The sequence below is a fragment of the Myotis yumanensis genome, unplaced genomic scaffold, assembly GCF_028538775.1.
Source record: "Myotis yumanensis isolate MYYU_CA2020_CCGP unplaced genomic scaffold, mMyoYum1.0.hap1 SCAF_5, whole genome shotgun sequence".
NCBI lineage: Eukaryota > Metazoa > Chordata > Mammalia > Chiroptera > Vespertilionidae > Myotis > Myotis yumanensis.
The window spans coordinates 85,456,827-85,528,915 of NW_027223756.1; the positions used below are offsets into that span (position 1 = coordinate 85,456,827).

The window sequence follows — 72,089 nt, forward strand, 5'->3', positions numbered from 1 at the left end:
GTGGTTCCCAACCTTCCTAATGCCACAACCCTTTAATACAGTTCCTTATGTTGTGGTGACCCCCAACCATAAAATTATTTTCCTTGCTACTTCATAACTGTAATTTTGCTACTGTTATGAATCGTAATGTAAATATCTGATATGCAGGATGTATTTTCATTGTCAAAAATTGAACATAATTAATGCATAGTGATTAATCACAAAAACAATATGTAATTATATATATGTTTTCTGATGGTCTTAGGCGACCCCTGTGAAAGGGTCATTCGACCCCCAAAGGTGTCGCGACCCATAGGTTGAGAAGTGCTGTTCTAGAGGCTCAGGGGAGGATCCGTTTCACTCTAATCCTGCTAGTGTTGCTGGCCACCTGAATCCCTTGGTTCATGTTCCTTCTTCCATCTTCAAAGCCAGATGTGTAGCATTTCAAAATGTCTCTGAGACCAGCTTCGTTGTCTCTCTCTTCAATATTAACAGAACCATACAGCTAGGCCTTATCAATTGGTTTTGACATTTGTCACGAAATCTACTTTGCAAGAAGACTCTAGACCAGTACTCAGAGCAGTGGTGACAGTCTTCATGGAGAGCAGGAACTTGCACCAGAAAGTTACACAACACACTGTTTCCTTTATTGATAAAATCTTGTTATGGAATAAATGTCAGTTGAACTAAAGCTTAGTGATGTTGTTGGTTAGTAGCCTATCCCAAGGTTCTTTTTACCTTTAGGGCCAATAACATTTTATGCACCACATTTTGAGTAACACTGCCATGGACTATGAGCGCCCTGATGGCAAGGAACCTGCTATATTCACTTTTGTGTAACTGGTACATGGACATAGCAATGTGTATTGCACAAAAAGGGCTGGAGCAGGCAGAAATTTGGAAAGAAAAGTTAAGATATGGAGAAGTGGGCAGTGGCGATTCTCAACACCTGGCATGTTGACTTGCTTCAAAGATGATGGATGGGTGGATGGATGGATGGATGGATGAATGGAATAAGTTTGATTAAACTTATTTGTGACAGAGTCATGTTGTTCTAAAGAGCAGGGTAAGAGAAAAAGAGGGCAAAGTAATTGTTAGTACTCTAGATGTGTGCATCAATTACTAATTCTTTGCATAGACCTTCATATTTTTGCCATTTCCATATGCTATCCACACTAACATTTATTAATTCAGGTATCTACTGCTTAATGCCAGTTATTTCTAAAATGTAGATACACACAAAACTGTCCATTTTGACTCTATAGTCCATTATTTTAAGTGGGAAAGATTGTATCATATATCTTCACCAATTTCTTGAAATATAACCAAAACCAATTAAAGATTTATGTTTCAGTAATAAAATATCATGTTAGGATATAAAATACTTAAAACATTGCTTCCTATTGACTGCAAAATAAACATAGTTGTTAATAGGTATTTGGTAAGAAGTCATATTTCTACTCCATTGCTTACATTTCCAAGATTTTCTTTTTACTCTCTCAACTTTTGGAGGACTGACTCATTGTAGAAAATAACCTTTGCTTTTGGAAAAATGTAGAAGGTCCCAAAGAAACAAGTTCAGGACGAGCACACAATAGGAAGGAATGACTGACATTGAGTGTGATGTTATGATGACCTCTTTTAGCACCAGCAATATCTGAGACACACACTTTCCTTTGTTTTCATGTGGGGCACTTTTCCTATAAAATGTTTTTATTTGAAACTAGAGACCCAGTGCATGAAAATTCATGCACTGGAAAGAGGGGGGGGGGGGTGCCTCAGCCAGCCTGCCCCCTCTCACAGTCTGGGAGCCCTCAGGGGCGGGAGGCAACCGGCAATCAGGGGAAGGTGTCACCCCCATCACACTTCTGCTGCTGCCACTGCTGGTAGCGCAAGCCTTGGCCTGCCCTGGTTACCTGAGCCTCAGGTGGCCCTAAATGGCTGGGCAGCTGCCATCTGAGGCTTGCCTGCACCTCAGGCTGGCCCTGGGTGGCTGGGGGGCTGAGGAGACTGGTTGACTCCAGAGGCAGGCACTGAGCAAGGCCCTGGCGGGGCTAAGGGGACTGGGCACCGCCATGTTGTGTCTGTGTGCACCACCATCTTTTAGGGTGGGAAAGTCAATTAGCATATTCTTTTCTTATTGGCTGTGGGGGCTGCAATCTTTGAGTGTGGGACAGTCAATTAGCATATTCCCTCTTTATTGGCTGTGGGAGCCACCATCTTTGTGACAGTGTGAGTGTCAATTAGCATATTCCCTCTTTATTAAATAGGATAGTGTATTTAGCTTGAGGTGTAAACTTTTCCTGTGTCATCATGGGCCAGAAAATATTATATAGAGAGATATAGAAATTTAAGCATTATCACCAGAAAATTGCATTCTACTGGGAAAAGTTTAACCAGGAAGACAGTCTGTGGAATATACCCATATTTTTCTTTTATTTATTTATTTATTCATTTAATATTGGGGTAGCATTGGTTAATAACATTATAGGTTATAATGTTAACATTGTATGTAATTTGACATAATTCAGCAATTTTTATTCTGAGTATCTGAGGAATATAAAAAGACAATTAAAAAAGATGTATCTACCCTTATGTTCATTTTAGCACTATTTCCAATAGCTAAGATATGTAAACAACCTATGTGTCCATTGATGGATGAGTCAACAAAGAAGAAGTGGTACATATATACAATGCAATACTACTCAGTCATAAAAAAGATTAAATATTGCCATTTGCAACAACATCGATCTGGAGAGTACGATGTTAAGTGAAATAAGTCAGAGAGAAAAGGACAAAAATCATATGATTTCACCTGTTTTTCTTTAGTCACCCACTTTTAGTTTTCTTAGAATTGACTTAATTTCCTCTTTTATGCTGTCAATCCATCACCTTTTACCTGGGAAAGAGATAAAACTAAAATGATGGAAATGGCTAAAAATAAACAACCAATAATAAAAACATCAAGTCTTTTCTTAGTTTTTCTAAATTTTTTACTTGAAAAATTTTAGACCTATGGAAATTTGAGGAACATCCATGTACCTTTAACCAATTATTCTTTTGCCACATTGACTTATCTCTTTGTGCACACATAAACACACACTTTCACTTAATATCAAATTTACAAACTATGTAATATATGAAATTCACATAGCATAAGTTAAATCATTTTTAGGTGTACAATTTAGTGGCATTTAGTACATTTGTGATATGAATTCATCCTTCTAACTAGTTCTAAAACATTTGCATCAACTCAAAGAAGACTCCATGCTCATTAGGTAGTCATTTCCCATTACCCTATCCCAATTCTGGCAAACACCAACCTACTGTCTGTCTCCACAGATTTACCTATACTGGATATTTCATATAAATAGAATTTTCCAATATATAACCATTGTGTCTGAATTCTTTACTTAGCATGTTTTAGAGGTTCATCGATGTTATAGCATTTTATTGGCTGAATTATATCCCCTCAAAATTCATATGTTGAAATCCTAACTCTCAAGACCTCAGAAGATGACTATATTTAGACAAAGCATTTTTACATTGTTTTATGACTTTATTGTTGTCAATCCTTATCCAAGGATATTTTTCCATTGATTTTTAGAAAGATTGGAAGAGAGAGTGAAAGACAGAGAAAAACATTGATGTGAGATGTGAGAAAAACACATCGATTTTATGTTTTTGATGGGATTGGTCCACAGGTGATGCTCTATCCACTGAGCCAAACCAACTAGGACAAAGGGTTTTAAAAAGAGGTTTTAAGTTAAAATAAGGACATTAGGAGGAGCTCTAACCCAACATGATTTGTGTCCTTACTCAAAGAAGGGATTAGGGGTAACGTCAGAAAGATGGCAGAATAGGAAGCTCCAGACTTCCTTCCCCTCATGGACACATCTATTCACCAACAATACATGAATCCATTTCCTTTGTGAAAAATCCAGAGATCGCTTGAGAGGATCCTGCACCCAATTGAGTAGGACACCAGCTGCATTGAAGTCAGTTGGAAAATTCATGGCACCATCTTGCCACAGGAGATGACTGAATTGTACCGCCAACATTCTAACATTTTGAGGGTCTGCCTGAGAAACTGGTTTTTTTCATGCCTGAGAATGGGCACTAATGGGAAGGGGTCACATGTTGGCAGCCAATGGGTTTTCTCCCTCACATTTCTCTCTCTCTCTCATCTTGAGTATTAGAAAAATATTTTAAAAAATTAAAAATGGAACTACCACATGACCCAAAGATTCCACTTCTGGGAATATATCTGAAGAAACCCAAAATACTAATTCAAAAGAATATGTGCATCCCTATGTTCCTTGATTGCAGCATTATTTAAAATAGTCAAGATTTGGCAGGAGCCTACGTGTCTGCCCGTACATGAGTGGACAAAAAAGCTGTTGGTACATTTACACAATGGAATACTATGTGGCTATAAAAAAGAAGGAAATCTTATTCTTTACAATAGCTTGAATAACCTGGAGATTATTATGCAAAGTGAAATAAGCCAGTCAGAGAAAGACAAATACCATATGAACTTACTTATATGTGGTATCAAATGAACAAACAAATTTAACAAAATAGAAACAGAAGCATATATACGTAGAACAGACCGACAGCTGTCAGATGGGAGGGGTTTTGGGAAGCTGGGTGCAAAACAGTGAAGGGATTAATAAAAATAATGGACAAAAGTATGGTGATAGCAAAAGTAAAAGGTGGGTGGGCAGAGGTGGAGGTGGGCAAAGGGGGATAAATGGATGCAAAGAGAATTTGCGTTGGGCGATGAGCACACAATGCAGTGTGCAGATGATGTTTTATTGAGTTGTACACTTGAAACCCATCTGCTTTTTAAACCAATATCACCCAAAATTCAACAAGAAAAGTTTATAAATACTGCACTTCAGTAAATTACTCAGGACTGAACATAAGAGAAAGTACATGTAACAGGTTTAACACAGGAGTAGCATGATTTCATTTGTGTTTTGAAAGAATCCCTCTGACTTCTGTGTAAAGAGGCATTGGAAAGTGACAAGAGTAGAAAGTGTTAGTCAGTCAGGAGGGAATTGCAGTGGTTCAGACGTGAAGATGGCAGCCTGGCTCAAGAGGGGGTGAGGGAGACAGAACCATCTGGCCACATGAGGGACATACTGAGAAGATAAGAACAGTAGGGCTTTATAATAGATAGGTTGTAGTGGGAAATATGATAAGTGTGGAGTAACATTCAGGTTTCAAACTTGTGCCAAGGAATGGATGTAGTGCCATTCAGAGGGGGAAAGACACCATGAGAAAGGATAGGATTAGGGAGAAGAAGGTGAGTTATAAATTGGAAGGCTGAGTTTAAGGTGTCTTGATGACATCAAGGATGTCAAGTAACTAGAAATAGTTCTCAGAAGTGAGGTCAGAGCTAGAGAAAGAAATGTAGCCATCATTTGCATCTATATGGTGACTGAATCTATTGCTTAGGAAGAAAGAATTTAATGAGAATTGCAGTTTTTCTGGACTGAATCCATTGGTTGAAGCTATACAAGAAACAGAAAAGAGCTAGAAATACTGGAGAAAGACATGGAAGAGGGGCATGTAAGTAGATTCTAGACAGGATAAGGATGGAGTGTTTCACGAGAAAGAGTGATAAATAGTGTAAGAAGTTTCTGGAAGGATATTAAGGGCACAGAGACCATTGTATACCTAAAAGATATTTGCTTTGGTAGAATCATGGGAGAAAGAAGCCAAAATATATGAATTGGGGGAATAAATTTAAGGCAAGGAAAGGGAGACAGAGAAAAGTCAACTCTTGGTTGGTAGCTAGAGGAAAATGGTTGGCCAAGTGGTACATGTTTGTAAGATAGAAAAAAAATCAAACATGTTGCTATAAAACTGGGTAGAAAACTTTTGAGAAAGTGAGGGAAGAATGAAGGGAATAAGAGTGGGAGAAAGACAAGGAGAGAGGAGGAAGAGAGAATGTGTGAACAATAATGTAAGGATAATTGATAAGGCAAGAATGATAGGATTCAAAGTGAAGATGAAAGCTGTCTTCAGAGAGAAGGGAATAGTGTCAATAATACAGCAATGTGGACAAGATGCATGATAATTTATGTGTGGTTGAGAGTGTGAAGTTCACAGAGTCATTATGATGACTCGGATTTTCTCTGTGAATATATGGTAAGAATATTTGCTGAGAAAGGGAGATGGGATAGAAGATTCAACAGTGAAACCAGTGCTTATGGAGGATGGGTGAACAGGTGAAAGATATATAGGACTTCCTGGGAGTATAGTAGGTTCCTTATTTATTTATTAAGTTATTTTAAATATGTTTTATTGAGTTGAGAGAGAGAGAGAGAGAGAGGAAGAAAGAAGGATAGAGAAATAGAAACATCAGTGGGCAGCCTCCTGGCTGCCCCCTACTGGGGATTGAACCCTCAACTCAGGAGTGTGCCCTGACCAATAATTGAACCCAGGACCTTTTGGCTCGTGGGTCAATGCTCAACCACTCAGCCACAGTAGGCAGGCATAGTAGGCTCCTTTAAATGGGAAAGAACACTCAAGGGGTCTAATGGAAGATGGAAGAAGAGGTGCAAAACTAGTAGTATAAGTAAGAGAACTTTCTATGTCTAAAAAAAAAATTTAAAAGAACTTGGGAAATCTAAACCACTGGTGGTTCTTAGTAATCATTGCCATGAATTATCCCATGCAATGATGGCTTTTCATCCCTGTTTTTACAGTTGGTGGAGGGTGCTGAACATATCAGGCAGCCTCCTTAAGTCTAAAATGCTAGCTAATACTTACTTCCATTTAATTCTTAAATATGTACATCATTTCCCCCCATTTTTGTCTTTTTGTTGTGTGGTGCTGAGTGACTATGAGATAGAGGTGAATGGAAAGTAAGATATGTAGGTCTGAGTGAAATGTAAATCCCTGCTTCAGATTATTGATTCTTGCTTATTTAGTTAAACATGCATGGCACACAGCATGTGTTCAATAAGAGTGCTAATGTGGGATTCTGAAGATGGCGGCTAGCAGAACAGAGGTGAGGGAGCGGATGTGAGTGAGTGAGGGTGTGAAAGGGGAATGTGTGAAAATGTGTGCTGTGTGAGTGAGAGACAGTTAAATATGGCAGGAGTATCAGGGGCTGGAAGACCAGGCTCTCCTGGATAGGGAGCACCAACCACTGCTGTGGGAGCTCCCCAGGCTGTGGGGCTTGGGCACAGAACCCACACCATCTTGAAGGGGAGAGCATCCTCCTCTAGGAGCTCATCAGCACCACCAGCCAGACTGGCCTTGGACATTGCCTGTGACCTTGCAGCCACACCAGCCCAAATCCTGCTTCCCAGCTCACAGACATGCAGACCCTAGGACATCCACATCCAAGGGTGCACGGCTCCCGCCGCAATAAGTGTGACTTTCCCCTTCCTGGCTGCTGACCCCCAGACACCTCAGCGCACAGGCCTCCTGAGACCTTCCAGCGCACAGGCCTCCTGAGCCCACCACTCCATAGGTGGCTCCTGGTTGCCTCTATGAACCCCTGCTGGGTGCGCTCGTATCCAAACAAGGATGCATGGCCCCGGCAACAGAAACTTGATCTTCCCTTCCCCACCTGCCTGCACACAGACACTGCAGTCATGTGGCTTCAGTGCATGGGTCTCCCCTGAGTCCACCATCCTGGCAGATGGCTCTTGGGCACCTTGGTAAGCAGCTGTTGGGCATGCATATCTAACCAAGGGCGCACATCTCCTAAAACAGAAACTGGGACTTCTTCCTCCATGGGACTGGTGGTATACAATATTCACTCTGATTCAGTATGTGGGCCCCACGAGCACACCCCTGGCAGACAGCTCCTGGGCCCCTCTGTGAGCTGCCACTGGGCATGTGCCTCTCCAACAAAGGGCACACAGCTCCCTCAGCAGGATCCATGATATCCCCCTCCTGGCTACCTACCTCTGGACACCTTGTTGACTTATTGAGGATTTGCCTCCCTGGGCAGGTCACATTGTTTTAGCCACAGACTCCAAGATTCCCACATCCCCAGCTGCTGGCTCCTGAACCCCTTTGTGAATCAGAGAGGGAAATCACTTTGGCCAGAGTCCCACTGCCTCAACCACAGACTACGAGACACCTGTCCCCTACTGTCATGGGCTCCAAGACCCTCATAATGATTTGCAGAGTGATGCTACTCCAGCAAGAGTCATACAACACCAGCCAAAGTCACAGTACCTGAGCGTCAGGCCCCAGGACTCCTTCCTCCCAGGCCGTAGACTCTGGGAACCCACAGTGAGCATATACCAGTGAGACCTCAGGCAACCATTCCCACAAGAGCTGGAATCACGATCACTTCCAAAACAGCTTGCACAATGAAGCCGGGGGTGAGTCACATTATCTATCCATGACAAGAGTTCATCCACAAATAAGAAACTAAGATTCAAGACCCAACTACACCAAGAGAACACAAATAGCTCAAGTAAGGGAGCTCTGCTAGATCACCAAGCCCAGAAGACCCAAGAGAACACACCACGGGATCACCAATACATAGCACCACCTCCAAAAGAACCTCGGTAACAAAGCAGTTGGATCTAAGACAGAAACAATTAAAACGCAATAAATGGGAAAAAAAACAATCCCCAAATGAAAGAAAAGAGGATCATCAGAAAGGGAATTAAATGAAATGGAGGCAAGTAACATGTCAGAGAAAGAATTCAGAGTAATGGTTGTAAGGATGCTCAAATAGCTAGATTCCCAGATACACACAACTCAATGAGAATTATAAAGAGCTGAATAAAAATATCACCAACATGAAAAGGAACCAAGAGGAAGTGAAGAATGACCTAGCTGCAATAAAGAACACAATGGAAAGCTTAGTCAGTAGACTAGAAGAGGCTGAGGACCGCATCAGTGAATTAGAAGACAAGGTAGGAAAAAACACACAAACACAGCAGCAACTAGAAAAACACTTAAAAAGCAGGAGAGCTTAAGGGAGCTTTGGGACAACATGAAACGAAACAACTTCTGCATAATAGGGGTACCAGAAGGAGAGGAAGCAGAGCAAGACATAGAAAACCTGTTTGAAGAAATAATGACAGAAAACTTCCCTGATGTTGGGAAGAAAAAAACCACACTAGTCCAAGAAGCACATAGTGTCCCAAAAGAGATGAACTCAAAAAGGACCGACACCAAGACACATCATAATTAAATTGGCAAACATCAATGACAAAGTAAGAATCTTAAAGGCTGCCAGAGAGAGACAGAAAGTTACCTACAAGGGATCTCACATTAGAATATCAACTGATTTCTCAACAGAAACACATCAGGCCAGAAGGGAATGGAATGAAATATACAAAGTGATGCAAAACAAGGTACTGAATCCAAGAATACTATACCCAGCAAGGCTATCATTCAAAATTGAAAGTGGAATCAGGAGCTTCACAGACAAAAAAAGGCTAAGAGAGTTTATCACTACCAAGCCCGCAATGCAAGAAATGCTAAAGGGACTGCTGTAAAAAGAAGAAATAGAAAGGCAAGAAGAAACACAGACATAGACACACACACACAAAAATGGCTACCAATAAGTACCTATCTATACTAATAAAAGCCTAGGTGGCATCACGCCCTCACATGCAACGTCATCACCAGATGGCCACCACAAGATGGCACCACAAGATGGCCCCACAAAGATGGCCACTACAAGATGGCCACATGCACAGTGGAGGTGGGGCCCGGCAGCAGCTCCACAAGGTGAGGCCTGGGGGTCCTGCAGCTCTGCGTGACAAGGAGGAGGCCAGACCCAATATCTCCACCACCTCATGCAGAGGAGGTGGGTCCTGGTGGAGGAGGCGGGTCGCAGCAGGGGAGGGCAGTTGTGGGCAATTGGGCCAGCAGGGGAGGACAGTTGGGGCAATCAGGCTGGCAAGGGAGGGCAGTTGGGGGCGATCAGGCCTGCAGGGGAGAAGTTAGGCATCAATAAGGCCAGCAGGGGAGCAGTTAGGGGCGATCAGGCTGGTAGGCAGAAGCGGTTAGGGGCAATCAGGCAGGCAGGCAGGCAGGCAAGATGTTAGGAGCAAGCGGTCCCAGATTGGGAGAGGAATCCCAGATTGGAGAGGGATCCCATTTGGAGAGGGTGCAGGCTGGGCTGAGGGACACCCTCCCCCTCCCCCGCCCCGTACGAATTTCATGCACCAGGCCTCTAGTCAATAATAACTTTAAACGTAAATGGACTAAATGCTCCAATCAAAGGACATCGAGTGGCTGAATGGATAAAAAAAACATGACCCATATATATGCTGTCTACAAGAGTCCCAACTCAGAACAAGGAACTCACACCTACTGAAAGTGCATGATAGAAATATAACTCTCAGGCAAATGGAAATGAAAAAAAAAGCTGGGGTAGCAATACATATATGTGAAAAAATTGACCTCAAAGTGAAGGCCATAGCAAGAGATAAGGAAGGCCATTTAATAATACTAAAGGGATTGATACAATAAGAGGATATAATCCTGGTAAACATGTATAAATCCAATGCAGGAGCATCTAATAAATAAAAAACTCCTGGAAGATATCAAGGGAGAGATTGAAACAATACAATCATAGTAGGGAACTTTAATACCCCACTGACATCACTGGATAAATCGTGTAGACAAAAAATCAGCAAAGAAACAGCAATCCTTAATGACTCACTAGTTCAGGTGGACTTAATTGACATCTTCAGAACATTTCACCCCAAAACCACGGAATATACATTCTTCTCAAGTGCACATGGGACATTTTCAAAGATAGACCAATATTGGGTCACAGGCAAAGTCTCTCCATATTCAAGAAGATTGAAATCATATCAGGCATCTTCTCAGATCACAATGGCATAAAGTTAGAAAGAAACTACATTTAAAACAATAAAACAATTTAAACAAAGCTGAATAGCATGTTATTAAATAATGATTGGGTTACCAAAGAGATCAATAAAGAAATTAAAAACATCCTGGAAATGAATGACAATGAAAACACAACAATCCAAAATCTATAGGACACAATGAAAGCAGACCGGAGAGGGAAATTCAGAGCTCTGCAAGCCTACCTCAAAAACAAGAAAAATGGTAATAAATCATCTAACTCTACAACTTAAAGATTTAGAAAGAGAGCAACAAGAAAAGCCCAGAGTGAGCAGAAGGAAGAGGATAATAAAGATGAGAGCAGAAATGAATGATATAGAGAACAACAACAACAAAAAAAACAATACAAAAGATCAATGAAACCAAGAGCTAGTTCTTTGAAGGATAAAAAAGATTGATGAACTTCTAGCCAGGCTCACCAAGAAGCAAAGAGAGAGGACCCAAATAAACAAAATCAGAAATGAAAGAGGCAAAATAACAACAGACCCCACAGAAATACAAAGGATTGCTAAAAAAATACTATGAACAACACTATTCCAACAAACTAGACAACCTAGAGGAAATGGACATATTTCTAGAAAAATATAACCTTCCAAAATTCAATCAGGAAGAATGTAAAATCTCAATAGGCCAAAAAGTATGGAGGAAATAGAAGCAGTTATTAAAAAGCTTCCTGCAAACAAAAGTCCAGGGCCAGACAGCTTCACTGGGGAGTTTAGCCAAACATTCAAAGAACTAAAACCTATCCTCCTCAGACTAGTCCAAAAAATTCAAGAGGAAGGAACACTTCCAAGCTCATTCTATGAAGCCAGCATTACCTTAATTCCAAAACCAGATAAAGACATTACAAAGAAAGAGAATTACAGGCCAATATCCCTCATAAGCATAGATGCCAAAATCCTTTAACAAAATTCTAGCAAATCTGATCCACATTACATCAGAAAGATCATATACCATGACCAAGTAGGATTTATCCTGGGGATGCAAGGATAGTACAATATCTACAAATCAAAAAACATGATACATTACGCAAATTGAAAGGCAAAAATCACATAGTCATACCAATCGACGCAGAAAAGGGATTTGACAAAATCCAACACCCTTTCTTGATAAAAACCCTCAGCAAAATGGGAATAGAGGGATCATACCTCAACATAATAAAGGCCTTATATGACAAACCTACAGCCAACATCATACTCAATGGGCAAAAACTAAAGCCATTTCACCTAAGAACAGGAACAAGACAGGGATGCCCACTTTCACCACTACTGCTTGACATAGTACTGGAAGTGCTAGACATAGTGATCAGACAAGAAGAAGAAATCAAAGCCATCCAAACTGGAAAAGAAGAAGTAAAATTGTCATTATTTGCAGATGACATGATATTGTATATCAAAACCCCTAAATACTCCATCAAAAAACTACTAGACTTAATAAATGAATTCGGCAATGTAGCAGGATACAAAATTAACACCCAGAAATCTATGGCTTTTTTATACACCAATAATGAACTCACAGAAAGATAAATTTAAAAAAATCCTATTTACCATTGCAACAAAAAAATTAAGATACCTAGGAATAAATGTAACCAAGGAGGTAAAGGACTTGTACTCAGAAAATTACAGGACGCTGAAAAAAGAGATAGAGGAAGACATAAACAAATGGAGGAGTATACTGTGTACATGGATTGGTAGAATCAACATCATTGAAAATGTCCATACTGACCAAAGCAATCTATAGATGCAATGCAATCCCCATTAAAATACCAATGGCATATTTCAAAGACCTAGAGCGAACTCTCTAAAAATTTATCTGGATTAAAAAAGGACCCTGATTAGCCACAGCAATATTGAGAAAAAAGAACAATGTTGGAGGGATCACAATACCAGATATCAAGCTATATTACAAAGCCACTGTTCTCAAAACTGCCTGGTACTGGCACAAGAACAGACATATAGACCGTTGGAACAGAACAGAGAACCCAGCAATCAACCCAAGCCATTATGCTAAATTAATATTTGACAAGGGAGGCAAGAGCATACAATGGAGTCCAGACAGTCTCTTCAATAAATGGTGTTTGGGAAAATTTGACAGATACTTGCAAAAAAAAGAAAAAGAATGAAACTAGAACACCAACTTACACCATACACAAAAATAAATTCAAAATGGATAAGGACTTAAATGTAAGATGGGGAACCATAAAAATCTTTGAAGACTCCATAGGCAGCAAAATAGCAGATATATATTGTAGCAATATCTTTACTGGTACAGTTCCTAGGGCAATGGAAACTAAGGAGAAAATAAACAAATGGGACCACATCAAAATAACAAGCTTCTGCACAGCAAAAGAAACCATCAACAAAACAACAAGAAAGCCCACTGCATGGGAGAACATATTTGCCAATGTTATCACTGATAAGGGTTTAACGTCCAAAATTTACAAAGAACTCATACAACTTAACAAAAGGAAGATAAACAACCCAAACAAAAAATGGACAATGGACCTAAATAGACACTTTTTGAAAGAGGACATACAGAAAGCCAAGAGACATATGAAAACATGCTCAAAGTCACTAATCATCTAGAGAGATTCAAATCAAAACGACAATGAGGTACCATCTCACACCTGTCAGAATGGCTATCATCAACAAATCAACAAAGGACAAGTGCTTGATAGGATGCGGAGAAAAAGGATCCCTGGTGCACTGCTGGTAAGAATGCAGACTGGTGCAGCCACTATGGAGAACAGTATGGAGTTTCCTCAAAAAATTAAAAATGAAACTTCCATTTGACCCAGTAATCCCATTTCTAGGAATGTATCCCAAGAAAACAGAAACACCAATCAGAGAGGATATATGCACCCCTATGTTCATAGCAGCACAATTTACAATAGCTAATATTTTGAAACAGCCTAAGTGCCCATCAGCAGACGAGTGGATTAGAAAACTGTGGTACATCTACACAATGGCATTTTACGCTGCTGTAAAAAAGAAGGAATTCTTATCATTTGCAACAGCATGGATGGAACTAGAGAGCATTATGCTAAGCAAAATAAGCCAGTCAGAGAAAGATAACTATCACATGATCTCACTCATTTGTGGGATATAATGAACAACATAAACTGATAGGGAAAAAAAAGAACCAGAGATATAGAAGCATCGAACAGACTGTCCAACCTATGAGGGAAGGCAGGCATGAGGCAGTAAGAGATCAACCAAAGGACTTATACTCACGCATATGAGTAAAACCAATGGACACAGACAGTAGGGGGGTGAGGGCTTGTGCTTGGGTGAAGGGGTGGCAGGTAAAGGTCAATGGGGGGAAAAGGAGACTCATGTAATACTTTAAACAATAAAGAATTAAAGAAAATGAAATTTAAGACATATGACACTTTAAAATAATATCAATCAGAGAAAGGAGAAATATGTACATATCTGTATGGTTTAATGTACAAGGTCCATATTTGTAAAGCCTAAAAAGATGTTATATATTTTAAATACAACTAAGGATAACTTTATTTTAAAAAAAGATTACTAATGTGTAAAAGTCAAGATGAACACAGTTCCTCTGAAATAAGAGCAACATATATATTTTCTAACTGAGAACAAGGCTAATGGTTAAGGAATCAAAGAGTAAATTCATTGGGAGCCTTCCTAGGACATCACTTACTATATACCCATGTTGTCCAGTGTGTTGGCATGAGGTACTCTATCAGGGAAGTGCTCTGGGAGCAATGCATGACCTTACCACACTGTGTTTAGGGACATCTGACATGGCTCTGCTGGAGACTGTGTACTTCTCAGAGTCAGCTGTGGTTTTCCTGACTCCTTTCCACCATTTCCTGTATTGCTCCTGGACCTGCAGAGGCAAAGCATGCTCTGAGTCACCTCACTGAGTGGAGTGAGAGTGCAAAGAGTCCTGGGTGGGAGGTGGACAGTGGTACCTGCTGATTGAGGAGACAGTACACCAGGAAGATGAAGACGCCCTGCAGGCTGTTGATGATGGTGAAGAGATAGGCCATGGCGTGAGCAGCTGGACCCACCTGCAGGATTCCCAGACACCACGTGCAGCCCAAGATGAAGAGCTGAGCTATCGCTTTAAATGTCAGCATCCTGGGTAGGAGGAGAAGAGAGGCCCATATGCACCCAGAACAACAGAATCAATGCTGTTCTAATCTCTACCCCATGAATGCTCCTGTCTTCCCCTGTGGGTGATGAGTTCTTAGACTGCATTTTGATCAGCTTTGACCTTTACTGTGAATGATTCTCCACAATAGAAATGCTACTTGGGTCCAGGATGGCATTTTGATTAAATTGAATTGTGACACTTCATAATGTAAGTTTCAAAAAATAATCTATAATGCTTCATGGTGATGCCTAATTTTATTCAGCCAACATTGCTGAGTCTGTACTGTGTATCAGGAAGTGCTGGGCCTGGGCATTAAAAGTAACAGAGGCAAGATTTCCATTTTCATAAAGGTCACAGGCTATTCCAATGACTAATACAACCGAATTATGACATGCAAAATTTAGAAAGGACACTGGAGAGGGGTGAGAGGGAGCCTGAACTGAGAGTGGGTATGAAAGTGTAGACTGGGTTGTGGGAGGAGTTACAGATTTTTTAAGGGCACACAGGTTCTTTGTACTTTTGTTGTAGGACTGCTGACAAAAGTCCAAAGAATGTTTATCAACCAATGTCAATTCTTCCTGTTGCTCAGGGAGTTACAAGGAGATTAGAGACAGAACATTGTGGTTGGGAAGTCAGCAGCCCACCACTGAATCCAAGCTGGCTGTCATTGGAGGTCAGCTGCATCTCTTTACTCTGGGTTCCCTCAGAAGACCCCGAGAAGGGACGTCAGGGCTGCTGAGGCACGTGGATTTGCTCTTGGGACCACACATGTCTGTGGGGTTGTCACCCTCTTCTCCATTTTACCTTGTATTCTGGAGGGTGGACACATCACTGTTGAGCGAAGAGAGTTTGCTTTTCAAAATGCAGAGGGTCATCAGAAAGAAAGCTAGATTGACCTTCAGGAAAATACACAAGGTTTAGTGAATAACATTTTAGTTTGTTATCTCTAGTCTAGCCCATTCAACAGAAATTCCACATTTAAGTAGTTTTCATATTTAGTAACAGTGTTAGAGGTTTTAGTTTTGGGAGGAGTCCTAGAAAACCAAAGCAAACCCAGGCAGCCCAGGGACATTCTTGCTCATGTCATCCTTTTGCCTCATTATAAGTCTAATGACCCTCAGCTGAGAGTTAAGGATGCTCTGATGTCTTCACTCACAAAGAGGATGGCGCAGACTGGTCCAAGGAAGCCCCATATAAATCTCTTTTCCGGGTGAAGCCAGCAGCTAAAAAAGAGAAAGAATTAAAAATGCATTGGTCCTTAGAAATGAAGAACAATTATTCAAATTCATTCATTAATTCATTCATCAACAAACATTGAGTGTCTCTTCTGTGATAGGTGTTGTGGTTGGCTCTGAAGATACAGTCATGGAGAAAGTAAGTATGTTTTTCAATCCCAGGCATCTCACAGATAAAGAAATGGGAATTTGCTTTTACCGTGTAGGTGTTCCATAAAGGTGAGGCCTGGACACTGCAGAAATGGCCACAATCACAGCTGGGACTCCGTAGCCCACAGGGAGCATGAACTTCTTCATGAACTTGCTCACACTGGAGTAGTTGACCACCATCAGGTTGCGTGCAGTGAGGAAGAGGTGCAGGCCCTCCAGCAGCATCCAGGTGAAGGAGGCCAGGTAGAGATAGTGTAAGGCACCCGCGATGATGGCACACAGCACCTGGGGGAGAAGTGAGAGTCACCAGGTGGGATTGTCAGGGTGGAGCATGGTCCCAGGACCTCTCCTATACCTTGCCATTTGGGAGAACTCTGTTGTATATAAAGAAATTGTCAAAAGAAGGTAATATATATTTAATAAAAATATATTTAAAAGAAAAAAGAAAAGAAGAAGGTATGATTTCTAGTTGGGTCAATGTGAAATTGGATACTCACCCCTCTAACCTTCCCAGAACCCAAGGTCATTTTATTAAGGTGTCCAATGCACCATGGTCCCATATATTCCTCATTCCATAATCAGGGCATGCATCCTTTGGGACAGTGTCAGTACCTTAGGCTCAGTTCTGTCGATGGCCGTGAGGAAGAGCAGGTGGGCCAGGAAGAGGCAGAGTGAGAGCTGCAGGTGGACTGAGGTGCTGGTGTTCTGGATGGCTTTGCACAGCAGGAAGGTGAGGGCCGCCAGGAGGAGGCACAGCAGAGAGAGGCTCAGCCCCACATAGGTGATCACAGCCAGGGCGGGATCCTCTTCCTGGGACCCAGCAAAGAGGAGAAAGCAGTCACATTCTCCTAATCTGGGTTAATGACCCTTCTACCATTTTCAGTTTGGGGCAGGGTGCAACAAAATTAGGAGTGGAGGAGCCAGGTGAATTTGTGATGTTTATGGACACTGTTAGAATCATAGGGGGTCCTGAACTGATTAATTTAGACCCTGTAAAAATTGAGGGATAAGAGAGTCCTCATTTAGGACCAAACCCTGGAAATCAAAGGGTTGATTTCCTTCATAAATAAGCTAATAGTTTATCATGTGACAGTCACAGCGGTGCACGGCTCTGTGTTGAGCACCATCCTCCATCCCTATGATGTGATACTGTGTGACAGAGTCTGTATCTGGAGACTCGATGTCCAGGGATCAACTCCTCACCTTGGACTTACTCGCCTCATCCCTGCAACACCTGTTATTTATAGATTTAAATCCTTGGTTAAAAAAGGAAAAGTACTGATGATGGTGGTAGGTTAAATTAATATTTCCTACCTATTATTTATCATTTATTTATTTATTTATTTTAAAATATACATATATTTTATTTCAGAGAGGAAGTGAGAAATAAATAGAAACATCAATGATGAGAGAAAATCATTGATCAGCTGCCTCCGGAACACCCCCTACTGGGGATTAAGCCTGTAACCCAGGCATGTGCCTTTGACCAGAATCAAACCTGGGACCCTTTAGTACACAAGCTGATGCTCTATCCACTGAGACAAACTGGCTAGGGCTCCAGCCTATTTTTTAAAGATTAAATTTTTCCTTGTCTGATTTTTCAAATCATCTTAAATCCATAATGATAAATTTTAAAAACTAATTTTGGTGTAAGTAGGTGAGAGAAGAGAGAGAGAGAGGGAGAGAGAAGAAATATGAAAGTAATAAAGAATATGGAGGTTAAATGTTCAAAGTTGGTGTATCTGCTAAAGAGCAATATGGTATTATTTATACTATTTTTATCATTGCAATAAATCTGAAAGATTGACATTATTTTCTAAGTAAATATTTGAAAATAGATAGTAAGCTCTCCAGGTGATTTTGACACATACTAGGTTTTGAGCATCTTTGGTATAAGGAAAGAAACTAACTTCTCTACCAGATAAAGAGCTCCCAAATCCATAAGAAATGTTTCAACAGGCCATTAGAGAAATGGACCAAAAGATGAACAACTTGTTTCCAGAAACAGAAATACAAATTGCATTTAAATGAAGATATTCCATCCCATTCATAATGAAAGACATACAAATTTCCTAATATAACAATATATGTTATATTTGACTCTCAGATGGATAAAGATCCAAAACTTTGATAATGACCTTGTGAGAGTGTGAGGAATCATACAGCTTCAGATAATGCTAGTAGGAGTGTTCACATGTGTGACCTCTATATGCTAAAATATGGAAATATCTACCAATATAGGTCAGGGATAAGTAAACCCAGCTAAAGGTAATATTTTATTTTATGCTTTCACCTAAACAATTTACTCTTTCTGCCTTTTTGTATATGCTTATTTCTTTAAAACACAGTAATAAGGATGAAGAGATCCTGTTATGTAATACCCATATCTTTTTTTCTTTTTCTTTCTCTTTTTCTTTTCTTAAGAGATGAACAGTGCAATTTAGAGTGTAAAATCCGGGGTGCAAGCCGCTGTCACAAAGAACCAAGAGACGCTTTCTATGCAAACGCAAGGGGTTTATTTAGCTTCCAACATATGTCGGGGCCCACAACTTACTCTGAGCGCAGCAGAGCAGTGGCCGTGAGCCCCGACTAAGGGTTCAGGCATAGGTTATATACTTTTTCTAGCTAACGGGGGGAGCAAACGGGGGAAGCAAAGGGGTCACTCTTCTGGGAATCTTGGCGCCGTTGTGAATTAATGCCTGTCCACTTTCTTATCAGGTTGCTTGCTTTTCAGTTTACTCCCGGGCTGCAGCCATCTCCGTAACCTCCCTGGCTGCAGCTGTGTCCCATAAAAGTTGATTGTTCCATCTCCCCCTCCTAACCTTCCTGATTGCTCTGGTGCTTGTTAAATGTAACACTCTGGTAACGCTTTGATGCCGTTTGTTCCTTGACCTCTCTGACCTGATTATATTGGCGCCTCTCATTCCCCCCTTTTTCTGTGGACGGTTTCTAATCTTAGAGACCCTCAGGCTCAGCTAAGGCTGAGTACTGTTGCCTGATGATAAGGAAAGAAACTATTTTAGCTTTAGCAACTTCTATTGAAATAGGATTTTTCTTCTTAAAATTTCTCCATGGCTATTAAAAAGCCAAATTAAGATTAATTTATCTACTGTCCTGATGTTTGTATAAACACAACAAGAATGGTAACTGACTACCTTTGCTGGAATTTCATGGTTGAATTTTAATGTGCCCCGTAGGGCTAGGAAGCCATGCCACCCAGCTGCCATCAGGCCCGCCTGCAGTATCTGCTGAGTTAGGTGAATTCTTCACCTGTAGCAATTCCACCTGAGCCCACGCTCCAGGCTTTAAGCCCATCTCAGTAGCCCTCCTACTTGTTGCGGCCCAGAGCGTGTGGGGGCTCCGCAGGAACGTAGAGGCATCCCTACTGCTCCCCTTTTACTCTTACCAACCGCCAGTGATGGTAGGGCATCGGCCTGACACTCCAGCGCCAGCCATCTTCAGGGCTTCCAAGCAGAATACCAGGCTTCCTTCGTGGCATTTTTACTGGCTTCAAGTCTTTAGAGCTTAGACAGGGCTCTTTAAAACATGATACTCCAGTCAAAGTTTTTCGTTAATAAAACCACTATTAGGAACCGGTCTTATTGAATCTATGCAAAGAAATGTATTGCCATGTTAGCATCGCCAAATTTCGGAGGAATTACATAAGAAGAAAGACATACTGATCTACTCTAAGATTTTCTGACTTTCCTTGCCAATTCCTTTTAGTTGTTGGCATTAAACTTTCTTTTTATGTATAACTATGCTTCAGACTTTTTACTCTAAACAGGCTTTTTTTTTTTTTTTTCTCTTTTCAGACTACCCCTGACATGGGCATGGTCATAAAGGCCTGCAAGCAGTACACAGGCTGCCAACTATTAGCTGTCTCTCAACAGAGACCAAAACCTGATGGGCACTGTTCCCTGCCCAGGTGGGCACCTGCCCTCTTGGCAGCTAGGCACCCTTTACTTTTTGGGGCTCACCCCACATAGTACCCTTCCAGGATAGTCAACATACATTTAAACCTGCAAGAGAATTAAAGGTTAATGTGACAATGAAACATAATATAGGCATCATGGCCGCTTTAGGCAGCCACATCTTCTGCTACTAAACATGTGATTCTATAAATTGTCCTTGTCTCTTTGGAGCCATGTCCATGAAGATGCAGGCATTATCTAAGTCTATTCAATGTTACCAGCATCAGGCAGGTCGAGCACGCTGTAGCTTGACGAAGTCTTTCCGGATCATGGATGGGTCCGCTGACCGGACGTGGGTGTGATGGACTCAGGTCACGACGCCGTCTATCTTGAGAGCGGTGGGGGTCGTCAGCACCACGGAGTTGGGTGTAGGGACCTTTCCATTGAGGCTCCAGGAGGTGCCTTTTGCCTGGGTGGCGCCAAGGCGCAGCCAAATGTCCTCGTGCGCCCTCTGGAGCCCTCTCAAGAAAAGAGACAATTATCTTTTTAGTGAACAAGTATCTTTACAGTCTTGGGCTCTTGAGCAGATAACAGGAACATCATCCAAGTCCCCTGATGGGGGCCTGACAGGAACAGATGTGGGGGCCTTTGGCTGGGGGGGTATAAAGTCTCCATTCTTCCTCCCTCGGCACTGCTAAGGGCAGGATCATTGAAGAGGTCTCTTCACCTAGGCAGGGCTGTGCTGAACCATCTGGGGCAAAAGTGGTTTCTGCTTTCATTTTGGCTAAAAGGTCTCTGCCCATTAGAGGGACCAGGCAATTTGGCAAATACAGGAATTCATGAACCACCTGATGGCCGCCTAACTGACATCGGCGGGGGCGGCAGAACAGTCTGCAGCCGTGGTCCCGGTAGCTCCAATAATGGTGACTTCCTGTCCTGAGAGGGGAGCTACCTTCTGAGTAACTACCGAGTGCTCTGCCGCTGTACCAACCATAAAGTTCACAGTCTGGCCCCCGATTTTCATTTCGACCATCGGTTCATGGGGGCCCAGTTGGAAAGAGCCCAGCCTGTCCTAGTCAGAGTCAGCTGTTGCCAGTCCGAGGAGGTCTGCCTCAGGCGGCTCTGGCCAATAGCGGCTGGGTGGTTTGGATGGCCTCGCCAGCTTCTTTTGGCCTGCTCCTGCCCTGCCTGCCTCTCCACTCCTGCTACTAAACCTTACTCTGTCCCTTCTTATACATGCAGAACTGGACCCAAGGCAGCGAGTTTTGAGCAATTTTAAAATTTCTTAACATACATTTTATCATTCATGTTGCAGGGAGGGACCGGGTTAGCTCCTCCTGAATGAAAGAACTAATCAAAATAAGGCTTATTTTCTAACTTCATTTGTCCCTGGGCATGGACAACAAATGACACTAATCAGATTGACATAAACGATTTAACCTTTGTTTAGGGAGGCAAATGCAAAGCATTTACTCCAAATGTCTTTGGTTTAGGGAAAACAGGATTTTTGTTTAGTTTCCCTATTCTACTTGTCCCAGCTTACTGGTCTATCATGCATTCATCTTTCTTTTAACATTTATCTTTTTCTTTTTATTACATACACAATCTTTACAAATTTCATTCTTTTAGGTTAGCCTTCAAACCTTCTTTCTATGTCCTTCAAAAATGCATAACCATGCCTCAGACCTTCCATTAAGTATTTCTTTACCTTCCTCCATCACATCAAAGCTGTACATTCCAGTTAGTTAGAACTCTGAGCCTTAATTAATTTTTAAGGTGACATGTAAGTAATTAACATTCCTCAGATTAGCAATACATTCATCATTTTTTTTTCTTGGAGATACAAACAAAAATTTCACTAGCTAAACAATTTTAAACAACAAAGACATATACTTAAACAATAAAGACAGATAACATTCCCCATTAAAACTTTGAATCACCACAGCTAGCAATTATCAGTTTGTGAGTATACAGGCCTTGTTGACGTCATCTTGGGATAGTTGTCTGTCTCTCTGTGGTCAGCGACTTCTCGTAAACTTCAAAAATATAAGGCACAATTAACCAATAGATTCAATTCTACCCTCTAGATTTCGTATGAGGCACATTCAGATTAATAATACCTAGATGAACATTTTTTTTTTTTTTTTTTTTTATTGTTTGACTCAGTAAATTTTAAGGTCTCAAGTTTCCAGCAGCTATGGAAAACCACACCTGAGGCTGGCAAACAGGCCTGGCCCAGCCCTTGACTTTAAAACCACCATTTTTCTCTCGGGAAAGTCAAGAGGCAAATTTGTAGCTACATAATTTCTTGAGATTCAAATCCAATTATTATTATTAAGGCATGTACTTTGGCAAATTTTGTAACAGAGGCAATCTTACTGAATTTTCTTTTGGAGGCTTGTTGCTAGAACAAGCCTGCATTGCTTCCCTGGGTAAAATTAGCTACTTTCCTTAGGAAATAATCAGTCTTGGGTTTTATTCTGTACATGTGTGAAGAGACTCTAGTTCAAAACTCTATCTAAATGTCCAAAAACAGGACAATTGCGCGCATTAGTTTTAAACCAGCTTTTCTCTTTACATGTGAACAGAAATACCAGACACATTTTAAAACTTTTCAATTACAAGAAGGACTTTTTGTCATCTAGCTGGCGCGATCTCCATGGGAAGAGCCCTGCTCCCGTCCAGAGTAGCCGCGCCGCCCCCAGCTGTCCGGCCCGTGGGCTCCGCGCGGGACCTTTCCCAGACCTTCCCCCGGACCCGACGCCGCCGGGGGCCTCGCTGCTCCGGCCTCTCGCAAGCGACTCGCCGGCCCCGCCCCCCCGCGCTCCACACAAGCCCGGGGCCAACTCCGGCCACCGCCGGCCGCAGCCGCCGCCGCCAGGCTCCGCGAACGAGTCCGCGCCCGGCCCGAGCCCCCCAGCGCCGCCCCCCGAAGGCGCGCCGCCGCCTATGGCGCTGAGCGAGCGCAGGCCCAAGCTGCGGGGCTCGGGCTGCCTGGGCTGCCGCCGCCTCTCCCGGCCTCCGGCCTCTTCCAGGCTGCGCAGCTCGGGCTCCAGCTCCGGCCCAGCACCCGCCGCCGACCGGGCCTCAGCCGCTGCAGCCCAGCTGCCTGGGCCCGTGGCGCGGCCAGGCTCCGGGGCGAGGGCTGCGGTCACCGCGCACCGCGCTCCTGCACACTTGCCCCCTCCCCCCTCCCTCCCCATCTTTACACTCACATACTTTCACCCGACATTCATTCAGAGTTTAAACAATCCATTCAATTCTTAACAACTTCCCAATTTCTGAGGGAGCTCTAAAGCCTCCGCAATCTCCTTGAACTGATCAATCACAATACCCAAAGGAGCAGTCTGAGTCCATTCCACAGCGTCCATCCAGGAGGAGCAGAGGGTAGAGGGAGGGAGCAGAGGGTGGAGGAGAGAACACACACACACCAACACACCAACACACCAACGACAAGAAACAAAGAACAAAAGACAAAGACAGACACAACGCGTTGAGACAAAAATCGAAGGATCCAAAAAGAAGGTTTTACAGAACCAATTGACCTAGCTGGCAACAGAACTACAGAACCAGAATCAGAATCCGTACCTAACTGACGGAACAGACAGGAGTCCACCAGGCGTCCCTGGTCCTCTCCAGACTCCACCAGGGCGTCCCCTGGGGTTGTGGCCTGCGACCTCCCGACACGTCTGTCTGTCGCAGTCGGGGGAGGCTCACGCCCCTCCCCGACAGCCACCCGACCAAACAGATTTGCCAGCTCTAACTAAATTTGTGTTTCCAATATCTAAGCGATCGCTATTCAGAAAGGCGCCGTCACTTACCCCAAGAAGCGTCTGTTGGAACCCAGAGGCGGCTGCAACAAATACCTCGCTGCGTGCCCGGCGACAAGTGGGGGAGAGCCTCCTGCCTTAAATAGGGGGTCCCTCTCCTCCCCGCTGGGGGAGAGCCTCCAGCCCTAAATAAGGGGTCCCTCTCACCCCCGCCGGTATCTCGGGGGGACCTCCAAATGTAAAATCCGGGGTGCAAGCCGCTGTCACAAAGAACCAAGAGACGCTTTCTATGCAAACGCAAGGGGTTTATTTAGCTTCCAACATATGTCGGGGCCCACAACTTACTCTGAGCGCAGCAGAGCAGTGGCCGTGAGCCCCGACTAAGGGTTCAGGCATAGGTTATATACTTTTTCTAGCTAACGGGGGGAGCAAACGGGGGAAGCAAAGGGGTCACTCTTCTGGGAATCTTGGCGCCGTTGTGAATTAATGCCTGTCCACTTTCTTATCAGGTTGCTTGCTTTTCAGTTTACTCCCGGGCTGCAGCCATCTCCGTAACCTCCCTGGCTGCAGCTGTGTCCCATAAAAGTTGATTGTTCCATCTCCCCCTCCTAACCTTCCTGATTGCTCTGGTGCTTGTTAAATGTAACACTCTGGTAACGCTTTGATGCCGTTTGTTCCTTGACCTCTCTGACCTGATTATATTGGCGCCTCTCAAGAGATATATCAGCATTCCATATTTGGAATAGGGCAGTATTTTCTTTTCTTTTTTTTTAAAATATATTTTATTGATTTTTTACAGAGAGGAAGAGAGAGAGAGATAGAGAGTTAGAAACATCGATGAGAGAGAAACATCGATCAGCTGCCTCCTGCACACCTCCCACTGCGGATGTGCCTGCAACCCAGGTACATGCCCTTGACCGGAATCGAACCTGGGACCTTTCAGTCCGCAGGCCGACACTCTATCCACTGAGCCAAACCGGTTTTGGCATAGGGCAGTATTTTCAATGTCATTTACTATCATAAGTGTTGAGAAAAATCGTTGGTTTCCCCATTTAAAAATACTGATGAAAATCACCTCTTTTTTCATGTAATAAAAGTCAGGTTAAAACACTTAAATATACTTTAGATCTTGTGTTTTGTAAGCATCACCTGAGAAAATACCACAATAATGGCATTGACATATTTAACAGATTTGGAGGTAAGTCTACCAGTGAATCTTGGAGCTGTGTCTCTAGGTGTCAGTGTGCATGCATGCAAGTGTGAGTCACTTTTTGCTCTGCAGAGGCCAAATAACTGAGGAGTTGCCAAGTAGTTACCACATTCTTATTAGAGTGCTTAAGTCACCAGGGGAAATAAACTTTTCACTGTACCATTAACAAAATTTGACATAATATGCATACTAACTAGATACTCAAACAGGAAAACAATGCAGTGTGTCTAAATAATTACAACTTTATTTTTAGTAGGAAATGATCATGAAACAAAATTCCTACTATGAGAAGATTTCATATGTAATTTACAGAACACGCATACAATGAAATGTGATGGTAATAAAAATAATGGAATGTCTTTTTGTAGATTAGAATAGAATAATCTTTTAGAGATGATAAATAAAAACAAAATCACAGCCTTGAAAAATATCACTCTGTGAGTAAAAAAAAAGGACAAAGAATAAATACAAGTGACATCAGAGTAATGGCAGCATGAGAGAGGCCCTTGTCCTCTGCCTCTGAAATTTCAAGAAGTTAACCAACTATAATTCAACATACAAATCCCTGCTCAACACAGATGCATGCCTAAGAGACCCGCACTTTGAAACATCTAAAAGTGGGCAACCAGGAATAAATGGGGAGATGAGAAGAGAGGACCTGCAGATGCAGCCCCTGGCTGGCTGGGAGAGGGGAATATCTGGCGATAGTAGGTGCTTCCTTTGGCCAGGAGGAACAGAGAGCTGCAGGGGCTTTGCGAGTCCTGGGGTGCAGCCCAGCAGTGCAAGCTGTGAGGGAGTGTCTGAGTCAGCAGATGCCTGACAGAGCACGTGGTTCTGCCATGCATCTCTCCAGTGTCCAGCTGGTGGCGGTGTTTCACACAAAGAAACAAAACCACAGAGCCCTGCCTCTACTTGGATTTCCAAAACTCACCTCCCTTTGCCTTTGGAGTTTGGTCCAGGAGCAAACTATCTGTAAACCAAGAGCTATTGCAGGAAAACCGCTGTTTCCCTCTGTGACATCCCCAGGAGATGTGCTTGGGGTGGAACCCCATAGAGGTCAGGAGTTACCATTATGGTAAGGGCAAAACAAACCCCATCCCCAAGCAGCATAGCTGTACTGTCTTACAGAAGCAGCAGTGGTTCAAGACTGGGAGATCACAGAGGTAAAACAATCTTGCAATTCAGCACCATCTACTGGAAAAATATTAGAAAGACCTCTTCAGAGATAAATGCATAAGCAAAGGAGGACAGCAAAAACCATGAACAAGGTAAGTAATGAGGATGACCAGGAAGAAAATGTAAAATCTCCAGAAAGCAAGCTGGAACACATGGAAATATCCTTTATAATAAAAGCCCAGTGATCGAAATGGCAAAAGATCAGAATGACCAAAGACCAGAACAATGCAGTCTGCAAACCGACAGTCCCTTGCTGTGGTCAGCCTCGCCCCCCAGCAGGGACTGCCACCCCGATTAGTGGCATGTCGGGCCTGCAAATAGCTGGTGGCCCATCACCTGGTTGGTCCCGCCCCCCGCAGGGACCCCTACCCCAATCGGGGGTGTAACCAGATTGCAAACTACAGGCTACCCCTTGCCCCTGTTGGCCCCACCCCCCGTGGGGACCCCCACCCTAATGAGAGGCATGGCCACCTGTGACCCCATGCCCCAGCTGACCTCACTCCCCCCAGTGGGGACCCCCACCTTGATTGGGGGTGTAGCCAGCTTGCAAACTGCCTGGGGCATCTTGATATGGCTGGCAGGCTCTGAACCCCTGATGGTGAATGGGGAACTGGGGGTGGGTGGTGGCAGGGGGTGGCCCAGCTGCTGACAGCTGGGGAAGATGGCCCTGATCACAGGCCAGGCCTAGGGACAGTACCCATGCACGAATTTAATGCACTGGGCCTCTACTGTGATATAAATGACAGAGATGTCAAGATTGCAGTTCTGAAAGTGCTCAATGAGATGTGAGAAAATATAGACAGGCAATCTAATGCACTCAGAAAACAAATCAATGAACAAAATGAGCACTTTACCAAACAGACTGAAAAAAAAGATCCAATCAGAAATCCTAGAAATGAAGCATGCAATTAAGGAGATTAAGAGTGAACTACTGAGCATAGACAACAGAGCCAACCAGATGGAGGAAAGAATTCATGATATTGAAGATAGGAATCTAGAAATGGTGCAGGGGGAGAAGAGAGAGACTTGAGCATAAAGAAAAACAAAAGAGCTCTATGAGAACTATATTACTCCATCAGAAAAAGCAATAATAGAATTATAGGTATTCTGGAAGAGGAGGAGAGGGAGCATGAAATGGAGAGTCTATTCAAACAAATAGTGGATAAGAACTTTCTAAACCTATAGAATGAACTAGATTCTTGAATCAAAAAAAGCAAACAAAATTCCTAGTTACCTCAATCCAAAGAGGCACTTGGTATTGAAGTGTCAAGAATTAATGACAAAGAAAAAATTCTCAAAGCAGCCAGTGACCTACAAAGGAAAACCCATTAGAATTTCATCTTATTTCTCAACAAAAACTCTATAAGCCAGTAGAGAGTGGAACCAAATATTCAAACATCTGAAAGAGAGAAATTACCAGCCACAAATAATATATCCAGCAAAAATATCTTTTCAATATGAAGGAGAAATAAGATGTTCTCAGACATACAGAAGATAAGGGTTTTTGTTTCACCGGAAAACCTCCATTGCAGGAAATACTCAAGAATGTTATTCTACCTGAAACAAAAATCAAAGGTCACAACTCTATGACTGAGACCACCAAAAACTTACAGCTTAAACAGGGATAATTTGTGAAAACAAAACCATAAAGGCGAAAGGGTGAAGGACTGAACTGGCAAAGGAGAATGAAGATCAGATGCACTCAAAAGAAAAAAGGCTACTGTATATAAGCAAATTTATTTTTTATAAACCTAATGGTAACCACACACAAAAATCTCCAAACCAGGACACATAGCTTAAAAAAAAGAGGAAACAGAGAGAAGAAGTATGGAATATCACCAAACAAAAACAACAGACAGAAACACAAAGGAAAAGCACCAATGGAGGCACAGAGCCACCAGAAAATAAAAGACAAAATGGCTATAGGAAATCCTTATACATAAATAATTACCCTAAATGTAAATGGTCTGAATTCACCTATAAAGAGGCACAGAGCGGCAGAGTGGATCAAAAAACAAAAGTCAACCAAATGCTGCAAGAGACACATCTAACCTGCAAAGGCAAAGGTAGATTCAAAGAAAATGGGTGGGAAATGATTCTACAAGCACAAAACATCCAAAGAAAAGCAGGTATAGCTATACTTATATCTGACAAAATAGATTTCAAAATAACAAAGATAGCAAGATACAAAGATAGCCACTTTAAAATGATAAAGGGTACACTACATCAAGAAAACATAACACTTCTTAATATATATGCAACCAATCAAGGAGCACTGAAATATATAAAACAGCTAATCATGGAATTAAAGGGAGAAACAGATCAACACAATCACAGTTGGGGACTTTAATACTCCATTGACAGCTTTAGACAAATCAACCAAACACAAAATCAATAAAGAAATATCAGCCTTAAATGAAACAATAGATCAAATGGACATAGTTGCCATTTACAATACTTTTCATCCCAAGACATCAGATTATACATTCTCTTACAGTGCACATGGAACATTCTGAAGGACAGACCATATATTGGGTCACAAAACTAGCATTAAGACATTCAAGAAGATTGAATTATACTAAGCATATTCTCCAACAATGATGCCTTAAAATTAGAAGGCAACGGCAAAGCCGGACCTGCATGCCTCCATGGTTGAGCATCGACCTATGAACCAGGAGGTCAGGGTTGGATTCCCAGTCAGGACACATGCCTGGGTTGCAGGCTTGATTCCCAGTCGGGGGCACATAGGAGACAGCCAATCCAAGATTCTCTCTCTCTTATCATTGATGTTTCTATCTCTCTCTCCCTTTTCCTTCCTCTCTGAAATCAATAATATTTATATTAGAGGCCTGTTGCAAGAAGAGATTCGTGCAATAGGCCTTCCCTTCCCTTCCCCAGTGCTGCTGGCACTGGTTTGCCTCTGGCAACTGGGACCCAGGCCTTCGCTCTGGCCGGGCTCTGGCTGGAGCTGGCACCAGAGCTGTCAGGCTTTGCTGCTCCAGCCCCGGGGTCGTCAGGCTTTGCTCCGCTGCTTGGAGCCTACATATGCAAATTAACTGCCATCTTTGATGGATTAATTTGCATACTCTCCTGATTGGCTGGTTAGTGTAGAGAAGGTATGGTCAATTTACATGTTTGTCTATTATTAGGTAAGATATATACATATATCGAAATCCACTGCACAAAAGAAGTAAAGAAACCCACAAATATAGGTTTAAACAACATACTGGAATTGAATCTGCAACCCTTCAGTGCATGGGCTGATACTCTAATGCAGGGGTCCTCAAACTTTTTAAACAGGGGGCCAGTTCACTGTCCCTCAGACCGTTGGAGGGCTGGACTACAGTTTAAAAAAAAACTATGAACAAATTCCTATGCACACTGCACATATCTTATTTTGAAGTAAAAAAACAAAACGGGGACAAATACAATATTTGTATTTGCATGTGGCCCGCGGGCCATAGTTTGAGGACCCCTGCTCTAACCACTGAGAACACTGGCCAGGGCTGGAGAATATCTCGATGTGAGGGAGCTTCTGCTGCTAGTCTCCAGGTAAGAGCATAGACACATTGTGAGAGGGTCTGAGAGAGGGCCACATAAGAAGGAATGCAGGGAGGCTCTAGTAGCTGAATGTGACCGCTGCTGCCAGCTAACAAGAGTGTAAAACCTCAGTCCTACAACCATAGGGAACTGAATTTTGCAAGCAACCAGGGAGCTCAGAGGAGGACAGAAAACCTCAGACGAGAGGCTTGTGTAAGATTCTGACTGGACAACCCAGGTGCACCATGTTTATTTATTGACTCACATAAATTGCAGAATGATAAATTATGTTTTTTTAGGTGTAACATGCATGGGAACTTATTACCTAGCAATAGACATTGAACAAAGTCCCTTCTCAAGGCTCTCACCTGCACATCATAGTGGGCCATGAGGACGGCAAAGCTGCTGAGGTGGCTGCATTGGCAGGTGGTGCTGGTGTCTCTGGTGCCCACCATCCAGCAGCCTTTGGTGGACCAATGACCACACCCCTTCTGGCCAGGCTCCAAGAAGACACAGAACACCTTCTGCTTTGGCCTCGGGGTCACTGTCTGTATGAACAGAGCAAGGTGTGAGCTGGTGATTAGGTACTCAGAAATGCTGACCCAAATCCTGCTTGTGATGGGATTTCCTGGGGAGATGATGCACCCATGGGAGAGCCCCTGAACTCCAAGACTGTGTCCAGGACTCAGGCCTCTTCCACACCCACAGCCCCATTTCACCAGCACTCACATGCTTGAAGACAAAGGTGACTGGGGAGCTGAGGTTCCAAGTGTCCTTGTTGCTCACAAAGGCGGATGTGACATCTGAGAGCAGGACGAAGGAGCCTTCCTGCTGCAGGACCTTGTGTGTCTCATGCAGAACTGACTGCTCCTCAGTTTCCAGGAAAAGGGGGGCCTCAACCAGCAACTTTCCCATCCCTGGAGAGGTGACAAGGCCCCCCACAGAAGAGCCTACAAGACAAGAACAAGGTTCACATCTTGGGTTGTCCCAAAGGCCCCCTTCCTTCTGGGATGCATTCTCTCCTTTGACCAACCACAGCCCATACTTCTCTTTAATACTTAATTCTCTGTTTGTCATGTCCTTTGGTGTCTTGTTCCACTGTGAAGCCTCATTGACCTTCTCTCCATATCAGTTATTACCTGAGTCACCTGAGTCCTGCACCACATCCCAGTTCACCAGCATCTTTGCCTGATTATTGCTCAGGGTGACATTCTTGTCTCCTTGCTCCTTTACCTCTAGGAACAGTTCTATGAGTTGTGGGAGTTAATAAGGGAGTTAGATTAGTGACTGTGCCAGCAGTTGTTGCCATAATACCATTTTTATGTATAGACATATTTTTATATATATTATGTTACACTATATACCAAGTGTTATCTGAAATATTGTTATAGGTATACCAAATAATGCCATATCTATATATATAAAAGTCTAATATGCAAATTGTCCCCACAGGAGTTTGACTGGGGAACTGATCGCTTACTATGATGTGTGTTGACCACCAGGGGGCAGCGCTAAATGAAGGCCCAGGCTGGCTGCCAGCAGCCAGGGGAGGGAGGCCCTGGCTTGCAGCAGGAAGGCCCCGATTGGGCCTGATCACTGGCCCCCTAGGGACCCTACCCATGCACGAATTTTGTGCACTGGGCCTCTAGTTATATTATAACAGTACACATATTTTGTATACATAATAATGATATATATATATATTTATATATATATATCCACCAATCATCTGAATTTACAAAGGATTATAAGAGAAATTATGAGCAATTATTCAACAACAAATTATATAACCTGAATGAAATAAAAAAATTCCTTCAAAGCTATGAACTATAAATGTAACTGAAGAACTAGAGTCTGAACATACCTGGCACAAGTAAGGAGATTGAATTCGTAATTAAAACTTTCTAAAATTGCCCTAGATGGTTTGGCTCAGTAGATAGAGCATTGGCCTGTGGACTAAGGGTCCTGGGTTCTATTTCAGTCAAGGGCACATGCCCAGGTTACTAGATCCTCAGTAGAGGACATGTTTCTCTCTACCGATCCTCTCCCTTCCTGTCTGAAATAAATACAAATATATATATTTTTAAAAACCAAACAACTTTGAAAAAGTGAAGACTTGCATTTGACTAATCATTTTAGAAAGAATTAACACAAATTCTTTTAAACTCCTAAAGAACAGAATGAAAAGGAACACTAAGTAATTTTATGAGGCCACAATTACTCTAAAAACAAAACCAAAAAAGACATCAAAAGAAAACAAGGCCCAGTAACACAAGCCTGGCCTTCAGAACAGTAGCTTCTCGGAGCAGAGGTGTTTCTGTCCAGGGAGAGTGGTCGATCCTGAGGCCGGCTCCAGCAATGGCCTTTGCAAATCTGCAGAAAGTGCTCATCGGTGACAGCCTGGACCCTTGCTGCCAGAAGATCCTGCAAGATGGAGGGCTGCAGGTGGTGGAGAAGCAGAACCTGAGCAAAGAGGAGCTGATAGCCAAGCTGCAGGACTGGGAAGGCCTTATCGTGTGCTTGGCCACCAAGGTGACTGCGGATGTCATCAAAGCAGCAGAGAAGCTCCAGGTAGTGGGCAGGGCCGGCACCGGCGTGGACAACGTGGATCTGGAGGCCGCCACGAGGAAGGGCATCCTGGTCATGAACACTCCCAATGGGAACAGTCTCAGTGCTGCGAAGCTCACCTGTGGGGTGATCATGTGTCTGGCCAGGCAGATTCCCCAGGCGACGGCTTCGATGAAGGCTGGCAAATGGGACCGAAAGAAGTTCATGGGCACCGAGTTGAATGGAAAGACCCTGGGAATTCTTGGCCTGGGGAGGATGGGGAGAGAGGTGGCCGTCGGATGCAGTCCTTTGGGATGAAAACTGTAGGGTACGACCCCATCATCTCACCAGAGGTCTCGGCCTCCTTCGTCGTACAGCAGCTGGCCCTGGAGGAGATCTGGCCCCTCTGTGACTTCATCACCGTGCACACCCCTCTCCTGCCCTCCACTACAGGCCTGTTGAACGACAGCACCTTCGCCCTGTGCAAGAAGGGCGTGCACGTGTTGAACTGCGCCCGCGGAGGGATCGTGGACGAGATCGCCCTGCTCCGGGCCCTGCAGTCGGGGCAGTGCGCGGGCGCAGCGCTGGACATGTTCACGGAGGAGGCGCCGCGGACTGCGCCTTGGTGGACCACGAGAATGTCATCAGCTGCCCCCACCTGGGCGCCAGCACCAAGGAGGCCCATAGCGCTGCGGGGAGGAGATCGCTGTCCAGTTCGTGGACATGGTGAAGGGGAGAGCCCTCGCGGGGGTTGTGAATGCCCAGGCCCTTACCATCGCCTTCTCTACGCACACCAAACTTTGGCTCGGTCTGGCCGAAGCTCTGGGGACTCTGATGCGAGCCTGGGCATGGTCCCCCAAAGGGACCATCCAGGTGGTAACGCAGGGCTTATCCCTGAAGAATGCTGGGAACTGCCTGAGCCCCGCAGTCATTGTCGGCCTCCTCAAAGACGCTTCCAATCATGCGGATGTGAACTTGGTGAACACCAAGCTGCTGGTGAAGGAGGGCGGCCTCAGTGTAACCTTCTCCCATAACCCCGCTGTGCCAGGAGAGCAAGGATACAGGGAAGGCCTCCTGAGCGTGGCCCTGGCAGGTGCCCCCTATGAGGCTGTGGGCTTTGTCCAGGGCACCACACCTGTGCTGCAGGCACTCAACGGAGCTGGAGCTGCCTTCAGACCAGAAGTGCCTCTCAGCAGGGGTCTGCCCCTGCTCCTGTTCCGGGCTCAGCCCTCCAACCCTGCCTGCTGCCTACCATGATTGGGCTCCTGGCAGAGGCAGGTGTGCAGCTGCTGTCCTACCAGACCTCGCTGGTGTCCGACAGGGAGACCTGGCATGTCATGAGCATCTCTTCCCTGCTGCCCAGCCTGGACGCCTGGAAGCAGCATGTGACCGAGGCCTTTCAGTTCTATTTCTGACCTTGGGGCTCACCGGGACCAGCCTTGGGGGCTTTGTGATCAACATTGAGAGGTCACATTCCCGGAGCTTGACACCACTTCTGTGGTCTGACCCCTGTAATAACCACCTAATAAAACAGCCCACCCCCCCCACCCCACCCCCCACCCCCCAAAAAGAAAGAAAACAAAACTATAGATTATTAACTCTTATGAACATCGATGCAAAAATCTTCAACAAAATATCAGTAATAACTTTATCAAAGAAAGCTCATGACTTGTCCACTGAAAGCTATAAAATTGCTAAGGAAATTTAAAAACCCTGAATAAATTGAAAAGTATCCAGTGATTATGAATTGGAAGACAATATTTTAAACATGGCAATCTTCTCAAAAGTGATCTACAGATTCAATGCAATACTAACAATATTCCAATAGCATTTCTTTTTTGCAAAAATGGAAAAGCTCATCCTAAAATTCATATGGTATTGCAAGAGGCCCCAATACCCAAACACTATTGAAAATGAAAAACAAAGTTGGAGGACTCACACTTCCTGATTTCAAAACTTATACAGTAATCAGAGCAGTATGGTGCTGCCATATACGTAGACATATAAACCAACAAAATAAAATTGTGAGTCTAGAAATAAACCCATTTATTCATGTCAACTAATTTTCAGCAATCCCCTTCAATGAAGGGGAAAGAATAGTTTATGCACAAGCAAAAAATGGAAGATGCACCCATACCTCACAAAATACACAAAAATCCGGTAAAAAGGCATCAAAGGCCTATATTTAAGAGCTAAAAATAAAACATTAGGCCCGGCCCAGGTAGCTCAGCGGTTGAGCATTACCCAGGAATCAAGAAGCCGCTGGCTCAATTCCCAGTCAGGGCACATGCCCGAGTTACAGGCTCAATCCCCTGTGGTGTGTGTGCAGGAAGCAGCCAATCAATGACACTTTTTTCTCATTGATGTTTCTATCTCTCTATCTCTCTCCCTTCCTCTCTCTCTAAAAAAAAATCAATAAAAACATTAAAAAGACAATAAAAATGGAACAGTTATTAGAAAACACAGTAATAAATCTTCATGGCCTTGAGTTTGGCAATCAATTCTTAGATATGACGCAAAATGTACAAACAAGAAAAGAAAAAATATCCATTTTGAGTTTATTTTTGTGAATGGTGTAAGTTGGTGGTCTAGTTTCATTTTTTTGCATGTATCTGTCCAATTTTCCCAACATCATTTATTGAAGAAACTGTCTTGACTCCATTGTATGTTCATGCCTCCTTTGTGGAATATTAATTGAGCATAGTGGTTTAAGGTTGATTTCTGGGTTCTCTATTCTATTACATTGATCTATATGTCTGTTCTTGTGCCAGTACCAGGCTGTTTTGAGAACAGTGGCTTTGTAATACAGCTTGATATCTGGTATTGAGATCCCACCTACTTTGTTCTTCTTTCTCAGGATTACTGCAGCTATTCGGGGTCTTTTTTTATTCCAGATGAATATTTGGAAATTTTGTTCTAGGTCTGTGAAATATGCCGTTAGTATTTTAATGGGGAGTGCATTGAACCTATAGATTGCCTTGGGTATTATGGACATTTTGATGATGTTGATTCTACCAATCCATGAACACGGTATGTTCTTTCATCTGTTTATGTCTTCCTCTATCTCTTTTATCAGTGTCCTGTAGTTTTCCACATATAGGTCTTTTACCTCCTTAATTAAGTTTATTCCTAGGTATCTTAATTTTTTTGGTGCGATGGTAAATTGGATTGCTTTTTTAGTCTCTATTTCTTTAAGTTCATTATTGGTGTATAGAAATGCCATACATTTCTTGGCATTAATTTTGTATCCTGCTACATTGCCGAATTCATTTATTAAGTCTAATAATTTTTTGATGGAGTCTTTAGGGTTTTCTATGTACAGTATCATGTCATCTGCGAATAAGGACAGTTTTACATCTTCTTTTCCAATTTGGATGCCTTTTATTTCTTCTTCTTGTCTGATTGTGATGGCTAGTACGTCCAGTACTATGTCAAACAGGAGTGATGAAAGTGGACATCCCTGTCTTGTTCCTGTTCTTAGGGGGAAATGAGTTTAGTTTTTGCCCATTGAGTATGTTCTTGGCTGTGGGTTTGTCATATCTGGCTTTTATTATGTTAAGGAATAATCAATCCTTCTATTCCTACCTTGCTGAGAGTTTTTATCAAGAAAGGGTGTTGGATTTTGTCAAATGCTTTTTCTGCATCAATTGATATAACTATGTGATTTTTTTTCTTTCAATTTGTTTATGTGATGTATCACGTTTATTGATTTTCGGATATTGTAACATCCTTGCATCACTGGGATAAATCCTACTTGGTCATGGTGTATGATCTTTCTGATGTACTGCTGGATCTGATTTGCTAGGATTTTGTTGAGGATTTTGGCATCTATATTCATAAGGGATATTGGCCTGTAATTCTCATTCATTGTGTTGTCTTTATCTGGTTTTGGTATTAGTGTGAGGCTATCTTCATAGAATGAGCTTGGAAGTGTTTCTTCCTCTTGAATTTTTTGGACTAGTCTGAGGAGGATAGGTTTTAGTTCTTCCTTGAATGTTTGGTAAAACTCCCCTGTGAAGCCGTCTGGTCCTGGGCTTTTGTTTGCTGGAAGCTTTTTGATGACTGCTTCAATTTCTTCCATAGTCATTGCCCTATTAAGATTTTTAGAATCTTCCTGATTGAGTTTTCAAAGGTTGTATTTTTCTAGGAATATGTCTATTTCCTCCAGGTTGTCTAATTTGTAGGAATAAAGTTGTTCATAGTATTTTTTAACAACCCTTTAAATTTCTGTGGGGTCTGTTATTATTTCGCCCCTTTCATTTCTTATTTTGTTTATTTGGGTCCTCTCTCTTTGCTTCTTGGTGAGCCTGGCTAGAGGTTCATCAATCTTGTTTATTTTTTCCAAGAACCAGCTCTTGGTTTCATTGATCTTTGGTATTGTTTTTTTGGTCTTTATGTCATTCATTTTTGCTCTGATCTTTATTATCCTCTTCCTTCTGCTCACTCTGGGCTTTTCTTGTTGCTCTCTTTCTAATTCTTTGAGTTGTAGAGTTAGATAATTTACTGCCATTTTTTTTTTTTTCTTTTAGGTAGGTCTGTAGAGCTATAAACCTCCCCCTCAGGACTGCTTTCATTGTGTCCCATAGATTTTGGATTGTTGTGTCTTTATTGTCATTAGTTTCCCGGATGTTTTTAGTGTCTTCTTTGATCTCTTTGGTGACCCAACCATTGTTTAATAGCATGCCATTTAGCTTCCAAGTGTTTGAATTTTTTGGATTGTTTTTATTGTAGTTTATTTCTAATATTATGCCATTGTGGTCTGAGAAGATGCTTGATATGATTTCAATCTTCTTGAATTTGGGGACACTTTGCTAATGACACAATATGTGGTCTATTTTTGAATATGTCCCATGTGCACTTGAGAAGAACGTATATTCCATGGCTTTGGGGGTGAAATTTTCTGAAGATGTCAGTTAAATCCATCTGATCTAGTGAGTCATTTAGGATTGCTGTTTCTTTGCTGATTTTTTATCTAGAGGATTTATCCAGTGATGTCAGTGGTGTATTAAAGTCCACTACTATGATTGTATTGTTGTCAATATTTCCCTTGATATCTTCCAGGAGTTTTTTTTTATGTATCTGGGTGCTCCTGCATTGGGTGTATATATGTTTATCAGGGTTATATCCTCTTGTTGTATCGATCCCTTTGGTATTATGAAGTGGCCTTCCTTATCTCTTGTTATGGCCTTCATTTTGAGGTCTATTTTTTAAGATATAAGTATTGCTACCCCAGCTTTTTTTTCATTTCCATTTGCCTGAAAGATATTTTTCCATCCCTTCACTTTCAGTATGTGTGAGTCCCTTGTTCTGAGGTGGGTCTCTTGTAGACAGCAAATGTATGGGTCATGTTTTTTTATCCATTCAGCCACTCGAGGTCTTTTGATTGGAGCATTTAGTCCATTTTCATTTAAAGTTATTATTGAAAAGTACTTGTTTGTAGCCATTTTTATTTTTTGTGCTTCTGTTTTCTCTTACCTTTTTATTTCTTCTTCTTACACCAGTTCCTTTAGCATTCTTGCATTGCTGGTTTGGTAGTGATAAACTCCTTTAACCTTTTTTTGTCTGTGAAGCTCCTTATTTCCCCTTCAATTTTGAATGATAGCCTTGCTGGATAGAGTATTCTTGCATTCATTCCTTTGCTTTGCATCACTTTGTAAATTTCCTTCTGTTCTTTTCTGGCCTGATGTGTTTCTGTTGAGAAATCATTTGATAATCTAATGGGAGATCCCTTTTATGTAACTTTCTGTCTCTCTCTTGCAGCCTTTAAGATTCTGTCTTTGTCCTGAACATTTGCCATGGTAATTATGATGTGTCTTAGTGTGGGTCTTTTTGGATTTATCTTGTTTGGGACTCTCTGTGCTTGTGTGACTTTTTTCTTCCCCACATCAGGGAATTTTTCAGACAATATTTCTTCAAATAGGTTTTCTAACCCTTGTTCCTTTTCCTGTTGTTCTGGACCCCTATTATTCGTATGTTGCTTTTTTTTTTATTTCATGTGGTCCCATAGCTCCCATAGGCTCAACATAATATGAGAAACCATAAAAATACTAGAGGATTCTACAAGCAGCAAAATAGCAGACATATGCCAAAGCAATTTCTTCACTGATACTGCTCCTAGGGCAATGGAAACTAAAGAGAAAATAAACAAATGGGACTACATCAAAATAAAAATCTTCTGCACAGCAAAAGAAACCATCAACAAAACAACAAGAAAACCCACTGTGTGGGAGAACATATTTGCCAATGTTATCACTGATAAGGGTTTAATCTTCAACATTTACAGGGAACTCATACAATTAAACAAAAAGGAAGATAAACAACCCAATCAAAAAATGGGCAACAGACCTAAAACTTTTCAAAAGAAGACAGAAGGAAGGCCAAGAGACATATGAAAATATGCTCAAAGTCACTAATCATCCGAGAGATGCAAATCAAAACAACCATGCGGTACCATCTCTCTCCTGTCAGAATGGCTATCATCAACAAATCAACAAATGACAAGTGCTGGCAATAATGTGGAGAAAGAGGAACACTTGTGCACTGCTGGTGGGAATGCAGACTGGTCCAGTCACTGTGGAGAACAGTATGGAGTTTCCTCAAAAAACTAAAAATGGAACTCCCATTTGACCCAGTGATCCCACTTTTAGGAATATATCCCAAGAAACTAGAAACACCAATCAGAAAGGATATGTGCACCCCTATGTTTATAGCAGCACAATTCACCATAGCTAAGATTTGGAAACAGCCTAAGGGCCCATTAGTAGATGAATGGATTAGAAAACTGTGGTACATCTACACAATGGAATACTACAGAGTGGTAAAAAAGAAGGAATTCTTACCATTTGCAGCAGCATGGATGGATCTGGAGAGCATTATGCTAAGTGAAGTAAGCCAGTTAGAGAGAGACAAGTATCACATGATCTCACTCATATGGAATATAATGAACAACATAAATTAATTAACAAAAACAGATCCAGAGACAGAAAACCATGGATCAGACTGTCAAATCCCAGAGGGAAGGTAGGGGAGAGTGGGGATAAGGGGGAAAGATCAACCAAAGGACTTGTATGCATGCATATAGGCCTAACTAATGGACACAGAAAACAGGGAGGTGAGGGCATGAGTTGGGGAGGTCGGGGATGGGGGGGGGGTTATGGTGGGATAAGGACACATATGTAATACCTTAATCAATAAAGAAATTTTAAAAAATAAATAAATAAATAAAATGGGCTTTATCAAATTTAATGCATCTATTTATTAAAGTAAAAAGACTATGAAGAAAGGGAAAAGAATCTATAGGATGAGAAAACATATTAGCAAATCACATGTCTCACAAGGGTCCTCTAGAAAATATATAAAGAACACTTAAAAAGAAACAACAAAAAGCCAAACAACCCAATTAAAAAATAGGCAAAGGACTTGAACAGACATTTCTCAAAAAAAGATACACAAATGTTCAATAATCACATGAAAAGATATTAAATATCACTAGTCATTAGGGAAATGCAAATCAAAACCTTAACGAGATGTCACCTGACACACTAGAAAGGCTTTAATAAAACCAAAACAAAATGGAAGTAACACATTTTGCTGAGGATGCGAAGGTTGGCATCCTTGCACATTGCTTGGGGTAGGGAGTATATGTACAATGGTGCAGCCATTTTGGAAAAATAGTTTGGTGATTTCTAAATGTTGGTCATATAATTAGCATATCACTCAGCAATTCCACTCCTACATATGGACTTAAAGAACTGACATAGTTATTCAAAAAGAAACTTACACACCAATATCATAGTAACTCTATTCACAACAGTCAAAAGGTGGCAACAATCCAATGCCCATAAATGGATGAATGGATAAACAAATGGTGGTGTACACATGCAATGGAATAGTATTCAACCATTAGATATATGCTACCACGTGGATGACTTTGAAAACAGTATGCTAGGTGAAAGAAGCCAGACTATAAGGTCATGTATTGTATGATTCTATTTATATGAAATATACAGAATCAACTAATTCATAGAGACAGAAAACAGATAAATGCTTGCCAAGGGCTGGGGGTGGGGCAGGAACTGGAATGAGAAGTAACTGCTTAGTGGGTACAGTGTTCACTTCTGGGATGATGAAAATACTTTAGAAATAGAGGTGATGGCCTGGGCAGTATGGCTCAGTGGTTGAACATCAACCCATAAACCAGGAGGTCACACTTAGATTCTGGATCAGGGCACATGCCCAGCTTTCTGGCTCAATCCCCAGTAAGATACATGCAGGAGGCAGCTACTTTAAAAAATATATATATATCTATATATATTTTATTATTGATAATATTACAGATATCTCCCATTTCCCCTTCCTTTACCCTCCTCGTCCCAAGCCATACCCCCACCCTCCAATTTTCACTACCCTATTGCCAGTGTCCATGGGCTATGCATATACGTATATCTTTGGTTTATCTTATCATTGATGTTTCTATCTCTCTCTCCCTCTTCCTTTATTTGAAAGCAACAAAAACATATTAAAAAAATAAAGAAATAGAGGTGATAATTGTACAACTCTGTGAATGTATGAAATGTCACTGAATTGTACACTTTGATTAAAATAGTGGATTTTATGTTATGTGAAATTTCCTCAATAAAACAAATTACTTAAATATCAGATAATATTAAATTGTATTCCTCCAAATTTCATAATTTGTTTTCTTTTGAAGCCATTTCTGTTTTATCTTAAATTATAAAGCATAATTACTAGAGGCCCAATGCATGGAAATTCGTGCTCTGGGGAGTGAGGGGGGGCTCCCTCAGCCCTGGCATGTGCCCTCTCGCAGTCCAGGAGCCCTCGGAGGGATATCTGACTGATGGCTAAGCTGGCAGTTGGAGCGCTCACCAGCCATAAGCCTGGCTTCTGCCTGAGTGGTGCTCCCCCTGTGGGAGCGCACTGACCCCCAGGGGGCAGCGCCTGTGTTGAGCATCTGCCCTCTGGTGGTCAGTGCATGTCATAGCTGTTCTGCCGTTTGGTCTATTTGCATATTAGCCTTCTATTTTATAGGATTTCATCTCCTGATAATATTACAATGAAACTGTTTAGTATTGATAATTTTTTTCATTTTCTTTTCATCTTTTATCTTAGTATGTTTATGAGAGTAACAGGGAGGTACAAGTGTGATCACTCAGCTCCAGTGGATGGGAAGAGGAATGAGGTGAGGAGCAGACAGAACAGAACCTGGGGGCAGGCGGGGTTACTTGCCTGTTCCTGCAGCTGTCCTGAAGGTCAGTGGCCCATTGGGCAGGGCCTTGCTCAGCTCTCTCAGGACGTGCTCCCGGCCAGTCAGCAGGTTAGTGGCCACACAGTGCTGCTCTGAAGGAGGCAGAGTAAGCAGGTCCCCCGAGTTCTCCAGCATATTATCCACCTCCTGTATGATGTCCTGGGGGCATGGGGACACAGAACCAGTGGATCTTGTGCCAGAGAAGCTTCAGGAAGACCCTTCCCATTCATCTTCTAAGAACAGGCCCTAAAGCCTGTCTATTTGGGAATAAAGGTGGTACCCGATGGTATTCCCTGGGTCTTTGCTAGTGAAATCTCCACTCAGAGGTCAAACCCTGGTCATGACTACCAAGGACAATGCAAACTCAGTGGCCAGAACAAGAGGAAAGGTGTTAGTAGGTGTACGTGGGTCTAACAGTGAGTACAAATACTTGGTCTGCTCTTCCCACCCACCCTGGGACAGTGGGGCCTCAGAGCAGGGCGACATTGTGTTGGGGTCAGTCTCCTTCCAGAACAAAGCTTCCTTGAGACTCTATGGGATGCCTCCACCTGCCTCCCCTGGGTCCTGTCCTTACCTGGATGGTGTCCTGGGCCGAGGCAGACATGAAGTCTCTGCGCAGGTCCTGGACTCTTTCAAAGAAGTGAGAGAGACTCTGGGGAAAGAGAAGAAGAGGCCTTAGCGGGTCTCATACATGGTTGGGGGAGCGTGTGGGAAGTGGGTGGATGGTGGGCTGAGTGGACGGACCTTGCCTTCTGGTCCCGGCTGGAGTCACTCACCTGGCTCTTGATTCCAGGGGGCGGGATCCAGGTGGGGAAGAAGATCGCTGCAGGGGACAGAACAGCTGTCCACTAGGTGTGTGTGAGTGTGTGTGTGTGTGTGTGTGTGTGTGTGTGTTGGAGGCAGGATCAAGCTCGACTTTCACACTGAGTAGTCCTTTGTTTATTCAGCAATCTGGGCCCCTCTCCTCTCCGTGCCCCACCCCCTTCCCGTGTCCAGTCCCCCTCCCCACCACACCTTGGCTGGAGGTGATGAAACCTGCTGACTGCACATCCCTGAGTGGCGGTCACAGGGGTTATGGGAAGTGTGCAGAGTCCTGACCCACAGCCGGTAAGCCCTCACAGAGGTACAGGTTGTGAGATATTAGATACCTTTGTCCCAGTTACTAATTAGCTGCTGCCTGGGGTCCCCCAGGAGCCTTTCTCTTGGTACTCCAGCTCCTTCTGCAGGACCCCAAGATCTTCTTCCATTTAGTCTCAAAGAATGGAAGCCTGGCCCCGCAGGGCACCCCCAGCATTCATTCTGCTGGGTTAGTGTGGGTGCCCATGAATATGTGATCAGGTGGCTTTGGTTGTGGGTCTTTGGGAATGTGAGATCTGAACTCCGAACCTTCACAGACGGTGTTGTTTGGGCCATTGGGGGACCCAGGAATCGGCTTCCAGCCAGGGCGGCAGCGGCACTCATAGCTGCCCACATTGTTGAGGCAGTGGGTGGTTTTGTGGCAGGGGTTTTGTCCTGAGGTACATTCATTCACATCTGAGGACAAAGCCAGAGTGTCAGGCCCTCCCCATACCCACTTCTCATTGCCTGACGATCCCACCATTAGTACTCATGCCACCATCTGGTGACCTTCAACTTCACCCTCAAAGCATATTACGGTGGCCTACTGACAAGATGGACACGACAGGCACCATGGTCTCCAGTTTATAGGTGGCAAATTGAGGAGTTAAACTGAGTCATGAAGGCTGAACTTCCTGAACAAGAACTCTTGCCTATTCCCTCCTGACTGCTGGGCTAGGTCTCCTTCTGGGAACCAGAAGTCACAGCTCTGACCTAACTCACATGAGAATTCTCATCACTTCCTGCCAGTACAGGGGGTGCCTTCAGGGGGTCAGAGGTGCATTTTCACCACACCAAGGAAAAATGAGGAAAGGGAAGGGTCTGGGGGTGCTCACAGGGGCTCCACAAAGAAACCCCAGGCCCAGAGGGCCCTTCCACCGCCCTACTCTGTGGCAGGACTTTTCAGGGAGGTGAATCCTTAGGCAGGGCCTTGGCAGGGAACCTGAGAATCTTCTCCTGCCTCCTGGGGCTGCGGGACCTGCGTCGGCTCCTTCCCCAGCTCCATCCAGTCCAGCCTCACAGCGTCCTCCCGGGGTCTCTACCTTTGCACAGCTTCGGGTCCTCTGGGGCGAACTCAAATCCTGGTGGGCACGTGCAGGTGTAGCTGCCATGGGTGTAGACACAGTTGCTGCGGCTTTTACAGATTCTGGGGTTCAGACATTCGTCCATGTCTGCAAGGGGAAGGAGAGGGTGATGGATGCCTGCAGCTGTGGGCAGCCTTCAAGGCTGGGAGTCAGCCACGTTTCCTGCCATAGAAGCGTCTGAAGGCCCCACTGCTTCCTCCCAGGCAAGTGGTGCCTTTTCTAATTCACATGGAGGTGTCCTGTGGGTGAGCATGCTGGCCTAAATGCTATGTTGTCCAGATGTGGCCAGAAGCGATCCAATTCTTCTGTCTCACTCCCTCCACCTCCCCCACCCGGGCAGCTCCCAGCTAGGGCAGGGACATCACCGCCACCTGTGTCCCAGCCTGAGGACTTGGGCAAAGGCCAGGCTGGGCCTTCCTGGAACCAAGTGCGGGAGAAGTGCTGCAGGCCCTGAGCAGGCTTGTTTCGGTGGCCTTGGTCCTGACTCCCCCGGGTGGTGCTGTGGGCTGAGCTCTCCTTGGAATCCTGGTGACTCTGCTGAGACAGCGCTCTCCCATCCACACGACTTCTGAGACTCCAGTCCATGGAGATGGACCGAGAACCACCCCTGAGCCTGATCCCTCGAGGACAAGGCTTTTAGGCCGGGCCCAGAATGTGAAAATGATGCCAGATAGGCCAGGGCCACCTGGACAGTGGGTGCCAGGCCATGAGGGCAGTGGGACTGACATCCAGCCATGCAGTCTTTTTTTTTTTTTTTTTTTAATATTTAAATAATTTTTATTTCTTAAAGTATTACAAAGAGTATTACATATGTCTCCTTTTTTCCCCCCCTTGACATTCCCCCGGCCCCTACCCCCCGCCCCCCCCCGCCCCGTGTCTTGTGTCCATTGGTTAATCTTATATGCATGCATATAAGTCCTTCAGTTGGTCTCTTAATCCCCCCCCCCAACCCTCCCCAGGCTTCCCACTGTAGTTTAACATTCTGTTCAATGTTGCTCTGCTTCTGTATCTACCCCTGTACATCAGTCCATACTGGTCCCCTTTATTTGTCCCAACCTCACTGGAGTAGTCTCAACCTCACCAGGGCCGTCTGAGCCTCACCAGGGCCGTTTCAACCTCACCGGGGCCGTCCCTACCTCACGGGGGCCATTTCAACCTGACCGGGGTTGTCCCTACCACACCGGGGCCGTTTCGACCTGACCGGGGTCGTCCCTACCTCACGGGAGCCGTTTCAACCTCACCGGGGTCGTCCCTACCTCACGGGGGCCGTTTCAACCTCACCGGGGTTGTCCCTACCACACCGGGGCTGTTTCAACCTGACCGGGGTTGTCCCTACCACACCGGGGCCGTTTCGACCTGACCAGGGTCGTCCCTACCTCACAGGGGCCGTTTCAACCTCACTGGGGTCGTCCCTACCACACCGGGGCCGTTTTGACCTGACTGGGGTTGTCCCTACCTCACGGGGGCTGTTTCAACCTCACCGGGGTCGTCCCTACCACACGGGGGCCGTTTCAACCTGACCGGGGTTGTCCCTACCACACCGGGGCCGTTTCGACCTGACCAGGGTCGTCCCTACCTCACGGGGGCCGTTTCAACCTCACCGGGGTCGTCCCTACCTCACGGGGGCCGTTTCAACCTCACCGGGGTTGTCCCTACCACACCGGGGCTGTTTCAACCTGACCGGGGTTGTCCCTACCACACCGGGGCCGTTTCGACCTGACCAGGGTCGTCCCTACCTCACAGGGGCCGTTTCAACCTCACTGGGGTCGTCCCTACCACACCGGGGCCGTTTTGACCTGACTGGGGTTGTCCCTACCTCACGGGGGCTGTTTCAACCTCACCGGGGTCGTCCCTACCACACGGGGGCCGTTTCAACCTGACCGGGGTTGTCCCTACCACACCGGGGCCGTTTCGACCTGACCAGGGTCGTCCCTACCTCACGGGGGCCGTTTCGACCTGACCGGGGTCGTCCCTACCACACCGGGGCTGTTTCAACCTGACTGGGGTTGTCCCTACCACACCGGGGCCGTTTCGACCTGACTGGGGTCGTCCCTACCTCACGGGGGCTGTTTCAACCTCACCGGGATCGTCCCTACCTCACGGGGGCCGTTTCAACCTGACCGGGGTTGTCCCTACCACACCGGGGCCGTTGCGACCTGACCAGGGTCGTCCCTACCTCACGGGGGCCGTTTCAACCTGACTGAGGTTGTCCCTACCACACCGGGGCCGTTTCAACCTGACCGGGGTCGTCCCTACCTCACGGGGGCCGTTTCAACCTCACCGGGGTCGTCCCTACCTCACGGGGGCCGTTACAACCTGACCAGGGTTGTCCCTACCACACCGGGGCCGTTTCGACCTGACTGGGGTCGTCCCTACCTCACGGGGGCTGTTTCAACCTCACCGGGGTCGTCCCTACCACACCGGGGCTGTTTCGACCTGACCAGGGTCGTCCCTACCTCACGGGGGCCGTTTCAACCTCACCGGGGTTGTCCCTACCACACTGGGGCTGTTTCAACCTGACCGGGGTTGTCCCTACCACACCGGGGCCGTTTCGACCTCACCGGTGTCGTCCCTACCTCACGGGGCTGTTTCAACCTCACCAGGGTTGTCCCTACCACACCGGGGCCGTTTCGACCTGACCGGGGTCGTCCCTACCACACCGGGATTGTTTCAACCTCACCGGGGCCATCCCGACCTCACCGGGGCCATCCCAGCCTTACCAGGGAAACAGGAAGTTTGGCCCTCTGTCCCCTGCCGGCGGCTCCCCACCAGACAAAATCTCCAGGCGTTCCTGGTGGTTGAACATCCAGCACTCCTGCCCTCCACCAAGTGCACAGACTGCCTGTCTGCTGTCCCCCAGCGCCCCACAAGAGACTGGGACCAGTGGGCATGTTTGTGCGCTTGCTGGTACAGCAGTTCCACAGTGCCGGCCGAGTCAGGCCCAGCCCTGGCCGGCCCCGGACCCGACTCTGCCTCCCGATTGCGTCCTTCCCAGATGCAAGGAGCTGAAATCTGCAGCCTGCTGGGATGGGCTCTGTACTTGGTGCCTCTGCACATCCTACTCAGTCTCAATGCGCTTCTTTCTATGCGAGGAGTTGAAATCTGCAGTTTGTTGGGTTGGGCTCTGTACTTGGTGTCACATCCTACTCAGTCTCAATGTTCTTTCTCTCCTTCCAGTTGTAGAGCTTCCACTGGGCCAACTTTCCCATGGTTCTGTATGATAGGTGTTTGTCTGATATTTGGTAGTTTCGATGTTGTTGTGTGAGGTAGCACGCACAGGTCTCTTCCTTATGCCGCCATCCTGGTTCTCCTGGGTCTGCTTCTTGAGTGTGTCTCCCATGGCTGCGAGCAGTTGAAGTCTGCAATTTGTTGGGATAGGCTGCAAAAGCGCAGGTGGGTCTTTTTGTGCACCTGGCACAGCTTGGATGGGGATGTAAATTGATTAGGGCTGAGACTCAGGGAGTCGCCATGGCGGAGCAAATAGCACTGGCTGAGTCTCCGCGGCCCCTTGAATCTCTGCCAGGGCTTTATGTCCCCCAGTGCCGGCGAGCAGCTGTGCAACAGAGTCTCCCTCGCTTTCTGATGGCTGCAAGGCCGTGCTGCCTCTCCCCGTAGGGTCTGGTGCCTCATGATCCCGCCTGAACCAGCTCAGTGGATTTGAAAGTTTGCAGAAGCAAAGGCGTTTCTACTTGTGAGTCTGGCACAGCCCAGATGGGAATGTAAATTGCGTAGGGCGGGGTCACAGGGAGTCGCCGGGGCGGAGACTCAGCGGCCCCTTGCCTATCCAGGACACCAGGACTTTGCGTCCCCCAGTGCCGGCGAGCAGCCGAGCGCCAGAGCCTCCCTCGCTTTCTGACAGCTGGAAGGCTGTGCAGTCTCTCGCCTTGGGGCCTGGGGCCTCAGAGACCCGCCCAAACCAGCTCAGTGGATTTGAGAGTTTGTAAAAGCACAGTCATTCCCTCTTGTGCCTCTGGCACAGCCCTGAGGGTAGGGCGGGGTCTCAGGGAGTCGCCAACGTGGAGGAAATAGCGATGGCGGCGTCTCCGCACCCCTCGCCTCCCCGGGACACCAGGACTTCTTGTCCCTCAGTGCCGGCGAGCAGCCTCGTGTCAGAGCTTCCCTCGCTCTCCGACCACTGCAAGGCCATGGCCGCCTCTCCCTGTGGGATCTGGGGCCTCAGAGACCCGCCCCGAGCAAGCCCAGAGGATTCGAGGGTTCGTAAAAAACCGAGAATCCATTTGCAGCCCGTGTGGCGTGTGACTGCGTACCTCTGGTTTTGGTGCCTCCGTAGCTCCCACTCAGTCTCACTGCGCTTCTTTCTTTTCCTCCAGTTGTAGATCTCCCACTGGGCCAACTTCCCCATGGTTCTGAGTGGCGGTTGTTTACTTCATAGTTGATAGTTTCAATGATGCTGTGAGAGAGCAGCACACACAGGTCCGCTCCCTACGCCGCCATCTTGGTTCTTCCCAGCCATGCAGTCTTGTGGTGAAGGTGCCTCTTCTGATCCCCCTGAAGGCATCCCCTTGTGATCCCCCTGAAGGCATCCACTGGATAGGCAGGGAGTGATGAGAATCCACATGTGAACTTGGCCAGCGGTGGGCAAGGGCTGGGTGCCTGGAGTGGGGAGCAGGGGCTGATGGGTGAAGAGTAGCAGGTGTTTCTGTCATCCGGCTCCTTATTCTCCCACCAGGGACACAGACCTGTGGGCCTGGCCTAGAGGGGCTGAGCTCTGTCTTCTGTAGCCCCATGGCCTGGGCCCCCAAGGCACCTGGATTGACCTCCTTGGGAGAGGACTGAGGCTAGGGCAATGGTCCCCGATGATGCCCCCTCTTTTCACCTGGTCGAGGTGGGAGCCTCTTCCTTCACCCAACTCTCAGAGCTTGGGGCTGGGTGGGGAGATTGACGTCATCCAGTCCTCCCCCAACATGTAACCCATCTGGATCCGGTCATCAAGCTGCCCATCGTCCTGAGAACTGAAGTTACAGGGAAGGGTCAGGCTGGACACTTGCTTGGGGGATAGATGGAGGCCGAGTGGCTGAGAATTGGGGTCAGGGTATCAGGAGGCAGCTTCTCCAGCTGGGGCTGTGGGCCAGAGGCAATTTTCTTGAGGGGGTCCCTAGGCCATCATGGCCCGGGGGGTCTGGGAGGGCCTGGCATGGCTGCCCCTGTGTGGGCTCTGGTGGCATCAGGTCTCATCCCAGCAGGCACTGGCGATGGGGAAGAGGGTGATATTGTTCTGGAATGCACTGCGCCATGAGCCCCCTTCCCTCCCACCAGGAGGCTCTGCCACCTCCCTCTGCACACAGGGCAGGCCTGTGGACCCAGCTCAGAGCCCCCAGGATCCCCAGTTGAGCCTCCTCCCCTCTCTGTGTTCTTCACTAACCCCCTCTCTCTGGGTGAGTCATGGCTTCTCCTGACCACTGCTGGCTCCATCTGCCTGCAGATGCTGAAGCCCCTTCCCTGCCCACCTGCTCTCCCTGTAAAGGGACAAAGCCTGGTGATGCATGGAGGCCTGGCTCCACTTGGGTCCCTGGGGAGGGGCTGGGCCAGGCCAGCTGTTCTGAGTAGCCACCCGGGGTACGTCCCCTGGGATGTCCAACCCGGAGAGGGTGTGTTAGATCAGAATGAGTGTAGTCTAAAAACCCAACAGCCACCACTGTGCTGTGCTCTATGATCTCATATACTTTCCCAGCGATTCTGTGAGGTAAGCACCATTGTCAATCCCTTTTACAGATGAGTAAACCGAGGCACAGAGAGGTGAAGAACGTGTCCAAGGTCATACAGTTAACAAAAGTTTTTATCTGTAAAAGTTAGGCTCTCTCTCTCTCTCTCTTTTTTTTTTTTTTACACAAAATCACAGTAATATTATCACATCTCACACATTACCAGTGATTTCTGAATAAGTGTCCTGGCTGGCGCTGCATACACAGCTGTCAGATAGCAATATCAGGACTCTCATGCCACCCCCCTCTCTGTGCTAGTGGGACAGGCACAGGCACACTTGCCCACTCAGACCTGGGGGTTGCACCTATCACCAGGGCCTGGCACCCTGTATGCCGCAGGAATGGCTCTGGTGATTCCAAACCCCATGGACAGGGAGATGGACGATGCAGGGTCATTCTTACCTTGACACGTGTTCTCACTCTCATTACTGAACTTTGCTGCCCCAGAAACAAGCCTGTATCCTGGTTTGCATGTGCAGTAGTAGCTCCCCTTTGTATTATGGCACTCTGCGACTCTTCCACAGAGAGTCCCTGGCTTGCCTTGTTCACATTCGTCAATGTCTGCAACAAAACGGGATAAAGGGTCACCTCCCAAAGTCATGAGTGCCCTCAGGGCAGGAGCCTGGTCCCACACCTAGCATGGAGCCTGATGGTCAATCAGCGTCTTTTAGGAAATAATTAGACTCTCAGGGAATATTGTTGTGGTTGGGCTGTGGCTGGAGCAAGCCATTCCTGAAACCCACCAAATTGGCTCTGCTCTGCTCAGCTTTCTGTCTGTCACCTGGATTTGGATACAGGAGCAAGTGCTGAAGTGGTGGGTGGGTGGAGGTCTGCATTCCCCTCCCTAGTCCTGGAAGGGTAAACTAAGGCACAGGTTCCAGGCTCCTAGAGACCCAGCTCCTCCCTCTCTATGAAGCCATGTTTATTAACTTCTCATTTTCCACCTTCATTTCTTTTTCTTTCTCTTTTCTCTGTCCTTCATGATGGTCTGAGAACAAAGGCTGAGGCCACCAACCACCATTCCGTTTCCATGTAGCCCTCCACCACCCCAAGCCTCTGTACCATCACAACGATCCTTGTAGCTGATGTCAATCTCCCCAGATGAAGATTTGAATCCTGGGTTACAGCGACAGGCAGTGCCATTGACACATGAGGAGTTTGCAGGGCATCGTCGGGGACAGGCAGAGGCTGTGGGATGGAGACCATGGTCAGAAGATGAGGGCTGAGCCAGAGGCTGGGGAGGGATGTTGGGAGGGGCAACCCTGAGCTTCCTCCTGCAACAGGCCTTTCTCTGCCTGGGCTGAGAGGTGCAGATGGGGGTTGGGACTCTGGCTGGGGACTGAGTTACTCCCAGCAGACTCACCCCTGGTGCTCTGGGGTCCATCTTCCAACAGAGTCAGCAGGACACACAGCGCTGGAACAGAGAGATGGAGGGTCAGGAGGACACAGAACGGGGAAGGGCGACCTGAGGGTGACACATCTGAGGGAAGGGGCGGCTCACCCCTCCCAGGCTCGGGCCCTGTCCATTACTCAAGGAGAGAGTGGGCAGGTGGCACCTCCCTGGCCTCCAATGCCCATGGCCAGAGGGTCTGCGCCCATCGCCGGAAGGTGGCTTTCAGGGACTGAAGGATGGGGAGGGGCCTGAGCCTGGCAGGGGTCTTGGCTTCTGCTGACCTGTGGGCAGCAGTTCAGGGAACATACTGGAGCCAATTGACCTTGGTTCTACTCCCAGACCTTGGTCAGGTGCCTCAGTTGCTCAGTTTCCCCTTCTGTAGAATGGGGATGAAGAGGGGGCCCATTTCCTAGAGTGTGAGAGTTAAGCAGACAAGTACTGCCTGGTGTGGCAGAGTGCTTACTGCCATCATTTCTTCAGGTAAAAATGAAGGGGTTGGGCCAGGTGTCCTCTCAGATCTCCCAAATCTAAGGTGCTCCGGCCCACACCCTTCCTCAGGGAGACAGGTGCAAGCACACTGCACCCACATATGTCCATCACAACGACCAGCTTGGGACCCAGTGGTGACATTTCACACCCTGGCTCCCTGCACACAGGAAGATGCTGGGGGCTCATGTTAGGGGTGCTGCTGCACGGGCCCCCCAATCCTGCTGTTCCTGCTGCTCAGGGCACCCCATCCCAGGGCATGTCCCGAGGGTTCTCCTTAAGTCAGCAGGGGCTAGAGAGGAGGACCTGTTCATCAGAGGGACAGACAAGGAGACAGATGGAGAGAAAAATAAAGAGGCAGAGAGAGACAGAAAGATAGAGAAGGCGCTAGAGACTTAGAGAGAAAGAAGAACGAGAGAGAAAGAGATGGAGGGAAAATGAAGAAATGAGAAACAAAAGACACAGAAATCGAGAGAGAAACAGAGAGGCAGAGTTAAGAAGACAGTGATCTAGAGAGATGGACAAAGAAATAGGGAACTCCTAGGAAGGAAGAGACACAGATGCCAGAGATTAGAGGGAGATATTCGGAGAGAGACTGAGAGCCAGATAGAGAAACAGAGAAGGGAATGGGAGGGAGGGAGGGAGGGAGGGAGGGAGAAAGGGTGGGCGCCTGGGCAGCAGGTGGGATGTGGGGAGGGCTTGAGGGATCCATCCAGTCCCTGCAGATCTAGAGATGCTGGGGAGGCAGCCCAGACCCAGATAATCAAGGGAGACCAAATGGGGGCAGCGGGTGGAGGGGTCCGGGTCAGGAGGCAGAGCAGGAGTGAGTCACTTTCTGGGCCAAATAAAGGAATAACTCATGGATCCCAGTCCCCCATGGAGGGCCTCCCAGTGGTCCATGGAGGGGCTCCCAGGGGAATTTTGGGGTCAGTCATTGTGAGCACAACTTGAGGAGCTGTGGAGGGTGCAGACTGGAGGGCCCCCTGAGCACTCAGTCCCAGTGTCCAAACTTGATACCCCTCAGGCCAGCAGAGGGCAAAGACCCTCACATCCTCCCCAAGGCCCTCTTAAATTCAGTAAGCTGAGGCTGGAACTCCTGTCTTCCTCCTCTCTGGCCACAGGGTTTGGTTAGTTCTCCCTTTGGTGCAAACCCACTTCCTCTTTGTAGGACAGACCAAAAATGACCTTTCCTGGCAGGGTGGGTCCTGGGCCAATTCCTCCCCAGCTCCCAAAGCCCCAGTAGCACCGTCCATGCTCACAACTGCCCTAAGGAGACAGAGGCTCTGTTTATGTCCACTCTGCAGATGGACAAACTGAGGCTCAGAGCCCCGAAAAGGCTTATGGAGAAACTGGTGAAGAGGGGGCTGGGGAAGATGGAAGTGAGGGGTCAAGTTCCCCAGACCCAGCAGAGAGGGGGTTCTTTGTGCTGAGCTGGGCTTTCCTGCCCCACCACAGAGGCTGCTGGGCTGGACCTCCACCTGGGGCCCAGGAAGTCACCCAAAAAGGAGCCTGGAGAGGGGTGGCTGGCCACTGCTCCCAGTCCCATCTGGTTTGCATTCCCCTAGCAGCTAGGGGTAGTCAGATTCCTGCCTGGGGCCCCTGTGGCAGGGGTGGGGCAGTCATTCTCTCCTCACTCCTCCTGCTAAGGATCACCCCCCACCCCCACCCCAACACCCAAACCCACCTGTGAAATAATAATAATAGTAACAACAACAACAACAATAATGTTACTTAATTCTTACTGTGAACCAGGACTCAACCCTTAACACAAGCCTGTGAAGTGGAGACCAGCCTTGCTCTGCCCCATTTCACAGACGTGGAAAGTGAGGATCAGGGGCTCTGTGACTTGGCCCCTGACACATCGCCCCCTTCAGGTTTGCTCCACAGGGACTCGGCAAATTTACTAAAAATCATCTAATTGTAACCATGCAACAGGCGAATTACATGCTATGTCAATTACACCTCACCTTCATAAAGCTATAAAAAACAGCTCGCGCCTGGCACCCTGGGCCAGCACAGGGAGCCTCATCTCTGTGGCCTGGGGAAGTTCCGAGTGGCACCCAAAGGTCATTTCTTAACTCTCTGTGTTGCCTGGTTGCCCAGGCAATGGGCTGCCCTGATAACCTTTAGAGCCACCCTGGGTGGGGCGGGAAGGGAGGCAAGGGGGAAGTCACAGCAGAGCTCAGGTTCAACCCACAGCAGCAAAGCCCTTCAACGCACAGCTGAGTCCCAGCTGGGTCTAGGGAAGCAAAAATGAGGGGTCTCCAGGCTTCCCCTGCCACACAATGGGAGAAGTCTGGGGGTCACCCCGTTGTGGAATGGTCCCCCCTTAGCTCCCTAGCCCCCTGTCTGCCATCTGTTAAGAGTGACTTCCTGAGGGGGTCACAGCACTCATTCGCCCCCTCTCTTCCACCTGCTTCAGTTTCCCCTCTTAGGGAGCATCTTCCAAAGTGGATCTGGAAGGAGCTTGGAGATCCCTCTGGGGTGGGGAACAGACCCTTAGAGCACCCGGGGGGTTCCTGCTGGGTGTGGGGTTTCCCGGGCACTGCCAGCTGCTCTCCCATGTGCCGCGGCTCCCGCCTAACCATGTGGCTTCCTCCATGTCAGGCCCTGGAGCTGCCAGCAGTGCCTCCTATTTCTCCTCGGTTCGGATGGTGTGGGGAGACTGGGAAATGGAGGTACCAAAGGGGTGCTGCCAGGGACTCCCTTACCCCTCCCAGAGGGTCCCCAAATTCTCACCATGTAGGATGTGAAAGATGTTGAGGCGGGAACCTCCCATGGTTTGGGCAGGGCAGTTCTGTATTCACAGGCTGTGCAGCTGTGCATAGTTCTGTGGCCTCTTGGCCCTTATACAGTGTGCGAGTGGCCCGGAACTGGTGGGGCAGCTGGAAGCCAACAGGAAGTGAGTAAAAACACAGATGGGGGAGGGGGGGCAAAAGCACTGGCACCCCCCCCCCCCCCAGGCCAACCCCGCCCCCCTCCCCCCCCCCCACACACACCACAGTGGAGTGATCTGCAGGGAATGGACAGTGGTTTCCTGAGGAGCGTGAACCTGTAGTTTCCAGGTAAAGCTTCCCAGATGATCATTCTTATGTCTGGCTTTCCCTTTGCTCTTTCTATGATTAATATTAACTAGTTAATTAGGACAATAACACAATGTGGTTACTTTATGTCTCTGAATTTGTAAGACCTGCCATGCAGGCCTCCCTGAGCTTGTCAAGTTTAGCATGTAGCCCCTTTTTGGTCCACACTTCACAATGTCCCAAGGGTGCCTGGGACGCCTGAGTCAGGCACATCCCTCCTCACTCAGTGTAAACGTCCAATGGTGCAGAGAACTCTGCAAGCTCTGCCCTGTCACCTCCCTGCCCTCATCCCCCTCCTCAGCCCCCTTAGTCACTTGGTTACTGTATTCCTTGTGGAAAACAGCAGGGACGCTTGACCTCAGTGTCTGACCTTTGCAAGGGCGGCTATCTCTGCCTGGAACACCTGGCCCTGATAACCTTCTGGCTCCCTCCCTCCTGTCCTTCATGTCTTTGCTCAAACATTCCCCGACCTATCTCCCAGGTCTGATACGTAATCCTCCCCCATCCGCAGCAACCCTGATGGTTCCCCACCCTCCCCATTCTCTGTAGCACCTCATCAGACCCCATCATGGAACTTACCTGCTTCCCTGTTTACAGTCTGCCCTCCACCCCACAGACGGTGAGCCCCGAGGGCAGGACTTTGACCCCTTTGTGTCTCTGCACCTTGCAGGTTCCAGTGAGTGATCCCATCCCTGCTGCTGTCCCCACTGAAGGAAACCCCCTCAGACTTCCTGATCTAGCCCCACTGGAGTGTCCACATTACTCCCCCTCCTTCCTTGAAGTTCCAGCCCCGCTGATCTATTTGGCAGCCTCTCTGGGCAACCTGTGACCTCTGTTCCACATGGTGTGAGGCAGGGACATGGGTCCCCATTGAGGAAATAGGCACCTGGGGGCTTGGGCCACTGGCCTGAGATTCCTCAGCTAGGAAGTGGAATTATCCAACCAATAATAATAAGAGTATTCATTTATATATTAATTATATTATATTATATTATATTATATTATATTATATTATATTAATTATACTAGAGGCCCAGTGCACAAAAGTTGTGCATGCATGTGGTCCATAGGCCTGGCCAGCAATTGAAATTCTAGCATCTGGTGTGGAAGGGCAGGGCCCAGCTGACCTCTGGGCCCTGGGCAGCACCTGGGCCCCTGGGCCCCCATGCACCCCCCTCCGCCTGAGCCATTGGGCCCCCGCCCAGCTCCCTCAGTGCCTGGGAGCTGGGCAGCAGCCCCACCTCCCATCACTGCCACTGGTCGCCCTCTGTGGGTTAATCAGCGGGGCTATTGGGCCCGGTTTGCACCTGCCTTGGCCAGGCACCGCCCACTCACCTGCTCCACCATCCCACTGCGGTCTTGCTCTCCTTGGGGCCCATTGGGGCCCCGGCAGTGCCTCCACTGCCACCCGCTGCTAGCGCCGCATCGCTGACGCCTGCCATGTTCCATGCTGCCCCCCTGGTGGTCAGCAGACAACATAGCAAACAGTCAAACTCTCGGTCGAACTCCCGGGAGAGGGGATATTTGCATATTAGGCTATAGGATGATATTATATTATTTGCATTATCACAGCTGCAACAGGAACGAATCTCATGGTGGGTAATAGTCACCCAGCACTTACTACATGCCTGGCCCTCTTCTAAGCACTTCTACTCACTTATCTTCCCAGGAGCCCTAGAAGGCAGGTGCTGTGATTTGCATTAGATAGATGGGGAAACTGAGGCACAAAGTGGTGAAATGACTTGCACAGTCACAGGGCACTCCCCCTCCCCACCTCCCATCTCCCATTAGAAGTCCTGGGCAAACCTGTCTCTTCCACTTTTGGACCATGTGGCCTCAGGCTGGTTAAGTGACTTCTCTGGGCCTCAGTTTCTCCTACTGTGAAATGGTCAGAACCTCGGCGAGCACAGGTGAGGGTCATAGGGGAGTGAACAAGTTGCAGGGGCTCAGAGTGGATGTTATGTGCTGTCAACCCCAGCAGTTAGGATGGCCGTCTTCTCTGCAATGCCCTCTGCTGTGCAGAAGACAAGGGGACCTCAATGTCCTGCCCCCTCTTCTTGTGCCACCAGCCCATGCCCAGCACCCTTTCCAATCCCCAGGAGAGGTAGGGGTCAGATGGGGTCTCTGGATAGAGGGGGGTATATCAGGAAGCCCCCTGCCTGGGACACAATGGCAGAGGAAGGGGCCGGCCAGCCCCACACGGATGAGCCCAGCTGCTGGCTCCAGGAGCAGGAAGCCCCAGAGAGTGAGGAAAGAGGGTGGGGGGCTTCTGGCCAGCCCTGACCCCGGAACCAGGGCCAGACAGGACAATGGACCCTTTGTCTCCTCCTGAGGGCTGGACACCTGGGTTCCCCCGAGGCCAGGCTTTCAGAGTCCCCTTAACCAGATACTCCTGGTCAGACCCCGCCCAGCCCCAGCTGGCATCCTCCTGAGCCCTGACCCCCACCCAGCCCAGCTCAGGGAGTTGGGAGGCAGCACTGAGCTGGGCCATATTTATAATTCCCTGGCACCGCTGAGGGAACTCCTAAATATAGGGTGTCCCCCAAAATGTATACACACACTTTAAATAATTATAAAGGCAGTGTTCATTAAAATATATTTCATTTTCAAAATTGAGCTGTTAGATGTTCAACTGTGTATACATTATTTTGGGACACCCTATATAGAAGCCCAGATATTTGGGGCCTTGGCTTGGGTAGAGTGTGGGTGTGGGCACCACATGTGTGCCTCCTGGTTTGGGTCCCCAAGACTTGCCCAGGTTTCTAAGTTTCTGGGATTGGGACTTAGGGAGTCTTGGGGTGGAGGGTGTGGAGTATGTCTACTTGAATGTGGACATAGATGGAGATTTGGGGGTGGAGCCCAAAGTGATGAGAGACAAGAGGCTGTGATGCCTTAGCGGGGATCACATTTCTATCTACTTCACCCCAAACCCCTTCACCCCAATCAATCTTTATTGATTTCAGAGAGGAAGGGAGAGGGAGAGAGAGATAAAAACTACAAAATGGGGTTGAGCTGTCATCCCTGAGTGTTCTCTGCTTCTAGGAAATGAAGGCCTCAGGAAGCTGCAGGGACACCCCCAAAATCCAAACAAACCCCAGCTCCTAGCAACCGACTTCCCCTTCTCCATCAATGCTGAGCTCACTGGGGGCTGGGATGGGGGCTGGGACATGGGCTGGGAGTGGGGTTGGGTTACAAGCAGCTGCAAGACATCTGGGAAGCAGGTGTCCCCCCTTAGGTGGAGCATGGAGGTCTCCTAAAGGGACAGCTGGATCTCAGAGTGTCCCCAGCTTCACCACCTCCCAGCCATCTCCAATATTTAGGGAAGTAAGAGCCAACTGAAGGGGAAGTTATTTAAAAGGGGCAACACCAATGATCTTTTAATATCTTTTTAAAAAATATGTTTTTATTGATTTCAGAGAGAAGAGAGAGAGAGAGAGAGAGAGAGAGAGAGAGAGAGAGAGAGAAACTACAATGATGAGAGAGAATCATCAATTGGCTGCCTCTTACATGAGCCCTACTGAGGATCAAGCTCGCAACCTGGGCATGTGCCAGGACCAGGAATCGAACCATGGCCTCCTGCTTCATAAGTTGATGTTCAGTCACTGAGCTACATCGTCTGGGCATACTGATGATCTTTAAAGCAGCCTAGGAACATGATGGCCATTAAGACTTTAATGGAACCTTAATGCTCCCTCAGCCACTGGATAGAGTGGATTGGAATATTACACAACAGTGAAAAAGAACCACAGAGAAATGCAATGAGATAGCTGAGTCTTAGCAACATACTCCTTTCTCGATTTTAAACACCGAGTGATGTACAAACATGTTAATTTGCTTGATGGATTTTATAGTAGAATCTTATTTTTTATCTTTACTGAGTTACAATTGATAAGTAAAATTAAAATATATTGAAAAGGTATGACCTAATGATTTGGTTGTAATAGAATCTTGAACAAAAAGAAGTCCCCAGAGCCCCATACAAAAGCCACCTTTGTCATAAAGTTCAGACACAGAGAAAATGAAACAAGGTTTTGGCATACAGATGTACAAGAAAAAAAAAAAATGAGAGAATAAGAAACAGAATTTGAGGTGGTGGAGGGAGAGAGAAGGGTCATGTCCCAGTTCTTGGTGGGGGGTAAATGGAGGGGGTCCTTTAGGATTAAAAATAAATAAATAACCTAAAGCTGGTCATGGGAAATTGATTCTGTGAACCTGAGACCCTGTAACACTCTTTCTGGAACTTTTAAAAGGTTTTAAGTCTCTAATGAGAAGTGGTTAGAAAGTGGCATTGAGGAAGCACAGGAAGGAAAGATGGAAAGAGATGCCCAGGGTGTGGGTGGCCAGAGGAGGGAGGCCCAGCTGGGGAAGGGGATCAGCTGGGGGCGAGGGGAGGGGGCAGTGGAGGAACTGACAGTGGCCAACAGGAAGCTGTGCAGTGCGGAGCTGGGAACACTCAGTGCTGTTTGGTCTCTTTCTTGAAGCTCGCAGCCTCTTCCCCATTCTGCAAGGGCTCCTGGGAGTGGCGGGCTGGGGGCTGACAGTGCCCAGTGATGATGGGCTCCCACCTCCCAGGGACCCTACAAGGGGGTCCCAGAATGTGGGCCAGGGTGGCGAAGGAAGAGGTTTAGGCTGAGTGCCCAGGTCAACCTCTCTTTGTGCCTCAGTTTCCCCAGATGGACCCCCCATAACTGGTTTTAGAGGTCTTGGGCAATGGTGCTGACGGTCATGACCAGTTTCAGAAAGAAGTGATATATTCTGAGAGCCAGGGGCTTCAGTAAGAGTAAACCCATCCCCAGCACTCTATCAGATTGGGGTCTCGCTTCACCAGTTGTATACAACATTTTGGCACTTCCTTAAAAAGTTAAACAGAGTTCCCCTATGACCTAGCAACTCAACTCTTGGGTAGATACCAGAAAGAATCGAGAGCAAGGACTCCAACAAATACTTGTACACCATGATCATTGCAGTGAGAGTCCCAATCGCCAAAAGGTGAAAACAAACCAGAGTCCATTGACACATGAATGGATGAACAAAATGCGATCCATCCACACAATGGAATAATATTCAGCCACAAAAGGAATGAAATTCTGATAGAGGTGGTGGCCACCCAGCATGTAAATGCGCTAAATACCACTGAATTATTCACTTTTATTTTTTTAAATATATATATATATATACTTTATTGATTTCAAAGGAGAAGGAAGAGGGAGAGAGAGATAGAAATACCCATGATGAGAGAGAATCATGGATCGGCTGCCTCCTGCACACCCTCTACTGGCGATCAAGCCCACAACCTGGGGATGTGCCCTTGACTGGAATCAAACCTGGGACCTTTCAGTTCACAGGCCAACACTCTATCCACTGAGCCACACCGGCTAGGGCTGAATTATTCACTTTTAAATGGTAAATTTCACCTCATTGTGAATCTCATCCCAATTTTTAAAAATCCCAAGTGAGTGATGGCACTGTCCTCCACCCCCACCCTTGGTATCTCTGCTGTCACAGCCTCCCCTTTGTGCCTCACAGGTTGCCCCTTAGTTCATCTTTCCACTGTCTGAGATGAAGTAGACGTTACCCTCCTCCTTTTACAGATCTGACAGTCACATATTCACTCAACAAACACTGCATCACAGGCACAGTGCTAGGCTCTGGGGGTGCACGTGGGAAGAAACCAGAGCAAAACCTCTACCCCACGGGGCTGACAGTCCCACGTGGGAGATCATGAACGTGATACATGAGAATGTTGTGGAGAATGTCAGGAATGGGAACACTAAGCAGGTTAATGAAGGGGGAGGGGAATGCTGGTGGGGGCGGGGTTGCCAAACTAAATAGGATGGTGGGGAGGCCTCACCAAGAAAGTGACATTTGAGGAAATTCCTGAAGGAAGTGAGGAGGCAAGAGCCATGAAGATATCTGGGGAAGAATGTTCCAGGCAGAGGGAAAAGCCTGTGCAAAGCCACTAAAACAGGGGAGGGCCTGGTGTGTGTCTGAAGCTGAGGTGTGTGTGTGTGTGTGTGTGTGTGTGTGTGTGTGTGTGTGTGAAGCAGAATATGACTGGAGAGATAATGGGGTGACATTATGTGCAGCACACAATAAAGTCAGAGTTGAATTAAAAAATACTTAGCACTCAGCTAGACTGGAATTGTCAGCCCTATGTGGGTTCTTTCCTGTAACCCCCATTTCTGATAGCCTCTGCTGAATGCCTGGGGCATCCAAACCCTCCATGGCAGGTCCCCTTAACCCAGGAACAGCACAGACCTTTCCACACCAGACATGACTAGGAAGGACCATGAGCCATTTTACAGGTGGGGAAACAGGCTAGAATGGGGTGGGATTATGCAGGATTACATAAATGCAGGATTACGTAAATACAGGCAGCACTGGGGATCCTGATATTCTCTACCACACTGGGGTAGGAATGTAGACTCTGGGTAACTTCCTGCATCCAGCCCCCATCATCATTCACCCGGACCAGTGCAATAACCTCCCTGTCCCCCACTTCCACCCTCACTCTCCACAGCAGCCAGAGGGCGCCTGTGAGCACCTAAGACAGGGACCATTCCTTGTCTTCTCAAGAACCCTCTATGGCTCCCACCTCACTCAGAGCAAAAGCCCAAGTCCTGTCACATGGCCCTGAACACTCTGCCTTGTCCCCATTCTGCCCTCATTATCTTCTGCTGTCCTCACATACTCTGTTCCAGCCACTTAGGCCTCCTCACTGTTCCTCAACATTTCAGACATGTTCCCACCTCAGAGCCTTTGCATGGACTGTTCCCTCTGCATGCTCTGCCCTTCCTCCCCCAGATATCCACACCTTGCTTGTCTTACCTCTTTCTGGTCTTTGTTCAAATGTCACTTCTTGAGGATTCCAAGACAGCTGCAGAGTAGCAGGAAGCTCCATCTGCTTGCTTTCAGCACTGGTCCAGACTTGTGGCTAAACTGCAGAACATTCAGCTTGAAATACCAGTTGAAGTATCGCTGATCTGAAATATTGTGAATGGGGAGCGAGGAGAGGGTTAAAGGAGGAGACTCAGAGAAGGTAAGCCAACTTGTGCAGTGGCATTGACTTCCCAGCCAGAGGGAAGGTGCAGCAGTACAGCCCACGTCCCCGGGAACATGGGGTCCCAGCCCTGTGCAGGGATCCCCAATTAGAGAGCAGAGAAGGAAAGGGGAGCCCATTTTGCATCGGGCTGTGGGAATTAGTGGTGATCAGGCTGTGGGAGACCCAGACTGCACTATTGCAGGCAAAGAGCAATTGCTTTGTTACACCAGCCTGGGATGTTTGCCCCTATCTGTGTCTGTGGTAGGGGTCATGTGGCAGAACTCAGGGATGGTGGAGAGGTTTGACCAGTACACCCACCAGTGAAACTGAGGGACCCTTTATTCTCTAGAAGAACTTTTAGCAGAGAGTAGGATGGGGATTGGACAGTGTGATCCAGGGAAACAGGATTGGTCCTGCCCACCTCAAGCACAGGGAAGGCGCCTCTTCCCCCATCTGCAGAATAGCTGATACTGCCCTGCCCTGCTGGGACCCGAAGCAGGGAGGAACGGCTCTGGGCTTGAAGTCTGTGCCTGTGTGGCTAGATCTGGTGGTACAGGGGACTTGGAAATTTGGACTGGTTAGAGCCAAGGTGAGGCCTCTCCCAGTGGGGGTAGTCTGAAATATTGGAGTTACAAGCAGGGCTGAATTTTTAAATGTTTTAGCCCCTCCTTCTTGGGATGGTGGCGAGGAGTTGCCAGAAAGCCAGATGTAGCTGAGGCATTGGAAAGAGAGAAAGTGCCAGTCCACCATTCTACAATCTATAGACACCACTCTCTCTATTCCAGTCTGTGTAAGCCATCCTGGCTAGGATCCAGTAACCTCATGCAGGGAACAGTTCATTCAAAGGCTCTGGAAGAAGGGAGGATAGCTCAGAATAGTGACAATTAAGGGAAATGCTTTTAGTTTTTGCTCATTGAGTCTGATGTTTAGCTGTAGGTGTGTCACATATAGCCTTTATTATGTTGAGGTATGATCCCTCTATTCCCACTTTGATGAGAGTTTTTATCATAAAAGGTGCTGGATTTTATTGAGTGCTTTTTCTGCGTCAATTGTTATGATCATGTGATTTGTAACTTTCATTTTGTTTATGTGATATATCACATTAATTATTTGCATATATTGTACCAACCTTGTATCCCTGGAATAAATCCCACTTGATCATAGTGTATGATTCTTTTAATGTAATGCTGGATCCAATTTGCTAATATATTGTTGAGGATTTTAGCACCTATGTTCATCAAGGATATTGGCCTGTAATTTTCTTCCTGTTTGTGTGTGCCTTTATCTGGTTTTGGTATTAGGATATTGTTTGTTTTGTGAAAATAGGTTGGGAGTCTTCCCTTTTTTTGAATTTTCTGGAATAGTTTGGGGAGAATAGGTGTTAGTTCTTTGAATGTTTGGTAAAAATTACCTGTGAAGCCATCCAGTCCACGACTTTTGTTTGCTGGAAGATTTTTGATTATTGCTTAGATCTCATTAGTTATTATTGGTCTATTCAAATGTTGTACTTCTTCCTGATAAAGCTTTGGGAGATTGCATGTTTCTAGGATTTTACCCAGGTTGTCTATTTTGTTGGCATATAGTGGTTCATAATATTTTCTTACAATCCTTTGCATTTCTGTTATGTTAGTTACCTTTTCTCTTTCATTTCTGATTTGGATCCACTCTCTTTTCTTCTTGATAAATCTGGTTAAAGGTTCATCAACCTTGTTTATCCCTTCAAAGAATCAGCTTTTGGTTTCATTGATCTTTTGTATTTTCTTTCTTTCTTTCTTTCTTTCTTTCTTTCTTTCTTTCTTTCTTTCTTTCTTTCTTTCTAAAGAAATATTCTATTTAGCCTCCATGTGTTTGAGTATCTTTGAGCTTTTTTTTTTTTCATGGTTTATTTCTAGTTTCATGTCATTGTGGTCAGAGAAGATCGTTGGTAGAATTTCAATCCTCTTAAACTTATTGAGACTTCTTTTGCTTCTTCTTAAACTTATTGAGACTTTTATTGTGTTCTAATATGTGGTATATCTTTGAGAATGTTTCATGTGCACTTGAGAAGAATGTGTATTCTGCTACTTTGGGGTGGAATGTTCTGTATCTATATATATAAAAGCCTAAGTGACCAGCCGATTGGATGACCAGCCAGTAGCTATGACACGCACTGGCCATCAGGGGATAGATGTTCAACGGAGGAGCTGATCCCTGGGGTCAGTGCGCTCACACAGCAGGAGCGCTGCTCAGCTGAAAGATGCTGGGCTCACAGCTGGCGAGCGCAGCTGCGGCAGTGCGTAGTGTGAGCCTTGCCCATGGACACTCCCCCTGTACACCTGAGCAGCTGTGGTGGTGGTAGGTGCAGCAGGGCTGGGATGAGCAGGAGCAGGCTGGGCTGCCTGCCGCTTCGTGCACTACTTCGTGCTGTGCAGGATCAATGCAGACAGCAGGCTGGAGACTGATGAGATGGCAGGTAAGGCCAGGCTGCAGCGGCACGGAGGTCCACTGATCCCTGCACTGGGCCTCTGGTATATCAATAAAATCCATCTGACCTAGTGTGTCATTTAAGGTCACTGTTTCCTTTTTGATTTTTTGTCTGGAAGATCTATCCACTGATGACAGAGGAGTGTTAGAGTCTCCTACTATGACTGTATTGTTGTTAATCTCTCCCTTAAAGTCCATCATTGATGTTTGTCTTCCTCTCTCTCTTTCTGTCCCTTCCTCTCTGAAATCAATAAAAATATTTTTAAAAAGAAAGCGACTCAGTATAAATAGATATAATTGTCATGGTGTGGGCAGGATTTATAAAGCATGGACTGGGGAGGATGTGCAAGTTATCAAGCAGTAGAAGACATGTTTTCTGTACCTATTCCATAGTTATTTGACCAATTTGTTTTTATGTGGTCTCATAGGTGATGAGGTTATCTTCTTTCTCCTGTTTCTTATGTGGCACCTTTTCTATGTTATTTGGGGGCTTTGAGTTTTCATGTCTTTTTTGACACACCCAGTGAGCACACTCTGGTCCTGGTTCCGGTCTTCATACAGCCCTCAGACCAGGGGTAGCTGCACTCATACACTCCAAGGTGACTCTTACAATATGAGGCCAGAACTCAATCAAGAGAAAATACTAAGGAGGGACTCTATTTCCATTCATAGGACACCATGGCAACAAGAATAAAAGTGGTAGTATGTACAAGGAAGTCCCTGTGCCTGAGGTGTCAGCCGTAGAAGACAGACCACCTCACCCCTCAACTGTGTCTGCGCCCACTTCTTATCACGCTCCCTCATGCTCATCCTTGCAAACAGGCTTCACTTTTTTTGAACGTTTGAAACAAACACCTTCCTCAAGCTTTTGCACTGGCCAGTCCCTCTGCAGGGCACACACGTTCCCACAGAGCCATGTGTCTTCCTTCCTCTCTTGTGTTAAATAAGAAATTTGAGGCCCCAAAAGCTTTTCTTTAAAAACAAAATAGGGTTTATTGAGCCAAATGCCAGCCAGAAAAAAACCTGGTCCTGGGGCATGAAGTCTAAACCAGCACCAGCAGAGCGAGGCAAAAGACATGTCCCCTGTCCTCTTACACTTTATGTTTTGTGGAAGAAACACATAAGCTGTTTTAAAAGAACTTACATTGGCTAATGATGGGGGTCAAGAAAAGGTGAAGTGGGGAAGTTCTAGGATAGGTACACAAGGAAGAATATTTACGTCTTTTGATTGGTTACAGGCAACAGTCTGAAAGCTCATGCAGTGCAGGATGCAGGGGCATCTAGTGGTCACTACAGAAGTTGATTCAAAGTTTCAACTTACATTCAGTCTTGTAAATGTGAGCAGTCTTTTGTAAGTGGGCCCACAGCTTTTAGCTGGTTGATTACTATTGTCTTTATCTCTCACTTTCTGGCCCCGCTGTTATTTAATTTAGGACATCACAGAATTTTTCCCTGCTCACTTACTTGAGGTCTCTGTTTAAGTGTCACCTTGTTTACAGATCTACCTACACACCTACGAAAAATAGAACTTCCTTTAGATGTGGAGCTCTCCTTTAGACATGGTTTGCTTTTCTTCATACCACCTGCCCCCATCTGAAATAATTTATTTTATTATTTGCTTTTACATTCCTTCTTCCTCAATGGACAGTGCCTAAAACATGGTCAGCACTGGATTTAAGTTCCTGAGGAACATGAGTTTTATTATCAATAAAACTAGAATACCTGATCCCCTCAGAGACATAGGTGACTGGGGAAAATATTCCATATCAGGGGTGGCATTGGATATCCCCTAAATGGGACCATATCCATACACAAAATATTAAAATTAATATCTTGACTGTAAAATAGGACTTGTCGCATTTCAAATATGTGAGAAATGCAACTTTGTGTGAAAATCAGTCATGTTATTTCCATCTTTCCTGGTAGTCACCTCTACCCCATGGAATCAGTGAATCACACAAATTTCAGAGTGTCTTCTTTTGGGAATTTCAGAGAAACCAGAATTGCAGTCCCTCATATTTGGGCTTTTCCTCTCCATGTATCTGATCACTGTGTTTGGAAACCTGCTTATCAACCTGGCTGTCAGCTCAGACTCCCACCTCCACACACTCATGTACTTCTTCCTCTCCAACCTGTCCTTGACATCTGTTTCATCTCCACCACCAACTCAAAGATGCTAGTGAACTTCCAGACACGGAGCAATGTTATCACCTATGAAGGCTGCACCACCCAGCTGTATTTTCCCATCCTCTTTGCAGATTTGGACAAATTTATCCTGACTGTGATGGCCTATGACCGGTTTGTGGCCATCTGCCACCCTCTGTACTACATGGTCATCATGAACCCCCGGCTCTGTGAACTGCTGGTTCTGGTGTCCTGGATCATGAGTGCCATGGTTTCCTTGCTAGAAAGCTTAATGGTGTTGAGGTTGTCTTTCAGCTCAGACTTGGAAATCCCCCACTTTATCTGTGAACTCAACTTGCCTGTTCTGACATCTTTCTTAATAACACCATGATGTATTTTTTTAAATATATATTTTATTGATTTTTTTTTTTACAGAGAGGTAGGGAGAGGGATAGAGAGTTAGAAACATTGATGAGAGAGAAACATCAACCAGCTGCCTCCTGCACACTCCCCACTGGGGATGTGCCCGCAACCAAGGTACATGCCTTCGACCGGAATCGAACCTGGGACCCTCGAGTCCGCAGGCCGATGCTCTATCCATTGAGCAAAACCGGTTAGGGCCCATGATATATTTTTAACTATACTGCTAGGTGGTGTTCCCCTTGCTGGGGTTCTTTACTCTTACTCTAAGATCATTGCCTCATATGTGGAATCCCATCAGCTCAGGGGAAGTATAAAGCATTATCTACCTGTACGTCTCACCTCTCAGTTGTCTCCTTATTTTATGAAACAAGCCTAGGTGTTTACCTCAGCTCTGCTGCTACCCAGAGCTCATACTCAAGTGTAACAACCTCAGTGATGTACACGGTGCTCACACCCATGCTGAACCCCTTCATCTACAGTCTGAGGAACAAGGACATAAAGAGGGTCCTGGAAAAATTCTGTGGAGATAAGCTTTTTCAAGAGCCATCTGTACTAGGTTGAAGAGTTGCCCATGAATACGGGGTTTAAAGCTCAGATCCAGAAATCTGACACAAATTATCCAGTCTTTGGACCATATGCAATTAGAAATTCTCAGTTATCTCATGGATTAACATAAATTACTTTAGCATAATTTATTCTTTTTTATATGTATCATTTCAAGTATTTTTTTTCTATTGTTTTCCTGAAAGAATAATCATGAATTTTACTACTCCTATGGACAAAATTATACTTTGCTACTAAGGTCATTTACATACTTTTATTTTAGATGAAAATCTGAGGCCACAGCTTCACCTCTATGTTCAGCATTATTTTCTATAACACCACCTTTACTGCGCTTCTTGATAAAGTAGACTTTAACATGCTTTATAGCTCATCTACTGGTTTTATATTTTTCATTCAACTGAATGTCCACATGACTACCATAGCCACTGGCAAAAACTGACTATGAAATACATGTTTCCAAGAACAGTCTACATGGAAACATACATTTTATTTTATTTTTATTTTTAAAAAATATTTTTATTGATTTCAGAGTGGGAGGAAGAGGAAGAGAGAGAGATTGAAACATCAATGATGAGAGAGAATTATTGATTGGCTACCTCCTGCATGTCCCCTACTGGGGATAGACCCTGCAATCTGGGCATGTGCCCTTGACTGGAATCGAACCTGGGACCCTTCAATCTGCAGGTCAACGCTCTATCCACTGAGCCAAACCAGTGAGGGAAAAACATATATTTTAATAAATAGACTGACATTATATGTTTAGGGATAAAGGTGAACTTCAATGTGGTGAAGCAAAAATAGCCATATAATTTATTTCTATACAAAAATATTTTTCATGCTGCATAGCTACTCATTTATTTGTGGGATATGGCCCTGATCCATTGCTCAGTTATTTGGAGCATCATTCCATGCACCAAAAAAAAGGTTGTGGTGTGAAGGAAAACCCCTATTCTGTAAAACTACTGTTTGGAATTCTCTGCTATTCTTTGGACAGCCTCTTATTCTGAAAAAGTAACTTTGCTTTCTAAGCCTGCTTGAATAGTGGGGGAGATAAACTTAGCTGTCTGACCTTGTAGGCCAGAGACTAGATACACCCAATGCCATGCCAGGTGCATTTTTTAATTGGATAGAACTGTATAGTTTTCAAGGCCGCTACCAGCAAGCACACAAAGGGCTGGCTCTTCTATAAAAAGGGAAGTTCTGCTTGTAGCTTTGCTTAGATTTGGATTCATTTCCCTAGGCCCGCCGCGGTGAATAAAGTGTAACTCCAAACTCTCAGAGCACTGTTTGATTCTGGTCCGGTTTTTCTGTAACAGTGGCATATATTTAGTTTGCAGGTTCCATCCCCAGTCAGGGTATATATGGGAGGTAATTGATAGATGTTTCTCTCCCACGACACAGAAATAGGTATTTGGAAGAGGAGAGAGAGTTGCTGACCTTATGCTCAGTGATAGAATCCAGCCACAAAAACAAAAACAAATACTGAATGATTTCAATGACTAGTAAATGACCTATCTAAAGTAGTCAAAGTCATATAAACTGAAAATAGAATGATGGTTGTGAGGTGTGGGAGGAGGGGAAATGGGGAGTCAGTGTTTAGTAGGTTTTAGTTTTGGAAGATGAAAAAGTTTTGGAGGTAGGTTGCACATGAATGTACTTAACACTTCTGAACTGCACACTTAGAAATGGCTAAGATGATAAATTTTGTTTGTGTTTTTATCACTTTTTTTTTTAAAGGAAGGGAATTCTGACACATGCTACCACATGGATGACCCTCAGGACATTATGCTGAATAAAATAAAACTAGTGATCAAAAGGACAAATACTGTAATACTCCACTTTTATGAGGTACCAAGGGGAGTCCAACTCATAGAGACAGGAAGTACGATGGTGGGCGCCACAGGCTGGGGGAGGAGGAGGAGGGGTCAGTGTTTAATTGACAGAGTTCCAGATTGTGAAGATGAGAAAGTTCCGGAGATGAATGCTGGTGATGATTGCATGTAAATACACTTAATTCCAGTGAAGTGTCCACTCAAAAAACAGTGAAGATGATAAATTTTACATTACACACATTTCACCACATTAGAGAAAAAGAATCCAGGGAAGGAGGCTAAGAAGGGCCACATACTCTTTTCTTCTCCTTTTCATCCAGACAGTAGCCAGTTGAAAAGGAAACTCTCTGATGCTTTAAACCCCTGATTTTGAGGTTTGCTTGTTACTAGAGCAGAACTGAGTCTGCCCTGACTATATATGGTAGCTGATACCCAAGTCCTCTCCATGTGTGCTGATGCCCTCATCTATGAATCCCAGGGATGGAACTAGGGTGAGATGTGAGGCACTTGCCTCAGAAGCAAAATTTAAGGGGGCACCAAAGAACTCAATAGTCAAGATGACTATTATTCGAATACAGTGTTTTAAAAAATAAAAATTAATGCAAAACATGCATGTGATTGAAGTAGTAAAATGTTGAATTAAGAAGGAATCTGTCACAACAATGTAGAACAGAGGCCAAGGGAACAATCAATCTTTGTGCCTCTTTGGTCTCCCTGTAGTCCCTGCTCTGGTGAACACCCGAGATTCTCTGTCTGGGGCTTTCCGTGGCCCGTGTGGCTGCAGATCAGAATTGATAGGGAGTTGGCATCTCTGGGAATGACCCTCCAGTACTTTTGGTGGATCAGTACCCCAGCTCTCTCACTTCTCAACTGTGTGTCCTTCACACTCTCAGAGGTCCCAGGAGGGTTTGAGCCCCAGGTGCCCACCACAGAAATGGGCTCATTCAAACTCAGTATTTGCTGCCTACATCTCACCTTCCTTTTCTACTCATGCTTTCTAAGATCCCCTTCTTTTAAAGTACGTGCACTCAATCCTTGTTTCAGACTCTGCAGTCTGGGAAACCAGCCCAAGCCAGATGTCTATTACAGTTTCATTTCAAACTTGCAAACACTGTAACTCCTGATTCACCTCCTAATCTCTAGCCAAATCTGTTGTGTTAGTGCAACAAGTTGCCCCAAATGTAAGGGCTTAAAATAACAGAAAATACTTATGATCTCAAATTTTTTGAGGGTAAGGAATAAGGTATGACTTCTCTGCTTTCTTTGCTTCAGGGTCACTAATGGGCCACAGTGTCAGCTGAGGGCTTGATGAGGGAGGGTCCAATCCCAAGTCCACTCAGGTGTTGTTGGCAGGACTCGGTTCCTCAATGGCTGTTCAGTAGGCAACACTCAGCTCCTCACCACATGTGTCTCTCCACAGGGCAGCTCACAATGTGACAGCTGGTTTCACCAGAGCAAGAGATAGAGGAAGAAGGAGAAAGAGAGGGGAAAAAGGAAGAGAGAGAGAGAGAGATAGAGAGAGAGAGAGAATGCCATCGGAGCAAGATGGAAATATAAGTCTCCTGTAATCAAATCTTAAAAGTGACATCTCACCACCTTGGTCTTACTCTACTATTAGAAGTGAGTCATGAGGCCTTGCCCACACGCAAGAAGAGGGCATTACACACAGATACCAGGAGGCAGGGATCATGAGGGCTGTCCTGGAGTCTGTCCTCTGATTTCATCCTTCTTAGTGTATGGTACCAACAACAGCTCAGTTGTACAGGCCCCAGGTGGGTGTCGTCCTGTCCAAAAGACATTCTAACCTTATTCCAAATGGCCCTTCTGATCTCACCTCCTTCCCTCATCCTGTCTTGGACTTCCTTTTCTTCTTGGAAGCTCAGTCTCACCTCAGAACCTTTGCACATGCTGTTCGCTCTGCCTGGAACTCTCTCACCCCAGAAATCTGCATGGCTTCTCCTTAAGGGTCTTTCACAGGCTGCTGTCCACGTGATGGTGGGGTTGCAGTCTCATCTGAAGCTGGATAAGGTAAGCACCCACTTCCTTCCAACTTTAGCTTTAATATGAATTCTTTCAATATGCATTCCTGGTCCACTATTTAGTCCTGTTCAGTAAAGAGTTAACTAGAGGGCTTGGGGTTCTCCAATCCTGTACCTCCCAAGGAATTCCTGTCTGCATGATGCACTTACATTCCTCTGGGGCGGTCATCTTTAAGGCCCTGCAGTGTCTTGCCTGATCAGAGTATCTCAGACCTTAGACTATGCCAGAGAGTCATGCTCACAATCTGATTCATGGTGGAGGCCTTGGGCCACCATGAAATGTCAGGTTGTCCTCTGAAGGGGCTGAGTCAGCACATGAGTGGTCAGCCAAGCCCATGTGAACAACTTCCCTAACTTAGCCACTTTCAAAATGATTATCAAATCCATGTCTCCAAGATGACTCTTCATTGAAAGATAAATTTTAATAAGTAGGTTGACCTAATACCACCTCAAATCACAGATTAATTTCAATATGATGAAGCAAATTTTTAAATAACTATGCAAAATGTTTATTCTTCATGCTATGCATCTATTCATTAAAGTATGGAGGAATGATGCCCATTTGTAAGGGGGTTTATACATATGATTGATAATGGTTGGTGTTTCTCTATATTTTATTGTGTTATCTTAATGTGTCCCCTTGAAAATTTTCAGTGTTTCCTATAACGTGATTCTTTGATTACTAAAAAGAATATAAAATCCATCCCTCTAAATTTTTCATAAGGTTGCAAAGTATGGCAAATGATCATTATCAGTTTCATCCATGATATATCTCTATGATGCTCAGGATTCTATTCATCCTTTAAGATCAAAGAATGACTCAAGAGCGAAATTGCATTCTTGTTTGGTTGTATAAAACAGGGTCACCAGTTTCCCTACACAAACATATGTGTTCTTTCCACCTCTCCTGGTTACAGGGACATGAACCCC

The 72,089-nt window shown here is 45.7% G+C and overlaps 1 protein-coding gene and 2 pseudogenes across 1 annotated transcript; 2 read left to right on the forward strand and 1 right to left on the reverse strand.

Moving 5' to 3' along the window:
• Positions 1-2,451: 2,451 nt before the first annotated feature.
• On the reverse strand, positions 2,452-54,422 carry LOC139011467 (adhesion G protein-coupled receptor E2-like). Its single transcript, XM_070417002.1, has 22 exons — positions 54,329-54,422; positions 51,074-51,124; positions 50,773-50,898; positions 50,113-50,271; positions 43,946-44,074; positions 43,173-43,319; positions 42,536-42,609; positions 42,361-42,438; positions 41,764-41,945; positions 32,994-33,210; positions 32,870-32,907; positions 32,662-32,788; positions 32,438-32,584; positions 30,704-31,090; positions 30,343-30,522; positions 16,977-17,168; positions 16,414-16,649; positions 16,136-16,202; positions 15,784-15,875; positions 14,795-14,963; positions 14,599-14,709; positions 2,452-2,878 (listed from the first exon to the last, which is right to left on the reverse strand). The coding sequence occupies exons 1-22, from the start codon at positions 54,366-54,368 to the stop codon at positions 2,852-2,854; spliced, it is 2,976 nt and encodes a 991-aa protein (XP_070273103.1). The 5' UTR covers positions 54,369-54,422; the 3' UTR covers positions 2,452-2,851.
• LOC139010995 (D-3-phosphoglycerate dehydrogenase-like) lies at positions 32,333-33,960 on the forward strand (annotated as a pseudogene).
• Positions 54,423-64,159: 9,737 nt separating the features above from the next.
• LOC139011468 (olfactory receptor 7A10-like) lies at positions 64,160-67,285 on the forward strand (annotated as a pseudogene).
• Positions 67,286-72,089: the final 4,804 nt, after the last annotated feature.

Excerpts from the sequence above, each read along its gene's own strand:
- LOC139011467 (XM_070417002.1), bottom strand. The coding sequence starts at position 54,368 with ATGGGAGGTTCCCGCCTCAACATCTTTCACATCCTACATG. Across the intron at positions 42,610-43,172 it reads AAACAACACCGTCTGTGAAG|CGATCTTCTTCCCCACCTGG; the intron begins GTTCGGAGTTCA and ends TGTCCCCTGCAG. Across the intron at positions 30,523-30,703 it reads TCACCTTTGTCTTCAAGCAT|ACAGTGACCCCGAGGCCAAA; the intron begins GTGAGTGCTGGT and ends CTGTTCATACAG.